The sequence below is a fragment of the Anoplopoma fimbria genome, chromosome 22 (assembly GCF_027596085.1).
Source record: "Anoplopoma fimbria isolate UVic2021 breed Golden Eagle Sablefish chromosome 22, Afim_UVic_2022, whole genome shotgun sequence".
NCBI classification, from domain to species: Eukaryota; Metazoa; Chordata; class Actinopteri; order Perciformes; family Anoplopomatidae; genus Anoplopoma; species Anoplopoma fimbria.
The window spans coordinates 6,713,437-6,774,384 of record NC_072470.1 but is presented as its reverse complement, the minus strand read 5'-3'; the positions used below and the strand labels follow the sequence as shown (position 1 = coordinate 6,774,384).

The 60,948-nt window shown below is 44.1% G+C and overlaps 2 protein-coding genes across 3 annotated transcripts; both read right to left on the bottom strand.

Annotated features, from left to right (window-relative positions):
* Positions 1 to 2,042: 2,042 nt before the first annotated feature.
* On the bottom strand, positions 2,043 to 15,980 carry LOC129111910 (A disintegrin and metalloproteinase with thrombospondin motifs 5). The gene is given in 10 exon segments (XM_054624067.1): positions 2,043 to 4,994; positions 5,230 to 5,405; positions 5,652 to 5,827; positions 5,912 to 6,095; positions 7,284 to 7,549; positions 7,552 to 7,566; positions 8,103 to 8,270; positions 8,505 to 8,637; positions 14,996 to 15,701; positions 15,703 to 15,980. Coding segments are annotated over 10 exon segments (2,805 nt in total). The 3' UTR covers positions 2,043 to 4,291.
* Positions 15,981 to 19,402: 3,422 nt separating this feature from the next.
* On the bottom strand, positions 19,403 to 32,942 carry LOC129111911 (sodium- and chloride-dependent GABA transporter 2-like). Of its 2 annotated transcripts, XM_054624068.1 has the most exons (15): positions 32,826 to 32,942; positions 29,238 to 29,486; positions 28,604 to 28,738; positions 26,716 to 26,856; positions 26,521 to 26,611; positions 26,302 to 26,434; positions 25,262 to 25,396; positions 24,915 to 25,018; positions 24,385 to 24,509; positions 23,684 to 23,796; positions 23,418 to 23,555; positions 23,195 to 23,297; positions 21,450 to 21,550; positions 21,188 to 21,358; positions 19,403 to 20,972 (listed from the first exon to the last, which is right to left on the bottom strand). In XM_054624068.1, the coding sequence occupies exons 1-15, from the start codon at positions 32,839 to 32,841 to the stop codon at positions 20,844 to 20,846; spliced, it is 1,884 nt and encodes a 627-aa protein (XP_054480043.1). In that variant the 5' UTR covers positions 32,842 to 32,942; the 3' UTR covers positions 19,403 to 20,843. The 2 variants fall into 2 exon arrangements, with proteins under 2 accessions (XP_054480043.1, XP_054480045.1); XM_054624070.1 differs by lacking the exon at positions 32,826 to 32,942 and having other exon boundaries at positions 28,604 to 29,067; positions 29,238 to 29,326.
* Between the last annotated feature and the right edge of the window lie 28,006 nt (positions 32,943 to 60,948).

Genomic DNA, 60,948 nt, shown 5'->3' with positions numbered 1-60,948 from the left:
TGAGGTCTTAAGGTGGAGCGGTTCTCTCTCTGTGCTCAAACCAAAGCAGACTCCTCCGGCTAACACCCCCACCCGTCCGGACTGCTCCTTCTCTCCAACACACAGGACGAGTTTACGCTGGAGTTTCATTAAAAGATAACTGGCAAAGCAGAAATACTATTATCTGGAGAAAAACCTCATTCAAGTGAAAGCAATCTACCCCAAGATCTTCCTTGTTGCCAGTGTTTTGGTACTTTTTGTAAAAAAGAAAAAAAAACACAAGTTTATTGAAGTCTTAAGTAAAGAGGTGAAAAAATGAAACACCAAAGTATGGTTTACATTTTGTACTACCTTGTCATTTGCAAGTGCCTTCATCATTTCAAGTGTTGATTGTAGGAAGAAATGTTATGTTATCTGATTCCAAATCAGAGTGTTAAGGAGCAACTATTAGGGAAAGAGAACGAAAATAATTATTCAGTCTTTTAATGTTGTGTTGATATGTTTAAATAATGAAAATATGATAATATCATAATATAACATGTTATTGCTGTGTTTTTTTTTATGATTACATAAACACATACACAACTACCACTGCAGTGTGTAACTTGTGACTCACTGGAGCAAACATCACTGATCAGTCTCTGAAGGGACAGAATCTTGTAGTCCACCTTAAAAAAAACAGGTCATAAAAAGTGAATTGTTGTAATTTTATGAATTCCCAGTAGATGGTAGGCACGAGTTATGGAATTTTCCCAGACTGGTGGAGGGATTTTCCATAACTAGATGGACCAATCACAAGTTTAGCCGACAGGTGGCGCCCTAGCATCACATTTGGGAGCTGGTAAAGGTGGAGGCCGTGAGCCACTGACCTGAGGGAGGCAGCACTGGTACACTGATGTTCTGTGAGAGGATTGATGCTCCTGCCTGCTGATCCTGAGTCAGAACTGCAAGTTTATGAGCTGATGAGTTTAGGAGACATTTGGATGAAGCAGAGTTGGAAACTATCTTATGATTTTCTATTTAATTAAATTTGTGAACTGTGAAGATTGACATTTGTCCACTGGGGTCAATAAAACACTAACTGGAATAATTTAATTTGCAGAGCTTACTGGAAAACCATAAAACTCCATTGCCTTGATTTACTTTTTAACTGGGGCTTCAGATTGGAATTTGATTAAGTGAAATCAGCTGTTTTCCAATCAAAACCTTAATTACATTAAGTTCCATCCTGACCCATGAGTTTTGTTTATAGTCGAACTGCCAGGAATACAAAACCACAGCGAAATTGCAATCCAACCATACTGTACCAGAATATTTGTCATAAATGATAAAGTACCAATGAGCGTGATGTCATTAAATGATGTTCAGTGTATTTTCTTCTGCTGCTGGTAATATATTTATATATACTTTGTCCAACGGTGGAGAGTAAACGAATACCTTTAGTCAAATGCTGTACTTTTTGTACAAGTCAAATTTTGACCGTTAATAAGTATTTCATTATTTATACTTCTTCTCATTTACTACATTTCAGAGGGACATATTGTACCTCTTACTCCACTGACAGCTATAGTTACTTTGCAAATTAGTATTTTACATGACTGTCTCAAAATGTAATGCTGCCGTTGCATATATTAATCTTCCCAACAACATTAAAATGATGCTTACATCAATAATATGAATCCAATATATATATATATAAGAGTATTAAAGGGGCAACTGCGGATGTTTACGTTTGATACTTTAATAAATATGTGTTTTGGTGTGTATATAACATCATTTGCTATTGTTATGGTCTGTACTTTACTTACATTTTTTTTATTACATGAAATGGAGCATAATGGCATGGCAATATTGTAATTTGAGTACTTCTTCCACCACTACTTCTGGTAAAAGGCCACATAGTGACAGTGGTCCTCCTGTCACAACTTGTGAGTGATTCCCAAACATTTCAAAAACATGTAAGATAAACAAAATGTATTGATGCCGTGGCAACATTAAAAACACAGACACAAAGGTATTTAAATATATAGATTTTATGTACATATATTCATGTGGATGCCTAGAAAAGAAACACTATATTCTTACAAAGGAATGATTCTGCACAGTCAAATTCCTAAGTTAAATAGTAATTTGATACAAAATTACTATAATAAATAAAACTCATCTCATTGTTTTTTTTATTCACACACATACCAGTTGTACAAACAATAAATTACAAGTTCAGTGCTGTGTTTCTGTCGTTCAGCGAGAGGGGTTTCCCCACCGGAGGAGTAGATTATGTGTGTGTGTGTGTGTGTGTGTGTGTTTCTGAAATACTTGAATGCTTTGTAACTGATGGGTTGTTTCTGTGTGTCTGTATGTGTGTGCAGTTCTGTGTAAATATGGTTGAATACTAACACGTATATGAAAGATCTACTCATTGTACAAAAATGTCTACATTGTGTAAATAAATCTGAATGTGTGAGGAAAGAAGAGCGAACGTTGTGTGAGTGGTATGTTGACCCGGGTCATGTACTGTCTGAAGACCTTTCTTATGGTTTTTGTTTTCTCCAGCACAGGAGCCAGATGGGTGAGGTCTGCCACACAGGGAAACAATTACAGGCAGGTATTTTAAAAAGTCCATTTGATATGTTATGTACATTGTCCCACCAGGAAGGGAATTCGATGCATTGACTGGGCTGGTTGCACCAGAAGGATACCTTAATTCTTTGTATTTTTGGCGAACTGACCCTTTGAAAATCATCTATTCTGTGGCACAATCTGATTTTTTTTTTTAATGTGACGAACATCACCCATCAGAGTTGGAAACAGATAAAACAATCATTCGCAAATACAGGATGTAAAGCAATAAAACAGAGAATGAGAGATTGAAAAGAAAAGAGGTGAATTGCAGAAGGACGTTAATGACTGCATTAGTATCTCCCTTGCTGTCGTTGCGAGTATCCAGGGCTCACATTGTCATACTATTGCTTCCTAAACAGGTAAACAGACTAACAAACAAACAGATATCGAGCGCCACAACAAAAAACATGAAGGTCGCAAACCTCCCAGAACCAGAATAATGATACAAACGGAACTGAGAGGGAAGAAGCTTCAAGACGCACATGTTCACGGGACATACTGTATGTGCTTCAAAGACAGGCCTGGATGAACACGCTAGCACCTAACTTGCACACACACACACACACACTATAAACACACACACACACACACACACACACGCACACACACATAATCAAGCATCGCCCCAAACCTGTGAGTCATTATTAACCTCCGTAAATGTTAAGGAGTGTCGTGGTTTCTTTGCCCCTTTGTCAATTTTTAACTGATATAGTTTGTCCCCTGAAGGCCACTGTACACTTCCATCCCATCGCACCATGCTGCTGTCTCAAAGCTTGTGTCTTCAGGTTAGACTTTTCTTCCCGAAACTTTTCAAGAACTTGAGCAGAGACGTATCTGAACAGTTTTTAGACTGACTGGATCTGGGATGCAACGCAGCGTCCGTTTTAGCCAAATGTCTGGTTTCACCCATTCATTCTTGGTCACCACTACGGGGAAAGGATGCACTCAAGTTGGGAAATTAAATAGACACCCTGAGCAATTGTTGATTTAACATGATTCGTTGCTAGAAAGACTGCTTAGAAGATTGTTCAGTCCGTTGAGTTTACAATTTTAAACATTCTGCCCAATTTAATGAGCTTGTCAGTGACTGAAATGTCCAAGTCAGGCTAGTTACAGGTGACACAGAATGACTGGGATACGATTCAGGCAGACATGACGAGGTGACAAGGTGAATAACGAGTGCTTACCATCACTGGGGGCTCTGTTATGAAGACAAAAGGAGTTTAGACTTCCAAATCCCCACAGTGATTAGAATAGCATAAAAAAAAAAAAAAAACACAACATGCATGCCATTACAGGGCAACACACACTGATCCTCCAGGGTTTGGAGACTGAATTAAAGACAATCAGTTTCTGTCCATGTGGAAATGACATGCAATTCAAGTCCTTAGCTACGCCGTCACTATCATAAGGACACTGTCCGCCGTTCTGCTTGTGCTCTGCATAGCTACTATGATTCCAGAACATTTCCTCTTGCATATAGTCGCGTACACCCGCGACAGTCTGTCTCTGGTTCTCTGCTTATCTGGTTCAGGCGCTTTCAGCCAACATTCACAGTCCTGCTTAAGGTTCTTAAATGTATTGGTCCATGGTCCTACATCCAGAACTTGAGACCTTTTATCAGATGTACAGATTAAACTTTCTCCTTTGCACTGTTTGTCTAACGTAGCGTTTTTCCTCTCTGTCCGCCTCAACATTTCTTCACCAGACAGTGTTTGAAGGCAGAGGGTCGGGCACTTAACGTGCAGCCCTTGGACAGTTTCCCATCCTGGTCCTTACACTGCACAGTCCGGCTCTGCCAGCCAGTGTCACAAGTCCTGGAGCAGGTCATCCAGGACCCCGTTACCCAACGGGGCCCGGGGGTTGGGGTCGAGGGAGCTGGAGCTGTCGGTGGCCCTGGGACCAGGACAGAGGGAGCGGAGGAAGATGTAGTGGTGGTGCTGGTGGTGGTGGTGCTGGTGGTGGTGGTGGTGGTGATGGTGGTGGTTGATCCTCTTGTAGTGCTCGGAATAGGGATCAACTTTGAGTTGGAGATGAGCGGCTGCTGTGGGGCTGTCCGTCGGGGCATGAAGAAACTATAACGAACATCCAGTAGCTTTTTAGCGTCCGTCGCTAGAATCTGGACCACCAAGGCTTCTTGGAGGGCCCCGGGGCCCATGCTGTGAAGCCACTCGTCCCTCTGGCTCCAGCCGCTGTAGTTGAGCACAGAACCGTTGAGCGGGATGATTGTCTCGGAGGTGGAGATCATGAACTTGCCGTTTAGGAGGTACTCGTTGCTGGGCCGTCGGAGGGCCAGGTAGGCGGTGTAGCGGGTCTGGTCCTTGGCCTTGTGCTGACGGACCTTGATGTGGGTGGAGCCTGCAGGGATCTTCACCACGTCAGTGTAGCCCTTACTGTTTGGCAGGAGAGAAAGTAGAAAAAAGGTCATAGCAGTGCTTAATACAGTGTGTTCTTTGCCATCGCTGGCTTTGCTACAAAATAGAAACCAATATTAACATTAATACGAATTTATCAGCATACCGTAAACAAAGAGATGTCTAAAAATTGTGCTTGTGCAAACTACCACTGAACTGAGACATGTGCCCGATTCCCGTGATAAGAAGAAGATTAACGCTCGGTTTTTCTTACCTCTTCTTGGTGAAGTTGCCAACGACGCGTATACATCCTGTGCTGTCGCCTCCACAAATACCACACTTGTCAAACTGGAGCTTGGAGCCGATGATGCCGTCGCAGCCTGTCCGTACACACTTCCCCTTCACGCACACCGAGCTGCTGTAAGGACGACACTCCGTCCCGTCTGTCACCTGACGATGAAACAGTCACAAAATCATTCCACACAGTCTCATTTTCCCTTTAAAAAAGCTCCAGCCTGTAGGATTTAAGGAGTCTATTAGCAGAAATGGAACATAGCAGCAGGCTTGGAAAGGGAGGAGTGAGTGGTGGGATAATCGGTCTGTTGCAGTCTCAAACCTCACCACTAGATGGCACTAAATCCCACACACTGCTCCTTTAAATACGATGCAATTATTCTTCTTTTTAAACTAACTCACCCTCTGAGAGAACACCACGTAGTATCCTGTTCCTTTTGCTCTGCAGGTCAACTTGCACACATCTTTGGGGAGGACTCCAGCGTACTTTGGCACCCACTCAACAAATGTCTTCACCCCCTTCGGGTCCGTCTGGGGACCGTTGCGCACCTCACATTGCTCCTGCCGGAAATTCTTATCTGGAGAGAAGAGTTTTTATTAAAAGAGGGTTGAAAATAAATGATAAATAAACAATACCTTGTGCTTTCTTGGGCTGTACTCACTTGACACTGGACATTGTGTGACGCTGCAGGACCGATAGATGGCTCTCTTCCCCGTGCAGTAGCGCCCGTTGTTCCGAGGCGGCGGGTTGTTGCACAGGCGTTGGGCGAACTGCACCCCGCCTCCGCAAGTTCTGGAGCAGGCACCCCAAGAACCCCAGGAACTCCAGCTGCCGTGGTTGGACGCCTGTGAGACGGGAGGAGAGGGGAAGATGAAAGAGGAAGAGAGCAGAGAGTAGAGAGGGATGAAGGGGAAAGAAAGACAAAAAAGATGAGAGAGGACAATTAATGCTTATCAGACATGTTGGAAGTGGTTTCTGACCAAGCCACGTGTCACAGGGAAAGGTCTTTGGAGAGAGATGTGTGATGAAGAAAAATGTGGTATGCATTGTGGTGTGGAAAAGAGACGGACAGAAAAAGGAACGAGGCTATCCCCATGTGATAAAGCCTCTCATTAACACAGCATGACTGGATCTGTGGTGCAGCTCACATGCTTCGCCCCGAGGAGCAGCCTGAATGAAATACTTTAGGTAATGTCCTTGTTTTTGTGATTTTCCAAGCAGTGCTACATGAGTCATCGGTGATAAAAGTGGCTGGACAAGTAGCATTTAACATTTTATGAGACAAAGTTGATTTTATAATCCTGCAAAGCTTTTCTATTCAGTCCCACTTGTGAGTGTTTATACTGTAGCACTTACCACAGTAAAAGCCACTTAATCTGCAATCATACTACAAGAAATACATTTAGAGGTTAAAAGATTCTTAGGGCTAAAATGGAGCGGCTTTAGGTTGCTTTGAGCAGTAAACCGGTCGTCATGCCAGGCAGTGAAAAGTCAGAACTTGGGCCGCATCCACACATCCAGTCGTCTGCCAAGGATCGAGTCAGACCCGACAAATGTCATGTGACAAATAAATACAAAGAAAATATTCTTTCCCACTTTTTTGACTTTCCTTCCCTGACACAAACATACACACACACACAGACACACACACACACACACACACACACAGACACACACACACATGCTGTGTCCACTGCCTGCCAAGAACAGATTCAGTCTCATTGAGGCCAAATTCAATTTAATTTCAGTTTAAGCAAAGCCAAGAAAACAAATAGCACAGATCAGCAGAGGCATAAATACCGCAGACCACACAATGAAAAACTCATGACACTCGTTCTCTTCCTTTTTACTTCTGCATCTTTTTCTTTCCCCCCCTTTTTTAGTCTCCCAAATATAAGTTCCTACAATGTAGAAATGAGTGCTTAAAATATCAGTTTTTGAACTATAAAAAGGAATCTATTTTAGTTTTTTTTGGTCCTTTTTTTAGTCACCTTCTATCTCCACGTCCTCCTCCACAACAAGACGCCACTTACCGAGTAGTGCCTCTTGCGGGTCTTGTCCACGCACTTCCCCTGCAGGCAGATGCGTCCCTTCCCGCAGGGCGTCCCCTCCACGGCCGGCAGCTTCTTGGTCAGACACACCATCTGTCCATGGCGGATCACGGCGCACCACAGGCGAGCGCATACGTCCATGCCCGGGCAGACTGTGTACTCGGGGCCGAAGGCCAGGCGGCACTGGCGGACGGCGTCGTAGCTCTGGCCCGGGAGCTCCTCGGGGCCCAACAGTGGCTGGCGGGGGAGTCCAGAAGGCACTCGGCTGTGGTAGGAAAGAGGGGGGGATTTTAACAAAAAAAAAAGAAGGCTCTGCAACCTGCATACTATGAGGGAAAAAAAAGAGGCCTGTATGACATATCACGCAATTAAAGTGCTGGAGCAGCAGCAGATACTGTCAAGTTTGAAATTATATGTTGCTACATGACTTATGTCGAAAACAATGGAGTTTATTTGCCAGAATGCCAACTGACAAAGCTTTATAATGAATTGCACCTTTTGATGAAGTATTACTCATCTATATTGCCTGCCAGTGAAGCAGCGCTCTCTCAGAAGTTAATAGGATTGTAAATAACCCTCTGTTGGAAGATTACAGCTTTGTTTGGTAGTAAACAGCAATAAACGATGGGCACTGTGGGAGAAAAGCTATCAAAAGTCAAATTCACATGGATGCAATTTGTAGTTGGAGAAAGTAGAACTTCTACAGGCTGGGAAAAATGCTCATGGTTCATGAACAACAGAACCACAAGCTCTTTATTTCCCCCGTGCTCTTAATCGTTCTGCATTTTCTCCCACACTCACCGTTGCCGTCGTCGAAGAAGTCCGTGATGGTGGCCGAGGTGCAGCGGCTCCAGGGTTTGGAGGCGTCGATGGAGGTGAGGATGGAGGACATGAGCCGCTTGTCGCTGTTCACTCCGAAGCGCTCCTCGCAGAACTTGGAGTCGTCGTGGGACAAACCGAGCAGGTGACCTGGGATGCACGGAGTTGATGGAAAAGGGAGAAAAAAAGAGAGATGAGGTTTGTTCGCACATGCAAGAAGGAATTAGAAACGAAAACATGCCCAGCGCTCGGGCATCAGGCCTACGACGTCAGCCGGTACTCTCTTGATATTAATCAACGAGAGAGATGTGCTGACAGATGTGCATGCTCTGGCGTGTTTATATCTTTGTTTGTGTGTGTGTGTGTGTGCGTATCCATGCCTACCTATCTCGTGCGCCACGGTAAACGCAGCGTGAAGCCCGTCGTCCTCGATGACGGCGCAGCTTCTCTCCGGGGTGCAGATGGTGCCGACGTCCGCCATTCCGAGGGTGTCGCAGGAGTGGTGGCCACAGAGGTCCTGGAGAAAGGAAGTACTGTGAGTTTACACAAATACCCCCCAAAAATTCAGTTTGATCTTATTTTTCTTTAATGTAGTGACTTAATCGTGATACCTGTCACCACAAAACATGTCTAAAAATAGTTAAAAATGCAACATGAACAACCAAAATGAATGTGAACCACATTTTACTGGATGCAACAGAAACTCAATGGATGGATATTTTTGCCAGCTGTTTCAATGACACCCTCAGGCATTGTATTATTTGACCTCCGTGCTCCCACGTTCTAAAAAAACTAGGTACTACACTTCCCATAATGCATGCTTCCGAGACTCAAATTTGAGTCATTTTCAACAGGCTGAGCAGAACTTCCTGTGTATTTTCATATGAAAGCCTGGTGGAGTGTAACCTTTCCTCCCCTTTGCTTTTTCACACCCGATACCTCCGTCTGCCTCCACCACCTCTCTGTCCGCCTCACGGGGTTTCCAATCACATAGCATTGATCTTTCTTTTTGATTCCCACACATGTCCATGCAGACGAGATGGAGATCAATCAGCTGATCGTACCCTCACATTACCCTCGCGTACACACTCGCACCACAGCGTAACAGGAACAGGGTACACACACACACACACACATAAACGTATGGACAAACATCCCCGCCAGTGTGTGTGTGCAGAACATCCCAACGCTCCCTCCCGTGGAGAGGATGAATCGTCATGTTAAGTGGTGCTGACAGGCCTGCTGGCTCGTGTGTGTGAGAGTCTCACTGGGGAGGGTGTTTACCCCCGTTCATGGTGGGTCGGGTTTGGAACAAACTGCCTTGTGTTCTACACTTACACACACACACACACACACACACACACACACACACACACACACACACACACACACACACACACACACACACACACACACACACACACACGTGACTGACTGGGTGGGACCAGCGCTCACACAGCCAAGTGCATAACTATAGGTGGTACATGTAAATAAATGGGTACATATAAATGCAAGCATGTACAGTAGACACAAATAGACACACATACAGAGAACAGAAAGAGAGTGGCTGCATTCGCCAACTAACTGCTGGATACACAAGTAGTCAACAAAGAGCAAGTCAAACACTCGCTGCATGCATGAGAGTTTGTTTTCATTGTGTGCATACATTGAAATGTATCTTCACATTTAGTTTATTTCTCTTTCATGCGGTTCCCACAGCCCAACTCCATTTCATTTATTTATTCTTTCACCCCCTCCCGGACTCTCGTACGAGAGCTGCTCTTGTTTTCGGAAACACTTGGGAGAAAAATAGAAAATGTGGAATATCCCCGTTAGAAATGAAATGGTGACGTGTGAAGACATACCCAGCATGACCCCCGACACTCACATCCCTCTCTACACATTGTTTACTTCTTCTACCCCCCCCCAGCTCTCTTACCCAACCTGGTTTCCAAAGCAAAGGCCTCTCACACAAGCATTCAAACGAGGGAGGGGGAGAAAGAAATAAGCAAAGGAATCAGATTCTTTGGGGAGGGAGGATGGAGGGGATGCCGGATATTAAAGAGAAGAACAAGGAGTTACAGAACTATTGGCAGAAATAACAGGAGAACAGGTGGCAAGCTGGTCGTGAAGGTCAGGAGACCGATCAGAGCAGCGTGTGTGTGTGTGTGTGTGTGTAACAAGACCACTTGCGATCTAAGGCAAGGCCTGTGTTAAACAAACAGCCAGCCAGACCCAGACGCACACTAAATCCCTCTTGTAGAGTGAGTTAAGCTCACTCTGTGTGATGAAAACGCCCTGCAGGCTGATCGCAACCAACCTGCTAATAAATAAAAAAAAAAAACAGCCCTCCAGCACTGACTGTACAGGTCACTAATGATTGGTCAGCAATGATTGACAGTTATATGCTATGTTCTACTTTTTTTTGACCACACCAGCCGCAGATCTCTTTCTGTTTTAGCGCCCACATAGTCACTGATGCATCTCGGTGTGAAGAGACCGAGGCCCCCACGTGTCTCTATGGCCCGACAGACCCTGGGCGTCGAGGGTTTTCGGGATCCGAGGGCTGTCTGCAGGTTGTCAACATGAACCAGACGAAGTGCAGCACGTGTGAAATATCAGGAACAGTTAAAACAAATAGAGGGGCTAGCTGTGACGGGGGCGAGGGCTGGGAAATGTACACTTTAATGCACAAAAACAGACGGAGGAGGAGGACGAGTGCACAGGAAAGGGAGGAGTCCAAACTAAACACATGGGAAGAATTCAGTGTAAGAGGGTAAAATGACATAACTGGGTGTTTAACACAGGTGTGGAGGAAATGGATTGCTTATGGGTGAACGCTGTGTCTACATCAGTGTGTATCTTACATCAATCATCATGACATAAGGAGCCTCGCAGTGTCTCTGCAAACTGTTATGGTTGAGCAACTTTCAATGGCATTATTATCCCTTTTGTGCACAAGGTGGCAGTAAAACAAGATCCTTATTATTATCATAATAATAATGATTTCAACCTTCCTAGCATTGATGTTACACTTTGACCTTGCGATCGTTGTCTGTATTTATAAGATTTTTTATTGTGGATTTTTTATTTTTCTTACTTACTTACTTATTTAAAATACATACTTATTTAAATACTAAAAGAGACCTGTTTTTTTTCTATTCTGTACCTTGTTTGCACTATATCTATGCTGCTGTAATCCTGTAAATGTCCCCGCTGTGGGACTAATAAAGGATTTTATCTTTTCTTAAGGGTGTATTTGCTGTTTTTCTTTCCGCTCTTTCAACCACATTTCACAGCATTTATCAGAAAATAGAGCCGGCCTGGGAATCTGAGTGGTGTGCGTCATTTCGGGTATTTGGTCTCCAAAAAATCTTCAACCATTCACTTTTTCTTCCCTCCATTTAAATAGTAATATGTCATGAACGTTGCAGTCAGCTAAATGTCTAAAAACCTCATGGCAGAATAATAAATCTATATTTGGCTTGTATTATTTGGCTTGTATTATCTGACCGCGGCCCGACCTCAGTGGCGGTTGAAAAGGTCAGCGCTGGCATCACAAGTACCTACAAGCCGTGTCTATCCAAACATGTCAGCTGTTGCTGCAGCATCAAATAAGCAGCATGAGCCCACAGGTGTGTCCATCTCTATCCCGGGCGCTCTGCAGCCCTCGCCGGCCAACTTACAGTGGGGGCTTTGTCCGCCGGGCCCCGGGTCTCACAACAAGCCAACACGGCCATGCGCAACACGGCCATGCGCAACATTAAACGTTTTCCCACATACGGGGACGCACAGTCGGAAAACAGTCCCCTCAGTGTGCCCCGTTGTTTTGTTCCGGTGCTGGTATGTGTGGAACAGGGTGACACCGCCGCACGGGTCAGCTCACCGCGGGTACGGGGTGTTGGGGTAATTGGACCCGACCACAAAAGACGACGAGTTCCCCTCCAAACCCTCTGCTCTCCTGCCGACCCCTCTCCCCCTCCCCTCTCATCTGGGAACAATGAACTGGCCTGACTTCACAGTCACAAAGTCTTCAATGAGCTTCGGTTTCTAGTTCAGCGGACTACGATAATGGGGGGTTCTACTTCACAGTCGCTCCAAATACGCAGACGACGAGGAAGGTTATTCATTTTCCCCGTCGACTACTATTTGACACCTCTGACAATGTCAATGGAGCATTAGGGCCTCATCTGTAACGCATCTGTAACGCATCTGAACTGAATCTTCAGCTCCACTGGAGTTACGACAACAGTTCCTGAGAAAACAGTTAACAGTTTACAATGCCTCACATATCAAATGTCTTTTTTCTTTCTTTCTTTTTCAATCGAAAAACGCAGCATGCAAAGTATGAGGAATCTGAGCCAAGTGAACTTTTTCCCCAACTGGCATTCTGTCAATGGAAACTCTAATGGCTTTATCCTGTTTGTGAAATGACAGACTTTACACGGCTCTTGACAATAAACGGGGAGTCAATGTTGCAAAATGAAAGGGGGGTTCTGGTAGAGAAGACTTAGGCCAGACGACCATGTCTGCCTCTTCACATACGTCCATCAGATGCTCGTCTGTCCGTCCTAACGATCGACAAGATAAAGTAACAGCAATTCAAGCACTCGGCCGAAAACTCAAAGACTTCTGAAAATGGCTTTTAATAGCCAGAGAGTTCAAAGGTCAAAGTGAAAATTGGCTGCTTTCTTTGGCTTATTAAGGTCGCGACCCACAAGTCAAGTCGTGCGCGTTAGCTATGTGCTTACTCTGCACACAGATAGGGATCAGGACCCCGCCTCGAGAAACCCTCTGAGGTCTGTTGGGGCGTCACCTTCCACTGGTGTCGACAGTTAACATCTACGGTATGACCACACCCCCCACCACACACACACACACGTTCAATTGTAAAGGTGAGATGTGTGTGTGTGACGGTCCGGAGACAGGTTTATGAATAATGCAAGCGCTGCAACAGGTAGACATTCTAACATGGATTGCTTGGAGATGAAACAGTATTTTAAATCAAGTGGATGTTTTGTTTTTTTTCCACGGTGGGCATTGGTATTTTAATTTTTTTATGGCTCAAAGACCAAGTAGAATAGAGAGAAATCCAAAAGTATGCCGCCTGTCATGTTTCATTAGCCTCATGTCCAGATTGACTCTCTGCTTCCTGTCCAGACGCTGCCGTAGAGGTCTCTGGACAGCTGTTTTCATGCCCTCTTGACCCTTGCCAAACCAATCTTCTTCTAGCACCATCTTCTGTTCGGGCTCTGTCAGGTGTAGTGGCAACAGGGTTAGTGAGGAGCCACGAGGTGGTTGGCACGGGGGTGAACTGTGCCACTCTGCCAGCTCGCTGACCTCAGGTATGCACTACCGGCCGCCTTGCCAACGCATGACGGCACCAACTCGCAGCAGGAGTGCCAGCAGATCTCGAGGTAATGCCCCTGCTGCCTCGCTTTCTCCGGGCCTCGTTGCCAAGGCAAGACCCTGCGTGAGCAAAACACACCGCAATCCAAGGACAGCGATCCGGCTCGCGGACTTGGGAGCTAACCGCGGTGAAGCCACACCCCGGAGAGGTGAAAAAATGCATGTCCTGCAGCTTTTTCTTGACTGGGCAAGGAGGGACGGAGGAGGAGAAAGAGAGAGAGAGAGAGAAAGAAAGGGACGGTGAAAGAAAGGATACACGAGTGTGGTCTGGGTAAACGTTAGGGCTTCTCACAGGGTGGATGTGTTTGTTTTTCTGACAGCTCCCAGCAGCTGACAGACGCTGGAAAAGTATCTGGGGGAAAATGTGCAGACTGGAGTGATGAGAGAGAGAGAGAGAGAGACGGAGAGGGAGGGAGGGAGGGAAGAATTGCAAGGCCGGGGTGACTACCTAATGAACTGCAGTTTCAAGGGAGTTTTAGTGATATTTCTGCAATGCATCCAGCAGCTGATTTCAAACCCCCTGCCCTGGGAAGAATGTGCGTGCACGGCTCACGGGCGCGCGCCTCAGATCACACAGACTTGGAGGCCTTTGGGCTGTCACAGGGGACTGGGAGGGGGGGGAAGGCTGGAGACAGAAGAAGCCTGCCTAGAAAAACACCAGGCGCAGGAAACAAGAGTTATGCTGCATTACGCACGAGAGATTCAGCAAAAAGAGGAGAGAAGGGGAAGCGGAAGGAGGAGGGGAGCATATAGGAAAAGGGGCCCGGATGTAAGCAGGGACATGTGGGGGAAGCGGCTCCTGCAGTCTAAACTCCTAATTGACGGTGATGCAAATGAGGAAATGGTTCACAGTTGGCCACTTTTAAATCGCTTCTTAAAACACATTATTACAGAATGGCTTTTATGCGACGTCGTCGTTTTAATGTTTCATTGGGTCTTAGTATTCTATCTTATATTCGTTCACTATATTTGACCTATTTCACTTGATTTGATTTATTTGGTTCGTTTATTTGATTGTCACGTGTTATTTCATTTAGTTGTTCTTAGTTTAGTTGTTCTTAATGTTTCTTCTATTGCACTGTTTTGCTGCCTTGCCACTTTGTAAAACCTTGTTTTTAAAAAAAGGTGCTATATAAATAAAGTTATTATTATCATAAAATAACCACTTTAAGTTTTGCTTTTTCATAATCACTGTTATGTAACAACGGTACTATGTGTGTCAGTTATTGTGGCTGTTTATAGTCTATTCAATAAGCCACCAGCAGAGCTCTCTGCCAAGTGCTTAGCTCCAGCTTTCACCGCGTGCACCATCAAAACAACAACAACAACAACAACAACAACAACAACAACGACCACCCCGTGGCGTCACTCTGCCGCCGCCGTCGTGCGTCACACCGGCGCGTAAAGCAGCCTCTCCTCCTCCTCCAGCCGGGTGAGGACGCAGGTGGGGTTTTGTTTTCCTTTACCTGCCTGGTGAAGAGGATGGCGGCGTCGTGGTGCTGCTGGTGGTCGTCGTCCAGCGGGTTCTGCTGGTTCTGCCACTTGCAGAAGCTCTTCAGCGTCGCCGCCGCGTTCTTGGTCACCTCGAGTCCCTTCTCCTGGTCGGTGACCACGGACACCTTCACCACCGACAGCCGCACCGGGTTCTCGATGCTGGCGTGTCCGTACAGCTTGGAGGCGATGGCGGCCAGAGTGAGCAGGTAGTGGGTCAGGTCCTTGCCGTATTTCTTGCTCATGGTCTCGTCGGCCACCAGGAGCAGCTCCACGTGCCTGGCGCGCGAGACGGACCTCTTGCGCCGCGCGCCGTGGTCACCTGCACCCTCCTCCTCCTCCTGCTGCTCCTCTTTGGCGTCCCCTCTCCTCCTCCCTCTCCTCCCTCTCCTCCTCCCCGCAGCATCCCTGCGTCCGTCTCGCGTCCCGCAGCTCTCGCGTCCCTCTCTCGTGGCCTCGAAGCTGAAGCTGTCTCGCTCAAACACGTGGAGCGCGCTCTCCGTGTCCTTGTCCTGCAGCACGCGCGCGTCGTGCTCGTGTCCCCTCGCCCTGACGATGGGCGTGATGGCGTAGCGCGCTCGGTCCACGGCGAAGAAGCCCTCCAGACCCCCGCCGCAGAGGTTGAAGACGGCCAGGGACTCCGGGTTGGAGTCCACGGTCCCCCGGTACGCGCACTCCCCCCGGGCTGGAGTGATGCGACAGCACCGACGCGTCCCGCTCCATGTCCAGCTGGAACCGGCTCCCATCCAGGTACAGCAGGTAGCCCACCTTCCCTCCTCCGTGGTAAATCCGGTCAATGGTCCGCACCACCCCGTCTGTCCTCCGGGCAGGTGTGAGGAGAGACCCGTTCGCAGGTGGGAGGTAGAAACCCTGGAAAGTAGAAAGCCCGGCTCCCAGCTCCAACTCCACGACGCACAGCAACAGTAGCCGAAACCAGAGCATGCCAAGGATCCGCACCATTGTTCATTCCAGCCCGAAGAACATCTATGTGTGTGTGTGTCCACTAGAACGACCCGGGACCGGCTGAAGAGACAACTTTGAGCTTGTGTTGCTCCAAAAAGCGCATCCTCCCGGTGTCCAACTCTCCCATGAAAAGAAAGCGCACAGTGGTGACCAACAGGCGAGCAGACAAAACCATTGAGGGAGAGAGAGAAGAAAGAAAGGAAGAAAAAAAAAAAAGAAAACTGGAAAGGGAAAAAAAGAGCAGCAAGGAGAGGAAGTGTGGTGCTTGCTGGAGAGCAGTGAGCTGAACTTGGAGAACAAAAACACAAAGTTTGCTCTTAATAGGACCCGGAGAGGAAAAAGTCCTGCCCCCTTTGCGCTCAATCACCACTCCTCCACCCCCCCCCCCTCTCTCTCTCTTTCTCTCCCTCACTCCCTCTCTTCCTCAAATCAGAGTGAAGTCAAGTGCTGGAGGAGAGAGGAGAGAAACCTGAACAATGCTGTCACTGGAGTGTTTCCCATTGCCTCAGCAAAGGAAAGAGGAGCCTTTTTACACTTTGCAAGTCCATCAAAAATCCTCATGAATCCTTTTTTGAGAGGCAGGGAAAAAGATGTAAGCAAGAAACGGAAACCTCCAAGCCATCACAATAAATCCTAAAATCTACCTCATCAGTGACAGTCACCTCTTGTGAGTAACTTGAGTATAGCAGCATCACCTGAAGCCAGTGTAAAAACAAGTTACCAAACAGCCACATGCTGCCACTCCCAGGACCAACAGCATTTAGCTCAACCATTAAACACCAGCTATGTTATTTTTACACTTTTACCACTTTGACTCCTTTAATAATTGAAGGCTGGAAGTCCAACATTGGACTTGACTGGAGAGTTACAGCAAACTGGAGGGGGACTAGATAATTCATGGCCGTTCCCCGAATAAGAGTTGTGGGAGTTCACCGTTCCCTGTGTGAGACGTTTAATGGCGTGTACTGAGATGGAGGAAATCTGTGATGCTGTAGATGCTGGGCTTGTGTATGACAGAAATAAGTGTGTGTGTGTGTGTGTGTGTGTGTGTGTGTTTGCAGGTGAGTGAGTGTGCCAGAAACTGCCCTGGGATCTGTCTTGATTATTTATTGTACCTTTAGGGATGTGTGTTTGGCGGTGCCACTGGGATGTCATACTTGTGTGTTTGAGAGAGATTTAGCCGTGCATACCTCACTGGAGCACACACACACACACACACACACACACACACACACACACACACACACACACAAACAAACACTGCAAAAGTTCCAAGACACTGCTCATTTGCTGAGTCACCTAACAGCTATTGCCTCTGCACACCACAGAGGGAGTTTGAGTTGTGTTGTGTCTGCGTTCCATGAGGGAGGCCTCCCGTGTGGATACACACACACACACACACACACACACACACACACACACACACACACACACACACACACACACACACACACACACACACACACACACACCGCCCCCAGAGCAGATATTACGTTTCGACTTTGCTTGCGACAAAAAAACCTGCCTGTGTCGTCCCCTCGCCTGCTAATCCAAAGCCCCTTAGGACTGAGCGGTGTGGGTAGCGTGGCCTGCCGTTTAAAGGGAGTGGGCACGAGAGAGCGCGTGGGCCAAAAAAAAAAAAAAAAAGAAAAGCGGAACACGGTGTGCTGCCACTGTAAGCCTCGCCCGCCCCCCTCCTGTCAAATCCCACCGTGGTACGGTCCACGCATGAAACATCCCATAAAGACGATGCACACTGCATTCAAATAAAGCCTCCGGAGGAAATGTTGACAGTATACCTCAACACGAGGGTTGCATCGGGGGGGGGGGGCATGGGCTCGTTTCAAATCTCTGCTACGGCCCTGCGACCTAATATTGAACATGCTCTCAGCCAGTATCGAGCTGAACCTCATGTCCAGATCGACTGTTATGCAACGCACCTCCCACCTCCCACCCCCACTACCCGTCTCCTTTTCTCTCTGTCCTCACGTCTCGTCTACCACCACCCCCCCGCCGCCTCACCCCCAGCTGCCGGCTGCATCTCCCTCACACCAAACTGTCAAGTGTATTACCTCCAGTAAAAAAAAAAGAGAAAAAGACGCCTCTAAAAACAGAGCAAACCCCGAGAGAGGATGTTTGATCAGGACAGAGTGATGTCAAGAGACACCTTCGACGCTTTAGTGCATTAGTGTATGTGTGTGTGTGTGTGTGTGTGTGTAGACAAGGCATATGCATGAGGGTATGTTGAGTTGATCCCCATGCGTGTACACAGAAAGGATTGTTAATGCATGTGGTGAAATGTATTGCAGCTGCAAACTAGTGGCGCTGAGCCTGAGCGAAAATTAGGCAACTTTCCACAGCATCTTTCAATGCTACACGCTGAAACGACACACACACACACACACACACACACACACACACACACACACACACTCTGGCTCATATCCCTACAATGTCCTCCTCTCCCTCCCTCTTCCTCTCTCCTCTTTGAATCTCACACACTCAGCCCCAGTGGATCGTTTTTAATCCCCCCATCATCTGAAAACAGAGATGTATGCCAAAGCAACCATATGGACATAAACCACCCCCGTTATCCACTCACACACACACACACACACAATTACACATTAACCCGGATCACACGTGTAATGCGGGGCTGCATACAGTATCGAGCGCCACCAAAACAACTTGTGTGTGTGAACTCCCGCGTGCCGAGCCACGTGTGTGCGGGACCGGCCCACTTCTCTACGGTGGCTGGGAGGGGAGGGGAATCCAATACGGTTAATTGACAGGCCGAGCCTTTTACATAACAGCCAGGCTCTATCTAAGTGGTGGTGTCAGGATCCCCCCCACCCGGCAGTGCAACTCCGCCTCCCTCTCCAGTCACCATGACTCCCTCTCCTCCTCTGCACACACACACATCACACTTGCTCCATCTCCCCCCGTCCTTCTCTTCTATCCCTTCATGGATGTTAAACCAGTAATTCCCATCAGGATGAAAATGCTTCAGATGAAGGGAACAGCAATCACAGCGCTTGTTCTTGTGATGGTTGAGCGGCTGATGGAGTGTGTGTGTGTGTGTGTGTGTGTGTGTGTGTGTGTGTGTGTGTGTGTGTGTGTGTGTGTGTATGCTCCCCTTTTCCCCCATCTCTCCTTCATTCCCTCTCTTAGTAGAAACCAGGTGTGTGCTTAGCATCCGTTACCACGGCGCCGAGGGAGAGAGCAACATCCCCTGGGCGACGACTAGCATCCACCAAGTTTACTCTGTTCTGGGGAACACACACACACACACGCACACACACACACACACACACACACACACACGCACACACGCACACACACACACACACACACGCAGCTTCCCACTTTTTTTCTTTTGCAAGACATGAACACAGTCAACACAAACTCTTTTATCCACAATATAAATATGTATTCATATATAAAAAGAAAAGAAAACAATGATACATAAGAAAAAGGTTCTGATTAATCTCAGAGGAGCATACAATCAAAAAACACTGATCCAGGTCCGAATGTTAGTTTATGGAAAAACAGCAGTTTCAAGTTTGTTAAAAGGAACTATTTATCTTCAAACATGTTAAACACCCACGCTCACCCACGAAACATTGCTCATACTTCTGGTTTTAAAGATTGAAACATGTTTTCCCAGTGACGAGTACATTGAGTCCGATACAGTAAGTAAATGGTGATTTCACATCCTGAAACCCCAGACATTTATTAAAAAGGCATGGGGTGATTATTGAACTATAAACAAAAATTTTGGGAAAAAAATATAAATGTCCACTTGTCCTTTAATTAAACTTAACACCTTATTTTCTTCACTTGCCACTTCAGATTTGCACTTCGACATTCTACTGCATGTTACAGTTAAATATACTCTATTTTCTCACTAAAATCCTACTTTAACATTATCGGTTAAACCTTTCCGGTCGAGAATAAAACATTTTTTTTCAGTTTTGTCAACACAGCAGCAGCAATATTTCAATATTATACTAACACATGCTGATTCAGACACTATGATTGCGTGTTTCCCACCTTGATAGATGATAGTAAGTTTTGGTATCGTGCAAAGAGGTTCTATTCTTTCATTTAGCAAGAACTGCACTTTTGAGACAGAGGCTTCCAACAACGACAATAAAAAGCACAAACAACACTCCTGCCTACTTTTTTAAAGATGGATGAGTATAATGGATGGAAATAGTCACTGCACATCTTAATCATTTTGTCAATGACGGAGTCTAACCATGACATCAAGTTAAGCACTTGATACATTGGCAGTAAAACGTGTTTTGCGAATGCAGATCCACTTGGTGTAGGGATAAGGCATGTTTTGAGCCATTCAAGCTCCATGATGTGGCGATCACAGATGGTGAAGCACATACACGTCCAGACAAATCACTGTATAAAACACGTCTGACTCACAGAGTCATAACAGGATAGCGGCACCCGAAACATAGTCAGTGGAGAGTCAAAGCAAAGCATGCAGTGAACTCTCATAGAGAGTAAAGATGAGGGCCAACTTATTAAGTAATGCTGGCCAAAAAAAAAAAAAAGGTTAGTTTTATTTAGCTGCGTCCTGAGCCATGGATGACTATCGGGACGGTGATAAAATGGTCCACGAGTACAGTGATTGAACTAGAATGTTAAATAAAAGAGGTTAAAAAGATCCAAGGAGTGTTTTAGAATAAGCCAACTCTGGTAGCTGGCAACGGGAGGTGGAGTACAGCAAGCTGTGTCCCCATCAAGGGCTGGACCCCCTGAAGGAGCCACCCTCACGGGCTATTGAGGCCGAAATGTGCACCTCCTCCCCGAGTGAGAGAGCCCTGACCTCACAGAGAGCAATCATCGGGTCATACGATCCTGGATGATGTCTGTGTTCGGCTCCTTCGGCTTCTCGGTGAGGGGCAGTGCGGGGCTGTAGGGGAGCGCCAGTGATGAGCTTTTGGCGGGGCGGCACAGACGTTGGAAGCGCTGGAGGGGGGGTGGAAAAAGTCAGTTGATCATTTTAACATCAAAACATATTTATAAGTCTGGATTATTTTATTCTATGGATTTCGTTTTACTGTAATTATCTGAGAAAAAAAAAAAATCGACATTTTATATGTGTCGATTTTTCAACATCTACGGGTTAATAATATATCAGCAGCACATGGTGGCGAATTAATTAAAGAGAGTGCTGGTGTAACCTGCGGCAGAGTTCCCGGGGTGGTGGCCAGGGCGTAGACGGCCCAGATGGGAAGCAGGGAGATGGAGGAGAAAGTGAGGAGCCAGCCCAGCGAGGTGGCCCAGACCGGAGCCACCAGGCCTTTACCCAGCCTCAACGGAGACCAGCTCACCAGGGAAAACACAAAAGTGGTCTGTGGGCATGAAATGAAATGTGTATACTATTTCAGAGCAAGCAACACGCTTAAGAGTGTGAAAGCGGGTCGGCAGGTAGGGGTCACTCACCATGCACACGGCTGGGGTCAGGTATTTCCAGCACAGCTTGAAGACGGGCAGCGGGCTGTAGCCGGTCATATCCCTGATGTTGGCGTTGAAGCGGTCGGCTCCTGTGGCCAAAACAAGAACAACTTCAACACCACTGGTTGTGGTCATGGTCTGGTTTAATACTGGTTTGAGTTGGAATAACTTATTTTTTTGCCAGTATCCACCGCTTAAAAGGAATGTACTTGAAAATGGTCTATAGAAAGACGAGAGTTCTTAACCTGATAGCAGTAACAATGGTAGTAATAGTACACCGATAGCTTTAGCAGTAACAGGAGATGTAAGCTTGGCAGTAGTAGCAGTACACAGTATCTATGTAGGTAAAAGTTGGAACGGGAAGTACCTCTAAAAAGATCTAATAGACATTAAATTGAGATAATCTTTGAGATAATTTCAAAGTTCATATTCGTGTTCAGTTAATAAAACAGCATTTAATTATAGCGTTGAAGTCTGACTGATTGCTCTACAGAAATCTACTCAAGTGATGACTTTTGCTTTATTGAATGTGATTTGGAAATGTCACAAGAAAGAAAAGGTAGGGTAAAGGTAGGTGTGCCTTTTCTAAAATAACCAAACCCGTGGAGCGAGCCGTAGCCAGCAGCAGAGGAGTGTTAGTGTAGGTTAGGGTGCTTCAAAAACTGTCAAATCCCCGAGTCATAACGTGGATGGGGAAAGGTGCACTGGATTCCTGACCGCTGTGTTACCCAGTCCCTTAAAATACCTCTCTGCTCCGCTCACCTCCTGCTGGGAGAGCCGTAAAAACAGGCTTCCTATTCATATTCATCCACACACACACACACACACACACACACTATCTGCTCATCTACATTTGTTATCGGCTTTTGATGGCACAACTTTGAAGTCTTTTTTTTCTTTAAGTACATTTTTTCGTTGTCCTGATGTATGTTCTTTGCCCATCTCACTCTTAAACACACAATGGTTTTGGAAGTGCTCCAGAGCCCCAGGTCTGGCTGGGATAGGGGCTCCCTAGGGCTGCCAGACTGAGACCGAGAGGCGACGGGGCCCAGGGGCTGATTTAGGGCCTGGAGGAGACAGACAGGGGCCTGGCCAGGAGCCAGTCTCCTTACAACAGTGGGTTGCTGCAGCCATGTTAATATACTGTCTACTGACTCTAACTGGAATGTAGAGGGAGGGGAGGAAGTGGACTGTGTGTGTGTTAATCAGATTAAAGGAACTACTTTCATTAGTAGAGTAATAAAAAAAAAAAGTTTAATTCTTGGCACTGTTCTGTCTTTATGCGTGTACTGACAGCCATCAAACTAAGATTTATTTACCCTACTGTCAGACTAATGAGCTCTGACAGAATTTAATTAAATTCAGGCATGGAATGGGATGGTAGGATATTTTATTCATGTGAAATAAGTATTTGGTTAAAGGAGGTAAGGCTTTAGGTGGGGGTGTAGAGGAGGAGAGGAAAGAGAAGTATAGACGATTAGAGAAGGAAAGGAAAACAGGAGAGAGGAAAAGGATAGAAGGAATGAAAAAGGTGGCAAGGAGACGAGGAAAGCAAAGCACATTAAAAGAAAGGAAATGAAAGGGGAGAAGAAAAGGAAGAGAAAAGAAAAGTGTGACAGGAGAAAGAAATAGAGGGGGAATGGAAGTCAAAGGGAAAGGGAAGAAGAGTAAAGGAAAGGTAAGGAGGAAAGGAAAGGAAGGGTGATGGAGAGGAGAGGAGTTGAGATTTGTACCGTAGACCCAGCCGATGGCCAGAGACTGGAAGATGGAGAGCAGCAGCAGGCTGGCTCCACTGCAGGAGAAATGGTCGTAGATCTGGAACACGTACAGACCACCCTGCGTTGTGGTGGACACACAAAAGAGAGAAAACTCCATGATTCCTCATCATTAGAAAAAAACAAATAAGATTGAGGATCATGTGCACCTCCCGTCCAATCCGCCATGAGCGTGACCTACCGGCGTGACCATGACCAGTCCCACCAGGAAGCAGACGACACAGACGAATAGCAGCAGCAGCTCCCTGCGGTGTCCTCGGCGGATCAGATGAGGGTACAGGTCAGTCACCGACGTCATCAGGGCCTCCAGACTCACAAACTGGGTGACGGAGGGGAGACAGGGTCAGTTTCACTCCTCGAGGCAATTCATCAATGCCTTCGCGAGGGATTCACCAAAGTCAGAGTGTGTGTGGTTGTGTGTGTGTGTGTGTGGGTGGGTGTCTCTACCTGTGTGTCCAGCCCCAGCATGATGATCATGAGGAAGAAGCAGACGGCCCACAGCTGGGGGACGGGCATCATGGCTACAGCTCTCGGGTAGGCAATGAAGGCAAGGCCGGGCCCTGAGAGGATGAACAAGAAATATGAAGTAAATACGTGTTATTCTAACATAAAATGTATGACATAAGAAAGATATAACCAAGTATAACCAAAATACGTATTAAGAAAACCCTTTATGTTCAGATAAATTAGGTGTTTTGTACTTTTTTTTGATACTAGAAATAATTATAGAATAAGGCTGGAGTTATTCTATATATTCATTCTATTTATCTCATACAATTTTCCAAACTTTCCTACCATGTCTGTGGCAAACCAAGCCCTTTCATTCCAACTGAAGGTGTAAATCTTTTGAAAACAGGTCACATGTATTGATTATAACTTAATTTAACTTAAAAATAATAATTTTCCTAAAGCAGCTGGGCAGTGTAGTTTTTAGCAAACTTTGGGTGTAGACATTTGTAAGGGACTATTTTCAGCGGCGGATTAAAAACAGATGATAGGTTTTGGACAACGATGGAGCTTTATGGTACAGAGGAATAGGGTATTTCGTGCTTTGGCTACGCAGACAATTTTAATGGGATTTGTTGACTCCAAAAAACAAAAGAACGAAACCTTAACAACTTCTGCCGTTATCCCGAACCCCGTTTCACCTGACTGCACCACCGTGGCGATATCCACGCCCTGCTCTTCAGCCATGAAGCCCAGCACCGAGAAGATGGCAAAACCAGCCAGGAAACTGGTGGCGCTGTTCAGGAGGCACAGAAGGAACGAGTCCCTGTAAGGGCAAAATGAAAAAAATAAAAAAACACAATTCATTAAGCATTTTAGGGAAACGCTACTTTCAAGAAAGACGTGTAGAAAAGTGCCCCGAACACAATCTACTGAGGTCTTGATCTTGGTCTTTGGCCTTGTATTGTGGAGCTCTGGCTTGTGAGTGTAAAATAAAAGTCAAGAGTTCTTTCTATGTGTGTGTGTGTGTGTGTGTGTGTGTGGGTGGGAGTCCTGGAGTGTGGGAAACATGGCAGTGAGGGCTTTTCTTTAAGGTGTGGCTCTATCAGTGTGTTTTCTCTGTCCATTCCAGCCATTCCTTCTGGAAGCCACCTGACCAGCAGGGGCTTATGTCTTACATTTCAGTGAATATGGTCTGTCTGGGAAGGAGACGTGTGACAAAGGCTCTCACTTATAGCAGTCGTTGTTGTATTTGTTGTAACTGCCGAGTGCTGTGAGACTTCCCAAACCGATTCCGTATGAGAAAAATATCTGGGTACCTGCATCCATCCATACCTGAAGAGAGAGAGAGAGAGAGAGAGAGAGAGAGCGTTTTATTGAAGCCAGAATAGGGACAGTGGTAGTTAGATCCTATTCATGCTCAGTATACGAGTGGAAATATATGCAATAAAGTTTATATTCATTCACATAAATGACAAAAAGTATACAAAAAAAATCTACTTGACTTGCCAAATTATCTAAAAAGGGGCATTAATGTGTCCCTCATGAACTCTCATTAAAGCGTGGGTGTTTTTGTACCTGCGGGTCTGCCAGGCGGGTGTGGTTGGGCTTGAGGTAGTAGATGATGCCCTGGGTCGCTCCGGGCAGGGTGGCACCGCGCACCAGCAGCACAAACAGCATGACATATGGGAAGGTGGCTGTCAGGTACACCACCTAGAATGTACACAGCGTGCAAGGGGATGTGGTCAGGAGGGCACAGGGACAGAGAAAACAGCAGGGACACACGGCTGCGATGTCCTCAGACAGAGCTGAAATTCCAAAAGAGGGAACCCTGGAAAATCTTAAAACCTGTTGACGGACGGTGGCAGCCGCACGACAAACAAATCCTACAAAATTGCTGCCATGGCCTGTCACTTACCTACCAAATGAAAAAAAGGGACAGAACAACATCTATGTTCAGGTTCTGACTTTGTCACGCAGCTCTGCTGAAAAGCCCTTGAGCAAGACTACTGAGACGCCACCAGCTTCATGGACATTGCTGTTTTTCTGACATTGTGCTCTCAGAAGAATGTAAGGCAAATAAAAACAATGATTAATCTAGAGCAAGGGTTTTAAAAGTCTGCCAATGAAGGGCATCCTCTCAGACAAAACTGAGAGAACTGCAGTCTTCACTGTCTATTATGGGGACAATCATGCTATAAGTTGATGCTTTGGGTGATGTTTCTATGCTACTAGACACAACATGAGACCCTTTTTTGTTTGTATTTTGGCAAAATAGCACCCTATGTTATACGCCGAACTAGCTATTAGCAGCTTCTGTAAGTCATTTATTCATGGAGGTACAGATAGCTAGAAAGAAAACTTAAAAACGTAATGTTTCTCAATCAAGTTCTGGAATACGAGAAGCGTCTTTCTCTATGATTTCAAAGTGTTTTTTTTTTTTACTTTTATACACCAGAGATAATAACATCTTCGGGAAGTGTAGGTCACCTGAATCTGCGAAGTATCACCATGGTGAGGTGCCTGCCAAAATACAGTAACTAACTTGGTTTTAGAATACCATGATGCACGTGCAGTCATCCCACATCATCGCTGATGTCGGTGCGCTTCCCGCTCACCTTTCCGGTGGACTTCACTCCCTTCCAGACGCAGAAGTAACACACGAGCCAGACGACGGCGAGGCACAGAGCCAGCTTCCAGCTGATTGGACCCAGCTCGTCTAAATTGCTGGAAAGACGGAGCACCTCACGCCTAACACACACACACACACACACTGTGCTGTTAATGCATAATCACTATCACAAAAAAAGGTGAGAAACAAAAGAAGCTACACTCACTCCCAAAACTCAATGACAGGAGAGGTGGCGTTCTCAGGCAGGCTGCTCCCATTGACTGTTTGGTTTTGGCGGTCGAACAGGAAACACGCCTCTGCAGGAGAACACACGCAAAATAGAGCTTAGTTAAAACTTAAAGTTTACATAGCGGCCTCAACATGCAAAGACATGCGCTTCCAACTTCCTGTCCCTACTGACCGGTGTTCCATGTGTTGTTACAGTGCGACCAGGGCAGCTCCGCCTGGAAGCTGTAGGACAGGTAGAAGAGAGCCCAGGCCAGGATGATGATGTAGTACACGCAGCCGTGCAGGATCATCACCTGGCTGGCATAGCCGAGACCTTCAGAGACAGGGAGGAAGATATGAAGATAGACGCTGTGTAACCGGTGCGACGAGTTACACAAGCAGGTCTCATCAGCAGATAAACGTGTTGTTAGACACAGTAACAGAAATAAACCAGCTTCAAAAGCATTCATGTGCATAAATTCTATTATCGGATCCAAGTCACTTAAGTTCCAGATGAGAGTGTCTATTTGTTCAGACACTCGTCTCGCAAGCCCACATCAGGCATATCTCCATTAAGAGTGAATGATGGTCTTGTGAGGCCTCGAGTGGGTTAGAAAGTGTGGGTTGTTTGCCTAAACAAATGGCTGTTTGTGGTATCCTCTAATGAAATTCAGGGCTCTATCTGATGATGCCATATTAAATGTGCAAACAAGTGAGGAATTCCAACAGAAGCGTTTCTTTGTTTATCGGTGTACAAACACATACAGCCGAGTCATTTCGTCATGGCGTCTCCCTGTGCCGAACACATGGTCTTCACACGGAGAGCTGTCAACAAAATACCGGCAACCCTGAGTGCATGTGCATCTGCAGGCCATATGGGCCGAGGGGCAGAGGAGGACAAATTTGTCACTGAACAGTGTGAAAAAAACAAACACACGCACACGTATACTGTATACAACTGGTTTCCCAGGAGGTCCAGCTGTCACGCTACTGTCCTCCGCTGCACCTGCACACCAAATGGACTTCGTGGTGTTTTCTGAACTTCTTACAGCATCGTATTATCTATTCTATTATCTATACTTAAGTACTATTTTGATGCTACTTTCTACTCCACTACATTTCAGAGGGAAATATTAGTATTTTTACCTTACTAGATTTATTCATAATGAGTAAATTGAATACAATGCAATGTGATACAGTAAATTAAACAACCCAACAGTATTACAATTAGCTCTATTGCAGTCAGATACAACATTGAAATGCATCTCACATGTTACTGCATCAAGAGTAATAATCGTATATTACAATATAAAATAACTTGGACCGCTAAGTGCATGCGTATCATGCACTGTGCACCGAAACGTGCGCTCTTATGGTGTTTAAGTAGTGACCCCTTGAGAGCAAAAAAAGAATGTACTTTTTAGAAAACAAAACAGTTCAGCATGGATGGCCGCTGCTGTTTGCACTCATGTCATTTACCCACCAATTGCACCTATAAATAAATACAGCCGGGGAGATTGACAGATCAAAGTCCCTCCTTGTGCCTTTACTGTATGGGCGGTCCAGCTTGATATCATGCGTCCAATTAAAGGAGCTTCACTCTGTGTTCTTTTTCTCTCTAAAAGCATCACATTGATCACAACAGGTTGTGACTGTGTGTCGAGTTAATGCCTAAGTGTGATCCACAGTTTGGATGACAGGATAATGTGAAAACAGCATTAAAACTCTACTGAGTGTTTTTATTGGCTGGCAGGGAACCCGTCGCCTTCTGAACTCTTGAATTGTTTTGATACACAAGCTGAGATTGGACTTCAGCTGCAAACGCACGCAGCAGGCAGAGCATGCCAAGTCTTCTGATTGTTAAATTGGGTTTTGTATTGATGTGGACATCGGAATGCTTCCACGAGCGCAGAGAAAGATTAAGTGTGTGTGTGTGGGGTGGGGTGGGGGGGACAAGGGAAAGTAACAGAGAGAGAAAGTGAAAAGACAGATGTTGGCGAGGTCCCATCTATCCAATCAGATTTGTATCGTATTTGCCATCAAGTAAAAAAACCGATGATGACGTGATTAGATGAGATTACCTCCAAATAATGGACAGATCATCCTCCAGGCGCTGACTCCTCCCAGGCTGGTGTACTGTCCCAGCGATGTCTCCATGAGGAACAGGGGGATGCCGCACAGCACCAGGAACAACAGGTAGGGTATAAAGAACACACCTGGCCACACAAACACACACACAAAAGGGTGCTATCCTTGTTAAGACCATCCCTTATTACATTCAACCCAAAATCTAAACTTTAAATAACTTTAACCCAAGTTTTAATTGAAATTTGAACCCCATGACCAAGTAATAACCACAGAATAAACCCTGTTATAAAACTTAAGTGATAGTATTATCCCTATATTACAATCCCAGTCAACATCTGACCAGACAAAAATAGTAAAAATCTGTATAATGGATGGATTTTGAAGAACTTTTGTCATATCAAAAGGTGTCAAAATACACATATCCTCCAATCTAACAAAACCCCTTGAAAATGTCTTCCTTTGTTTTAGAGGAAGAGAAAAAATATGGAGGAAAAAAAAAGAGGAAAAGATAACACACATCGAGCCAAGAGAGAGGGGGAAAAGAAAGAGACAGAATTTAAACAATGACAATTTCTCCCTCTTTTAAGTTGAAACTCCCTCTCTACTTTCTTATCCCACATGATTTACCTCCTCCGTTCTTGTAGCAGAGGTAGGGGAACCTCCAGACGTTGCCCAGGCCGATGATCTGGCCCGCCACGGCCAGGAGGAACTCAGCCTTGCTCGCCCATTTCCCCCTGGCGTGCAGGCCGTCCTTGGTGGCTAATTTCCCGTTGGGGAGGCTCCCTTGGTTGAGCTTATTCAGCAGCGGGTCTCCTTGCTGCGGAGGCAGCTGGTCGGCCATCACTGGTTCCAGTAGAGACACACACACACACACCCCTGAAGAGATGAAAACACAAGCAATTAGAAGAAAAGAATGTCACTACAGTATGTAAACAAATACAATCCCTAGAGCAAAGGTTATTCAATTCATTCACCCACATCCAGCTGGGAAAGTGAAGAAGAGCTTTGGTGTCTTTTCTGACAGTTGGTTTGGCTGCCTCACTTATCTGTGATGCGTGTCTCAAGGACGGATCTACATGGGTGTGTGTCCTTTATCTGTACTCTGCAGCACACTCAAGGACCACATCTGACGATTTTCTGCTGGTGCATCTGGCTGGAGGCTATTTACATAACACTTTATTTTGCGAACCTTTTTTTCTCGGAATGTCATGGTAGTAACAGCACAGATACTTTTACGGATCCGTCGTTTATGTTACCAATTTCACCTGTGCTTTCCCCTACTGTGAGCAGTCAAAAAGTCTGCAGTGAAAAGGTTCATTGTGCATCTATTGTTATGAAAGTTAAGAAAGCATGTATTGTATAGTTGTATAGTCTGACTTCCAGCCAAATCTTATATTTGCAACATCCAATTGAAGTTATTTGTTGTATATTTGTGTATATATTACACAAATGTTTTTATAGGGACCTTTGTGTGTTGTAGTCCAATTCAGTCAGTTCATAGTTGGGTCATTCCTAGTATTCGGTGCCATTTGAGTCCCCATAGCCTAATATGGTATATATTTTTGTAAAAATTGGCCAATACTTATTTTTAAAAGCTCATCTTATATAGTTAACCCCCCTCTACCGTAGAACACAACAGTATGTCCCCAGGATTAATTGCATTTAAAATAATTCCTCCAACTTTAGCACAAACAACTAAACTGCCATGTCCCCAATCGTGTTTGCTCAACTTCAGTTACAAATATAAGTAATAAAAATCAAAGAAATTCTACATTTGTCATTATTGTTGTATAGCTTTGTTTATAATATTCCTTACCAAATGTTATTTTTTGTGATTAAAACATTTTTGATCAAAAATAATTTATAAAAATAAATTGAAATAATTGATAAAAATAATTGATAAATAATTGAAAAAATAAAATAAAAAATAAAAAAATTGATAAATAATTGATAAAAATAATTTGAAAAATGTGGTAAATGGCAAGCCATTTAGCACATTTTTATTTCCATTATTGATACAAGTGTTGCTGCACCTGCTACAGAGAGAGGAGCAATGGATGGGGATGCATTTCCGTTTTTTATTATTATGTGAGCGTCTCATGACCTCAGCCACGCATTTCCTCCACACTGCATCCCGCTGTGTCCATAATGCTGAATACAACGACCACGAGACGCCTTCTTGTCTGCACACTTTCACTTCACACCTTGAATAACCCGAGGCAAAAATCATAATTATGAAATGATAGCAACACTTGGGCGTCCTCACTGTTTCCGTTGTTCCTTGCTTTGTGGGAACACACACAAGTAACAGTTCCAGTGAACCGGTTACATTATCGGTGCGGATCTGAACAGCAGAGGCGTGGTGGAGTCTAACAGTGGTTTACAATAACGGCCTGAAATAAAACCAGTCAAACTGCACATCCGTCCTCACTTAACATGCCGAATGAAAGAATATATTGCAGATAATTTGACATTACCTTTCCTACCTCCGCGTTTCCCGTAGTTCTCTACAACGCGCACACCCCCGTGCTCGGGTGGTCAAATGGTTTGTTCCGGACAAGGGAGCTCTGTGAGAGGCTGCTGGGCCAATATCCTAATTTATAGAGGGAATATGATTGGGTGCATGCTTACCGGTGTAAGTTACTCTATGATGGGTTATGAGAGGACTTATTTTTATATATGAGCTCTGATATGATGTTATATGAGCTATTAATATATCACAGATGGACTTGATGGATATTCTAAATAACATCTTGTAGATTATGATTTTTAGACATTTGCATGGCTACTGAAGATGTTAAAATGAAATATAATATAATGAGCAGTACATTTCAGGAAATAAGTAGCAGATTGATTGTACTTTCTTCATTTGAATCTCTCATCCTGCTGCCACTTTGGGCTCCAAAATATGTGCAGACTACTTTGCACTTGCAACGCATAGTAATAATCAATCATCGTCATCACTTCAAAGTCAAAATCAGCAGACATTAACCATATGTAATCCGTTATCAGAAAAAGCTGAGTTGCACGCTTCTATTTTTGTTAGAGAACTGTATTTTTGTTGTTGTTTTATATTTACTGCATTTATATATATACTTAAACTACAGAAAAACAACAGGCTCCGGCTCCCTATTGTGGACTCTGTCCTGTAAATGGTCTCGGTGACTTAACAATTTAGGCCACCTAACATAGCTCTTCGCACATTTAATGGGCTGCGTCATTGCCTGTGCTCATTCAGCTGAGCATTTATAGCCATAGTAAAATAAAGTCCAGACTCCAGCTAGCACTCTGCTCCAAGGACTTTGTTCAGAAAATTACATTCCACTGCATAGACATATTAGGTTATATTAGTGGGTGTACAAATCACATGCAAAGGTGTACATTGTACTCTGACTTGGGGGTCAGTGGTTCGATACCCGGCTTCGGCAGTCGATGTGTCCTTGGCCAAGTTGCTCCCGAAGGCTTGCCATCGGTGTGGACTGGATGTTGCATGAATGTTAGTTAGAGTCTGATGGTGGCACCTTGCATGGTAGCCCAGTCATCAGTGTGTGAATGGGTGAATGATATGTAATATACTACTGATTGTAAGTCGCTTTGGATAAAAGCGTCTGCTAAATGACTGTAATGTAATGTAATGTAATGGGTATATACACACATGTATACCTCTGTTTCAGTGAGTAGGAACACAAGTTGTATAATGCTACTTCTTTTTTACCAGTCATAATAATCTAAAGATAATTAATCTGATTTCAGGGAGTCATTTATACATTTTAATCTACACTGCATGTGTGCCTTCTGTCTCTACATCTTAAAGTTTCACATAACACCAGGAGGACAAATGTCCACTAATATCATCCGTATTTGCTGCATCAATTCATCCGGAATAAAAACGCAACCATTGGAACTGCAATTCAAGATCCGCCTTTATGTAGATGACATATTCCTTACCTCGTTTTATGTAGATGGCATATTACTTTACCCCGTCTGCCTCCAAGGAAAAGCAATTACACTATTTCTATGTAGCCTAAGTCTGCAATTAACTCCTTTTATGAATTTATGTCACAATTGACTTTTGTCTCCCTCATTAGAAGAGAAAACTTCCCCCAAAAGTCTAAAAGTTAAGGGTCAAGAGTCAGGAAGTGGTAAAAAAGTCATGCAATCATATACAATGCGCAAATTCTTCAACTACACATGTGCACTCCATCACATACTCACACAGCTTGCATGTCATCTCTCAAAATGCAGACTCCGCTTTGCCTCCCAGGGGCCAAATAAAAATCCCTGCGTTAAGGGCCCTTCAATACAGTCGTCATTGTTCTGTCCTGACAAACCTGTAGCCCCTGTAAATGTGGTGCCATGGAGTGTAACTCAGACCAGGCATAGCCATACACAATTACTGCGTGCTTTATGGACACTTTTATTGGTGTCTGGCATCCAGGGCAAGGGCAGTGGGTCGCTGATATACAGTGGCATGCATTGTGGAACTCTTAAAGCCTGCTTTATCCTGTGGCATAACGGTAAGGTTGTGAAATATTTCAGTAGAAAGCAACATTGCTGCATACAGAATGTCGCAAACATTCAGCTTTGATTATGACATCTGCTCTCAGTTCATCCAAGGGACACTGTACATAATATACCCAGCTACTGTGCAAAACACCATAGGCTGGTATGCAAGCATGTTAAAGGAGTTGTGGGTATTAATGTCCTTAAATTACAGTCACTGCCTTTCACCCAATGTGTGCACATGTAACACCCGTCCCATGTTGCTATGTAGTATTATGTGAATCTGCTACGTGTAGTAGTACTGTGAGCGGGGCAGGTACAGTGGGTACAGTTTTAATTGAAATGGCGCTATTAGCTGTTAATAAATATAATGATTCTTACCACTGTCGTTTCCATATTTTGAAAACTAAAATAGTGGCGGTGCCTCCAATAGGTTCAAGGATGTAAAATAAAAGGTCTATGCCTACTCTTAAGTCTTTTTAAACACTTAAACTAAATGTATATAAGATGAACTTTTGACACACCAAAACACACTTTAAATGCTGTAGAAACCAAGTATGGGATTTATAAAAACAGGTTCAACAAACATACGAAGAAATGCTACCCAATATTAATAAAAACAAAATAATAATGAGTTCCTCTCAGTAACTTCAAGTCTCTTGTTTATGCTAATTTGCATGAACTCCAACCTTTGACCTGTAAAGATTATGACTTATATTTAGAAACATTTTATCCATCCATATCTATTGTTACCTATACTTATAAACGTTTAACTTGTTTTTAGAAAACTATTTACATCTTGATTTCTAAATGAATTTTTAGGCAGGGCTACACATGTTTTGATGTTTTCCCAAAACCTAACTTAGTGACATGACAAGGTAAAGAGCTATACAGACACACCTCTAATCGAGGATCACTGTGGGCTTAGAGAAATATGTATTGGCTACAAAGCTACCTCTCAAGTGCTAAAAACGCTTCTTTCTTTGAATAGAAAGCCTAATAAAAAGCTGATGATAAATATGATGTTAAGATAACAACACGTAATTAATGAAATTACGATGCAGATGAAGTTTGACAGCTTAACAAAGGGTTCAACGACTTCAATTGAGTAAAATAATTATCATGTGATACTGAACAGATTTTCTTTTTCACCCCCTTGAGGCAGGTCAGAGGTCATGGTCGATAAAGTACAGCTACCCTGCAGCTGACTTGCTCAAAAAGCACCTCAACACTGCAAATGTTTGACAACATAAGATCATCTATTTGATTACAGTCTGCTAACTTTCAGACTAGAAAGGTGAGTGTAATTAAATATTTGGAGGATAATTCAATCTTTTTTTATGCACTCAGACCTGACACATTAATCTGCTGCCTCAAATCAGGTCAAAGACACTGTAAGACATTTAAGTGGTCTTCTTGCCTTGTATGAACCTTTTGAAAGAGTATTCCTGATGTGGTCAACATCAGACCTCTAACTCCTTACCTCCTTCCCATACTCTACTTCCCATGTCCTAAATAGGTAAACATTCCTGCGGTTTAACCCTCTTCCTCTTCAACCTATGTGAAAAACATACCTTGTAAAAGAGGAGTCTCTTAAATGTAACCTCTGGCCTTGTGTCCACACTGTACAGGGCTCCCTTGAGGCTTGTGGTAGGCCAGATATTTGGTGCTGATAATCTTTCCTGGAGATTTTATGGGAATGTTTTGAGGGGCAATTCCCTACATGAGTCTTTTAACCACAGTGGGCAGTCCCGTGATGTGTTAGTGCTGCTTTCAGAGATTTGTGGGGCTTCACTGGACATTTAAGGTAATTTATCCAAATCTCAGTATTTTTTCCCCCTCAAATCCCTACTATCACATTATCAAACACTACACTTAACACGTGAGTTTTATTCCACAGGCAAAATATTTGCTCAGCGAGGCTGGGCAGATTGCACCAGTGTTTAATTACTTTGACAAATAGAGAACAGTGTTTCTATGAACATCTATGTATCTGGAGTTTTTGAAGTGTAACCTAATCTCTAAACTTTACGCCAGTCAACAATCAGAGCTGTGATGAATGGAAACTTTCCATTCTCTTACGTCTTTTCAGAGGCATTTGATTCCTCTGCTGTTGTGGTGGACCAATAAGTGGTTTCAGCCCTACAGTCAATAAGCCATTGGACAGTTTTATTCAATGTGTACAATTATCGTGTTTGTGGAAACACACGCTATCAACTATAAGGAAAATTGTGCAGATTAGATAAATCCTTTTTCACCTAATGTTAGATCAATGATTGCAGAGTTTTTCGTCTTTAGCTTAGCTTTGCATAAAGACTGGAACCAGTAGTTTACAAAAGTTACATTGCATTTTTTTTTGCTGTGCAAAAACTGAAATGTAACGTTTCTTTCCCCCTTTGGACTGCTCGCAGTTCCAGTCTTTATGAAAAAGCTAGCAGGATCTAGCTGCATAGTTAGTGTTCACACACAAGATTGGTTTCATCTTACTCACAGCAGGAAAGCGAATAAGCATATTTCCCAAATGCCCAGCTATTCCTATATGTTTGACCTACTACATTCTCCAATCATTCATGCAATGGAGGGGAAACCTACAGGACAGAGAATCATATCATGCTTGAAACAACATTCCGAACTAAGAAACAAAATACACTGAAATGTGATTTAGAAAAACTGTCTGACAATCCGTCTCTTGTCTGCACTTTAAATCCCCTTCGTGGGTCTATATTTTGGGAATTTCATTAGTATCATAATCAAGAAGCCAACTGCCTGTAAGCACAGTATATAGAGCCCCCACTTGTTTCTAGGCAACAATGCACAAAGTTTGCATGATCACACCTCTATTTGGTTAAGTAGTAGATCAAATCCTTCAAGACACACCATTGAGAATCTGTGACTCACTACTAGGACTGTCCTTATGCTGAACTTACCTCTGTTCACGTGGATTCTCACTGGAGTGCCTTAATGAGATGGATTCATTAAGACCCTGTTCGTCTGGATCTTTTTACAGAATAGTGAGTACACCCTGCCTCTCCCTCGCCCATTTAGCCTTTGCCTGTGATAAAAACAGGCTGTCAGTGAAATCTAGGCAAGCCAAACAAACCCCGGATTCCCGCTGCTCGCTGAGCCTGAAGCTGGGGGCTAAAGGATCATGGGAGTCTTAGTCTCATTTCACTTTACATGTAGCCTCAACCCTTCAGCAACATGAACAGTGGTCACTTTGTGTAAAACCGGACAATGTTAACAATGTTTGCCAGTGTGACAGCTAAATTTAACACTGCCGAAACAACGATTCTACTTCAGAACATATTGTACATGATACCGGAATAACATTTGATTCACTGAACTTGTACTAAGCGATGCAAGTATGATTTTATAATAAGTAGGTGTGGAAGTCAAGCCTCCAGGCCGCAAGTCAACTATACAGTGACTCAAACCATGTAATATGTTTGTGGCTCCCAGAACCTTCACACTGTGGGATGAAGTTGCCACCAGGGAGGAATGCAGCGCTGGATTATCGAACAAAGCTCTGCGGGAATCTAATTCTGAAGGCGAGCTGATGAATTAACTGGATGGTAGCTGCTATATTAAACCAACAAAAGTAATAGTTTGATTAATTTTCACTGACTAGTACCCCACTTGTCTCCATTGTCGCGCACATGGCAACATTGTGGGATACCTGCAATGTAATTATATCATTACAGGCCATTGCATCCATTTATAACCTGAGCTGATTATTTCATTACTCTGTTCTTTGCTGACTTGGCAGCTCTCTACGGTGAGATTTTGCATTCCACTGCCAGCCGTTTCATACGCTTGGATGCCTGGAGATTTAATTGAGGTTAAGCACCTCGGTCAAGGGGCTCTGAGGGCCACACTGCTCCGCTGGGGATTTGTTCGGGGGGCCCCCTTGATTCTCTGACAGGAAAACATGGAAGCGTGTTGCGTGAAAAGTGGTCAAGTGTGGAACATTTGGAAACAACCGCCATGTTGTGCTGGTGTAATAAAACTACATTTTGATGAGAGAAGCTGAGCAACAAGGGATGATAAAAATCACCAAGGTCACGTCCTTTCTACTGTATGAGGGTATGTGAGGGTTTTTAACGACCCAAGGAGGAGTTCACGTTCTACGGTTACATACGAGTTACACATGGTGGAGTTTTTTGAAGCCTGATACTGACATTTATAAGCGTCAAAATTCTTAAATCGGACTGTTTAAGGTCAAAAACAGAAATTTAAATAAAGGATTTTTTACATTTATCCTCCAGGATTACATTCCACAACTTTTAGGGATACAATTTGCAGAAAATATAATGGTTAAATGAAATACAGAAAACGTGTCATGAGAACATTTGGTGGCACTGCGTATTACAAAGTCATTTTGCTGCATGAATCCGGTACCAGTGGAATACTTACCAGTTCATACTGGTACTTAAATGAAGATACAGTGGAGGAAAATAAAGACTCGGAAACAAGGCAGTAACAATTGGGCATTATATTGTTGTTTTCTTCCACTGTATCTACATATAAGTATAAGTAAGAACGATTAACGGTTTTATTGGTATTTTATTGCTTTATTGTTTTATTGTTTCCATAATGGGAGAATGACACAGATACACAACTCTACAACCAGCCTCCTGCAGCTGTATTAGCTCATTTGTACACAGCTATGGTTCCTACTTGATGTACTCTGGAATTACGAGGAACTTAGTGACTGTTCAGTACTGTTAGGGGGGGAAACTGGGCCCATAACACTGGTTCCAGTTTTTCAGTTAAAGCCTCCTGCCAACATCCCATCAAAGGGCCAGATTGCTCAACGCCGCCAAAATCCCGCCACACGGTGATGACAGAAAAGTGCATTTTGCCAAATCCGAGTAGCTGCCTCAGCACTGTGGTCGGATCACACGAAAGAGGTTGGAAAACATCTGCGGTCCAATTTGGCAGGCGGTACAAAGTCCATGCAGCTAAATAGGGATCACGAATTAAACACTAGAGCTGCAACACAGGTGACATCACGCTGTAGTAGCACAGGGAGGTGAAGTAGGTGAATAAAGGAGGTACTGTAGAAACCAAAAGTGTACAACAACAAGGGTTCATAGCGTCTGATTAGCTGACTGGTGAATAGGAAGAAAAAATAAAAGGGAAATATACAATGTCTTATCTTATCTATATCTTTTTACAATTTTTGGAAACTGGCTGATTGTATTTACTGGCTTTTATAACAGTAAAATAAACTGTATGAAATGAATTGACAGGTCCCATAAGCATTTATGAAGTGAATTGTGAATATGAATGAATATTAATTGTGTAGCCTAAAAGTTCTATTCTGTGACCTGTTTTGACCCCCTCAAAGATCATAATTGTTAAAATTCTATTTAATTGTCATTACTGTTGATGATGGTCTGACTCTGTGTTAACATTTTGCTGTGTCATGCTGATGTAGGCTTAAAATGAAAGCACAAGGAAGTCATGCAGCCATGACAACAGCAGACAGCATGGACACGGCATGGACACAGATAAGCCAAATGTGAACCAGCTAGACATGTATAATATTAATCAATATATGAAATACTTTTTTAGGAGCGTTGTTTTATAACTTATGGGTATTGGAGATTTATCCAATGCCAAATTAGCCTAAATGATAGAGTAGAGGAAATGAAACAAATCCAAATCTCAAGGCAAAGTTAAGATAACATCTCAAGACCCAAGATCATTCCTTTAAAGTGGTTGGCAAAAGAAATATACAAAGTAGCTGATATTAGCTCTGCCACAAACTACAACATACATTTCAAGCTTGCATATTAAGCATATCGCAAATATTATATTGTGAAATTATCTTACATCATATTATTTAACATGAAAAGCAGAGGTTCGAAAAGTTCAAAACAGGTTGACTTGTTTTGCAAGTCATTATATTTCAGTCATATCATAAAAGTTTGAACTTTAATCCTGACTTACTCTCTCTCTCACACACACACACACACACACACACACACACACACACACACACACACACACACACACACACACACACACACACACACACACACACACACACACACCTGCATATACACAAAAATAAATATTCCCTACCAGTGGAAAGGTGACACTGCTCTCTCTGGATTCTTCTCAAGTGTTGGATAATAATCTGTTCAGGAACAAAAAAAAGAAGAAGAATTCAGGTGGGAGGAGCAAATAAGCTGAGGGTATGGAGGATATAACAGGTGTGTTGGATGAAGGAGGAGGAGCTGTTTGTGCAAATTCCCAGATCCCCAAACTTGGTACTCACATTTCTCAACTCTTACTCACATTGTTATACACTTTTACCAAGTTTTTGAAGGTGTGGCTACAGCAATAACGCAGGAATAGTGTGATGGAGGGTTGACTTCATTTAGCATCACCATTGATGATGCCGTGGTGACGCCAACTCGGACTGTGAGGAATCTGGGTGTGACCCTGGACGACCAACTGTCGTTCTCAGCAAACATTGCATCTGTCACACGCTCCTGCAGATTCCTCCTCTACAACATCAGGAGGATTCGCCCCTTCCTCACTGAGGAGACGGCGCAGGTGCTCATCCAGGCTCTGGTCATCTCCCGCCTGGACTACTGCAACTCACTACTTGCTGGAGCCCCGGCGTCGGCCATCAGACCTCTGGAGCTTGTCCAGAAAGCTGCAGCACGTCTGGTGTTCAATCGCCCCAAGTTCTCTCACACAACTTCCCTTCTCCGTTCCCTACACTGGCTCCCTGTAAGAGCTCGCATCCAGTTTAAGACTCTGGTGCTAGCCTACAGGGCAGTGAAAGGAACAGCTCCTTCCTATCTCCAGGCCTTGGTCAAGCCCTACACCCCTGCCCGACCACTTCGCTCTGCCGCCTCGGGGCGACTGGTTGCCCCGTCGCTCAGAGGTCCCTGCGGCCGATCCACCCGGTCACAGCTTTTTTCTGTCCTGGCCCCTCAATGGTGGAATGAACTCCCCACTGACGTCAGGACAGCAGAGTCGCTGCCCATCTTCAGGCGCAGGCTGAAAACTCACCTCTTCAGGAAGTACTACCCGGAGCCTTCCTCGTAGCACTTATGGCACTCGTATTAGTTGCTGCACTTACTGTATTCGTATCAGTTCGCTGCACTTATTGAATTTGTATTTGTTTACTGCACTTATCCTATTCGTAGTAGTTTGTAGCACTTACTATATTCGGATTAGTCTGTTGCAATTATTGTTTTCGTAGTAATCTGCCTCTGCACTATACTTTTGCTCTGGCTTATACTTTGAGATGCTTGTTTAAGAAAGGAGATGCACTTATGACTTCTGGTGACTAGTAGTTCTCTTGAATACCTATGTTGAATACACTTCCTGTAAGTCGCTTTGGATAAAAGCGTCTGCTAAATGACTGTAATGTAATGTAATGTAATGTAGCATCAATGCTGATTGGACATCCACATTAAGGTGGAAAGTTTTCCCTTTAGGGTTAGGTTGGAAATAGTGTCCCCGATAAATGTTGATTATTTATTTAATTGGAGCTTGTGGATATATGTTAAGTTTTCTTAATTTTCTCTTTCACGCATTGTTAATTTGTGTGCCTGTGAAAAGGATAGAACTAAAGGGAAAGTGGAGCTAACCATAACTGCACGCAGCGTTCACACAATGTAACAAGAAACACCAATTTCCACCTGTTGACTATTACCATTTTTATTGTTTTCCTTCAAATACAACAAAACAATACTGAGAGTCCATGCTAGCTGCTCTGTGATGCTGTACACATGCTGTAGGTTATGTTCAGCATGTTTCCCATCTTAATTTAGCATGTTAGCATTACAACATTGGATATTTAAATGACCCAATGGATATGGCTCAGTCTGTCTTTTGCCTAGTTAGCAAAATTCCGATGCTATTGTGCAAAAGAGTCTGTAAATGCAATCTTCTCTAATGCCGTGAGGGGGTCCAACAACAATTCAGGAAATAAGAGTGCATGATACGGTCTCAGAGGGGTGGACAGACAGGTTTAAAAGAGTGAAAAGAAGAGCAAACACAACGTGATCGCTCGTGGGAACTACACAAAACATTCCATTGTCTCTCTTTATTAAGACGTCCACATTATCCTGTGTGGCTGGTGTAAACACAGGTTTGCGACATTTCTGTGTGTTTAGAGCTCGAAGTGAAACAACAAAAAGGCACATAAATATTGGGATCTGGGAGAAACACTGCGGTATACTTCAACTGTTTCCTGTAATGTAACTTCCCACTCAAGTGTGGGAAAAGGTCCCCTGGTCCTGGATTAGTTTGGTTATTGGCAGGAAAGAAAGTCCTCAAACGTTTGAAGTTATCATGATTGATGAAGCAAGTGCTGGAGATCTACCTGTCTGTCAGCTAATGCTGCCAAAAACCTTTTGGCTTGTTGAGCTAGAGAGCGTTGTGGAGCTCCATGTGTGGGTGTGTGCATGCATACTCCCGAGTTGTGCAGACAATTTCCCACTATCTTGATTCTTCTGTAGCTCTATTTTGAATTCTATTTTGAAGATATCTTCCACAGGTGCTGTTAAAGTTTAAAATCTCACCCCCACACCAAACCTCTTTAAATTTGTCTGTATTTCGGCATGATAAGAGTATTTTTCAGATTCTATCGCCAAGCATGAGGACATAACCAACACATTAGTAGAGTAAAATATAAATTATTTCAATAACACAATGTCAGAACTTAGACATTCCAAAAGAAAAGCGCAATACATTACATTACATTACATTACAGTCATTTAGCAGACGCTAAGCAGTAGAGGTTATCTAGTACAGTACACAAAAGATACTGTAAAAAGAACAATTGTAAGAATCTACAGTCACGCTTGCCACTTATTTGCAGTTGTACTGAGACACAGTGATGCTTGGAACTCAAAGCTAACATCAAAATGCTAACATGCTCACAGTGACAATGCCTCTAATTTTGTAAGTGTGGCTGCTGAAGGACAGATAGCTTGAAGATGCGTCTTAAAAACTTTAGGAATCGCCTCGGCGTGACCAACTATGGAAGCTCCAATGACACCACGTCTGTCACTGACAGACAGGTCGAACTGTGCTGGGGCCCCGCCCCCTCATATTTCCACAGTTGACCGTCCCATCCCAAATCATTCTAGACCGATTTCTTTCTGTGTCAATGCAAGGAGGGATGTGATGGTGAAACACCTCACTCTGTTATCAAAGAACCGGGGTTACGTTAAGTAACCTAAAGTTCTTTTTCTAACGTCGTTCGGTGTTTCACTATGGGAGATATAGACCACTCCCGGATTGCATGAAATCTCCCGAAGCTGAATATTGTTTCGCCCGGCAGAGATCATCACAGGGACTCTGGCACGTTTGCCTCTAGCACAGCATGTGCCAAGGATGGCCCAGAGACATCGAGCCTGTAAAACCTTACAAAAGTGTGAGGCGTAGCCCAGCTCGCTGCAGCACAAATATCCTGCACTGAAACACCCTTGAAAAGGGCCCAGGAAGTGGCCATACTCTTTGTGGAATGAGCCTTTATACCCTGGGGGGCTGCAAACCCCTACAGCTATAGGCCAGAGATATGGCCTCCACAATCCAGTGGGACATCCTCTGGCGGGACACTGGTTTGCCTTTGTGGGGAGTAGCCCAGGACACAAACAGCTGATCCCCTTTCCTGAAACCTGCTGATCTACTCACATACACATGTAGCGCCCACACCGGGCATAATGTGTTAAGCACCTGTTCCTCTGAGGAGGAAAATGGAGGTGGGTGGAAAGCTGAAAGCTCCACTGTGGGACATCTGTAGGCTGACTCCACTACCTTAGGCACAAAGGCCGGGTTGGGCCGCAAACAGACCTTGGCGTGCCCTGGAGCAAACTGCAAGCAAGTAAACAAATACAGGTCGGTCGGGGGAACAGTTCGCCTTGACGCGGACACCGCTCGAATATCCTGTGTAACTTCTAAAGTATACTTCTATCGAAGTACTTACTCAGCAAATCCAGACTAAAGCCAGGAACTGCGTTCGGCGACATTTCCTTTCACGGGAAGAAAGCGAGAATGATTTGGGATGGGACGGTCGACTGTGGAAATATGAGGGGGCGGGGCCCCAACACAGTTCGACCTGTCTGTCAGTGACAGACGTGGTGTCATTGGAGCTTCCATAGTTGGTCACGCCGAGGCGATTCCCATAGTGAAACACCGAACGAAGTTAGAAAAAGAACTGCATATTTCTCCTTCTGTCTGCTCCTCGTCCCTCTGTCACATCCCTGTAGGACACCATCATGTAAAATCTGCTCAGACTTGGTATCTTGTGTTGTCTGGCTATGTTGTCTCAACATTAAAATTATTTGGGATTTTCCCAGTCACCGAACCAGAGGTTAGACTTTTGTGCAACGCAGACACATGTCCTTGAGGAAGGTATTTCTTAAACTTGCCCACAAGCTAAAAATTTTTCACATGACGACAGTTTCTTGCAAAATAGCTGCCGCTGGAAAAACTTGCAACAGAAAATTGCTCTAATTTGTCTATGCTGTGATATTTGAGGCTGTAATTTGTGATTGTGTTGGACAGTGTTGTTTAACAGCTGTTGAATTTGTTATTTTGCAGACTCATTATTGCTAGGAGTACCGTGGATTTTTCATTTATTTACACCAAGGGTGATGCGTATTTGAGTGCCGTACATTCAACCCTTATTGAAAGGTGCCTGATTCCAAATTCAATAAACTAACAACCCCTTTTTTGCAAGGCCCCTTGGAGTAAAAAGCATAATGTTTGGGCTTTTTGGTTCCTCTGTAGCCGCCAAAAAATAGAAGAACCAATATTCTACTGCATCGGCCTCCTGTTCCATTCTGTCTGGTCTTTTTGGGTCACAGAGTTGGAATAAGGATGGACAGACAGTGATGTAGAAACCTATTTGGCAAAGTGCTGTGGTCACAGAGGCAGAGGGAAGGGAAAATATGCAGAGAAAACTGTTATGAAAACGAGTTGAACCCAAGGGAAGATAAAGCTGGCAGGGGCAGATAATGATGGGAAGCGACAAAAAAACGCTCAGCTGGCAGGCAGACAATGGTGATCATAATGCACAAGAAAAAACAGGTTAGGACATGAGGAAGACAACGCTATAATTACCGATACTGAGTTCGGTCTTAACATGCGTAACCCACTGAGCTAGAGTGAGGTAGTCCTAATAAATAATAAATAACTTCCATCTCCGATAACCCCATTTGACACTTTGAACATATGGTACACATTATCAGCAAGGTCCTCCTTTGAACCAGAGCGTATAGTTTTTGAAAGCACGATCAGGGATGAGATGCATCATTCCTCTAAGTGTCGATGATGTCATGCACGATGGACAGAATTAACACGACAGCGATCCTGCAATTTTACTGGTGCCAAGTTTTATTTTCCATTTCCGTGAATGGGTCAAATTGAGATTTCTAAAGAAGAGAGGGATAAAAAAAGACGGGAGGATAAAAGACAGAGACATTATTGTATAATTAAAGCCACACCCTTTCTCAACTCTGATCAGGGGGAGATGCATTCCAGGTGTGTTCGCTCTGAGCAATCACTCTAGTCTGACTTGCTGTCACATTTCTACTTCTCTGATGTCTTAGTCTGACAAGGAAATAAATGACAGAGGACCAGCCACACAGGATAATGTGGACGTCTTAATAAAGAGAGACAATGGAATGTTTTGTGTAGTTCCCACGAGCGATCACGTTGTGTTTGCTCTGGACTTCTTTTCACTCTTTTAAACCTGTCCTCCCCTCTGAGACCGTATCATGCACTCTTATTTCCTGAATTGTTGTTGGACCCCCTCAGGATCCTGAGGGCGAACAAGGTGCTTTCTTAGAGTTAGTCCAACAATACACACACATACGTCTTTCAGCATGCAAACACATGTAATGACAGAATGCACCCTATAGACAGATCTTATGTGTCCATGTCCATGTCCATGTCCAAACACCTTTTTGCACTTTCCGATCCCTCACAGACCTCAGTGACGATGCTGGCAGATGTACCACTTGACATTCATAGTAGTTTTTTGGGCGAAAATCTCGAGCCATCATTTTTGCCAGCTAATTTTTGGCTCCAACTTGCCCGTTTTCAAACAAGATCATTTTAAAAGGGTCTCGAACTTGTACTTGATGGCTACTAGCAGGAAATCAAGCTAAAAGATGCAGGTTAATGTTGCATGTTCCAGGCAAAAAGTCCTCACTTCACCCTCCCAGTTGGTGATCCACAACATGGAAGTTATGAAACAGTCAGTGAGCCCTGGTTTTATAAGGGCTCGCGGACTGTTTCATAGCATGCATTTTGTTCATGACGAAATATTTACAAGCGCTCATCCGAGGGAAGACGAGCCGAGATTCCTTCATTACACCCGTCACCTCTCAACAACCACTTACTTATGGGAGTAAATGCGGGAGAGGGATCTGACAGGGTTCCCAGTGTCCCATTGACACATTTAGATTCCTGAGCGGTACACAAAAGGGCCGTGATCAACAACTGCGGTCCTCCAGTCTGTTCAACTTCTTTTGGGAAGACTCTGAGGATTGTAAGGCGAGCTGAGGAGACGGGCGGGCAGTGGTGTAATGGAATGAGGCATGTGTTTATGTTCCTTTGGCAAGGGCAAAGCTGGCTTTTTACACCGAATGTCGGACATTTTTAATCCCTTGCATATTTTATGGACTCTGTAGCGCAAAAGTCCTGTCAAGGCGTAGCTGAACAGAAGAAGAAAAATAGGACTTGTGACCTACAATGTGTTCATGTATCAGAGCAGCAAAGCGGTCAGAGGAAACATTTCTTAAGACTGGAGGGAGGGTCCACTTCTCTGGTCCAAATCTAGGCTTATAACCTCCCTATGCTCTGCTGGGACCTCATTTATAAAAGCCTATGTGCCGTTTCTGTCCTTTTGCTCTAATCCAAGCCACAGTAGTGAGATGAGTGTTTCATTTAAAAGGAGCTAGCTAATAAAACAGCAAACTCCTACACGCTATCTGCGTTAGAAAACTCTTTGTTGCCGGAGCAACTTCTCACTGCATAAATTCTCATCAGACATCAAAGAAGCAATATAGGAAAACGTCAAACTCTCTGTAGTCTGACACTTCATCAACATCATCATTATTGTACAACGGAAACCTCAAACCCATAAGGTGATCATTCAATGTCCATGAGCAGATTGATTAAGAGGAAAAAAATGAAGGGAAAGGAAAAGAGGAAGCATGGAAAATGTTGAAAATATGACAGTCAAAATAACATCTTATTATAGCAGTGAAAAGGACCTTGCACATGCATGAAGACACACTTCATAACACGACATAAGAGTAGAAGTGACTCATTTAGGCTCTTTCAGGGAAGAGGTAAATCCTTGCACTGGCCTAAAGAGCCGAACGCACTGCAATTTAAAGGCACACTGTGGACCTTTTTACCACTAGTAGCGCTATTGAGCCAAAAAAATTAAACTGTGTCTCCATTTGGTTTGTATCATGCAGGCGACACGATAAACCTTCCTGCTGCCTTTTTACAATATTTCCATGACATTCAGTTGGTGGCGTTCATGTGCAATTCAATGTAGCAATGCGACAAAAAGGCAGGGAAGAAGACGACGACCCCAAGCTAAGATTTTAAACTTTAAAAAAACGAATATCCATCCATTTTCCGTAACCTGCTTATCCAGTTAAGGGTCGCAAGGGTGCTGGAGCCGATCTCAGCTGTCAATGGGCGAAGGCAGGGTACACCCTGGACAGGTCGCCAGTCTGTCACAGGGCTGACATATAGAGACAAACAACCACTCACCCTCACATCCACACCTACGGGCAATTTAGAGTCTTCAGTGCACCTAAGCTGCATGTCTTTGGACTGTGGGAGGAAGCCGGAGAACCCGGAGAGAACCCATGCTGACACAGGGAGAACATGCAAACTCCACACAGAAGGTTGTCCAGCCCGGGAATTGAACCCAGGCCCCTCTTGCTGTGAGGCGACAGTGCTAACCACTACACCACCGTGCAGCCCAAAAACAAATATTTTATGAGAAATAAAAAGCATTCAGCCTGCATGTCAGGCTTTGTTTGTTATGTTGTAAAATCGGAATTACCAGTAAAAACAGAAAGAATAAGGCTGTAGAAGTGAGGACACACACACACTGTTTTACACACTTTGACAGACCGGCAAATCGGCGCTGACTTAGAGCTCTGGCCTGCATCTCGTTGCGGTTTAGCTAGATTTACAGTCGCCCCTCTTGTCCCCTCCAGGCTTTTCATTACCCTTCCCCTTGTGATAAATTGCCCCCAGACACAATAGGCACACGCTGCCCTCTCACGCATCTCTTCCATCAAAGTGATGGCACTCTTCAAGGCCAGGAAAAACGAAAAACTTTTGGGAAGTTCAAGTCTATAGTTGGCAGACTCTTGAACGGAGATATGTGCACAGATTATTCTTTTTGATTCCGTGAATCATGCTGTGACCATGAATCTATCAAACAACAGCGAGAAGAGTCCCCGTACGGAGGCTTTGTCTCGTTTCACTTGATAAAAACCAGTGCTGATTGCCTTTGCCGAAAGGAATGCCCTTTAAAATAAAGCAATACATCAAGAGAATGAACTTGACCCCTAAAGAGGTCAGATGAATGTAGCTTTAAATCCTTCAACTAGTAATCTGCCGATATTCTATCTCATAGCTTAAACTTGACCTTGCACGACATCCTGCTGCTCACGTTTTCTACAAGATCATTTTTTCTTTTCCTGAACTTAAGGGCCTCTTTCCTATCTAAGCTCTTAATAGCCAGCCGGATAGCATTCCTCAACATTAGCACATCATAAAAGCCTTGTGAATCTGAAGCTCCCTTGTGCTCGGTGGTGTTAGCGCCACAGAGTAAATAAGAAGAAGTTTTACTCCAAAATGAAGCCTCTAATTACAGCCATAATGCTGTGATTGGAGGTTTGAAATGGTGGATGTAGTATTCTCTCCCGTGTCATCCCATAAGCATGAAAAGTCAAGTAGATAGCCACTTTGAACATGTTCAGTTTAAACATAAAGCAGCTCAAACAAGTTATTTGATCTATTTGTGGCAACCAGTGATTTTGTGGTATGCTGGAGGTGAAAAGAAAGGAAAGAGGGATGGAGAGAGGGGAAAAAAGAAACCGTCAAAATGCGTAGATGTAAGGAGATCTGTCTGGAATGCCGTGTGAGAGAATGCATGACCGAAAACCACGGAGGCAAACTTTGCCTGCCGTCTCGCCTGGCCCGCACCCAAAACACAGGAGTTTAGGAGACAGAGACCCAGACAGTGGTAGGAGATAGTGCAGCGTGCCCCACAAAAATGCTGCTTAACCCTGCTAAAAACAAAGGCAGACCCCCACCCTTTACCAAGAAAACACCCACAGACGCCTCGGGTTATCAGTAATGAGAATATGTGGTGTAACGTTATCTGATAGAGAAGAATTTAGCCCGATTGAATATGAGCCCCTTGAAAAATAGGATCTACCCGTGGGCAGAATACCAACATACTGCTTTAGAAAACAACAACAGTAACATAAAAACAATATCCAAACTAAAGGGGTATTTAACCCAAATTACCTCTAGTCATGAATATCATTTTGGTTAAATTCTCCTGGTCTTCAAACATCCGCTATGAGATGACAGCCTCCAGCCCAATACAAAGGAGGTGGATGGAATTTTGTTGTTGTTGCTCGCTGCTTTGAAAAATGACATTTAAAACATCAGTGAACTATCTGCATGAACATTGACTGTTTTTGATGACATCAAAGCTCAGATGGTTGGGTGTTGCATTAAATACAATTTCAAATTACTACATTCGTGCTTTCTGTTTCCCCACTGCGGGTTTTGTCTCGAACGACGCCTCGGCTCCTTTCCTCTGGGAGGATGTTTGACAGGAAATGGAACTAGCCGGGCATCCCTCGTGGGGTTCAGGCAGCCATTTCCTGCGCCAACCTATACCAAGCCATGCCAGCTAACGGCTCTGCCCAGACCACCGTGAGAAAAAAACAGTCTTCAACATCCTATGGGAAATGAGGACTGGGCCTGCCCTTCCCCTTGGCGTGGTCTCAGATAAAAAATGACCGCCGCTGCACCTCCCAGATCCCGGCGTTACAGGGTGGATACATCAAAAAAAGCCGGATCAGATGTGGGTTGGAGTATCTGGCAAAAGTTGATAGGGATACCAGCGGTGAATTGAGGTGAGAAAGTGCAGTGAGTTGGAGAAAGAAGTAGGATAAAGAGACAGAAGAAGATTCTTGAGAACTGATTAAAAAAAAGGGGGTAGAAGCAGAGAGGTGATAGAGTGGAGGCGAGGGGGGGGGGAGAAACAGATGGAGGATCACAGCGGGGAAAAAAGCCAGTTGGAAAACAGAAAGGGGGAGGGGGAGAGCAGGAGGAAGAAGGGAGGTTTGGCGGTGAGGGTTTCCCTGATGAAGCACAGCTGACGGTGCGAACCTACAGCGCTCTCATGACAGGCCTCACCACATCAACCCGTTGACATTATTATTCAGCCGTCCGGGGCCCACACACACACTCCTGACCTGCTGCACTGCGCTGCACCGCCAAGCGTGCACATATGCGTGTGTGTGTGTGTGATCTCTGATTCGCTGGCACACACATGATGGAGCGATGCTTATTCATGCTCTTGCAATCAGGACTACAGACCAAAGCCATCGCACACTCTCTCCACACAGTCTATGTTCTTTGGCTGTTTGCTCGGCTTCTTTTGGACTGAACTGCAACAAATCAGGTGAAAATTCTTGCACGTGTGTGTGTGTGGAGGCGTGTGCGTACATCCTTGCAGGCACGCTTGTCCCACCTTAAGCTTGGCATCAGGCTGCAAAAGGAAACCTGTTGTTATTGCCGTGGTTGGGAACGATCCCATCTTTTCCCAAATTGCCGACCAGAGTCTTTTAAATATGGTCACATTGAGAAAAATTGAGATTCCTACAGCAGCATGGATATTCACGAGAGAACCACACAGCAGCAGCCTATCAACCAGCTTCTCCAATTTCATCAGCAGTGGGGGTCAAAGAGCAGCCCTTCTGTCAGTCAAAAGAACCTTTTCTACCCTCGACACACTCACAAAAATCATCACAGAAATATTGCAATCTCTTTACACTGTCTTGGCGTATTGACAGTGAAGTTGAAACAAAACAACCACGACATGTCTTTCATCACTTGCAGACAAGCAGAAACTCCAAAATGTTTCTGTTTATCTTCAAAAAAGACTCTGCGTCATAAAATGACAAAAAATTAAAAAAGCCCAAATGGCAGATGTTGGGAATATGACTGCCTGCCTGACTGTCAAATTCCATGTTTATCTACTGTATCATTTTCTAAATGAAAGCGTTTCCATATATGATTTAGATGTGTGTGTGTGTGTGTGTGTGTGTGTGTATTTTAGTTTCATGAAATGTGTCTGTTTTGTTTTTTCAATCCCCAATATGAGTGCATGCTTTTACCTTCGATCATGAGACCAGACCTGCACTCAGTCTGTAGCTCCACCGCAGGTAGCCGTCAACATACATCAACTGCCGAGCCATGTGACCAGTAAGCCCCCATGGTAAACACTGCGGAGACACACACACACACACACACACACACACACACACACACACACACACACACACACACACACACACACAGATCACTCATCAGTCCTGTTATCAAAAACAAGATGGTCACTAGGTTTTCAGGTTTTCTTTAAAGTCTGCGGGGGATTTATCCTGTTTTTCCGCTCGGTGCGGTTATGGATGAAGAGTGCACGCATGCGATGATGTGTGTGTGCTTGACCCTTGACCCCTGCCTGTCTTTGTGGATAGAACTCAGTAGACTGTTTAGCTGGAGGGCTTATAGAAAGATGGATAGAGGGAGGGAGGCTGTTTTCCTGTTTTGCTAGTTTAATGAAGCACAGATGCACTTACACATTAAAAATAATTGATCAAATATACTGTTCCTTGTTAAAGAATGGGGGAAAAAGCCTCTGGATATGACAGTGAATCACTTTTTTCCGGACTCTTCCCTGTAATCGCATACTCCACCAAAAACGTACAGTAATTAATACGTTTAACAAGCTTTTTAAAATTCTAAATTTTGACTTCACATGACTTTACATAAGAGGCCAATGTGTGTGGATTATGTAAAGCAGAGAGAAAATAAAGTTTGTCCTTGGTTTTCCATGGGAGTGAGAAGTGGAATGTTAAGCTGGTGCTTTTCCCACAGTCTGGAACACACATGCAAGCTGAAACAAACACACACACGCACACACAAACTCATACACACACGACCCCTTAAAAGGTGGCACTTGTGGTGTGAGGGAGCAGAGGTGAAGGTAAACGTCCTACTCTTTTATCTTTTACTCTTTTACTACATCACTGCTCCAACCATCTTTAAAGCATGCATCAGTCAATGGGGAAGCAAAGAGGCATGCATGCTGCTAAATCTTGTTTTATTTTATATTTTTAAGGTGACATTATGTAGGTGCAAAGTGCAAATCTATAGCTCTTGTTTTTAAAATAAAAAACTGGAAAAAAAAGCGAAGACAAACAAGATTTTACTCAAGACAGGAGGATTCTAAATGTTGAAATTGTACTGAATGAGTCAGCAATCATGCGCGCACACACAAACACACACACAATGAGGTCATACCCACATCCAATTTCTGTAAAGTAAACACATCTCTGTAGACGGGCCAAGGGTGAATAAATGTGCACACTTTGTGACGTTCGCATCCTTGTCCTCTTCCTCTTCCAGTGGGAGTCAACACACCCTCACGAGCATGCACATGCAAGCTCACATCATCGATACGTCCGATGCACAATGTTTGCTTTGGCCAGTCTCTTTTCGGAGGAAGTACCGTGACGGAATAACACAGGGGAACAATCAGAGAGCTCCCTCCCGCGGAACAGCTGCCCATCCTTGGGCGACAGTGGCAGTGAGGCCTGGGCTGAGGTCTGGATGGGTGTGGAGCGAGGAAGCGGAAAGCTTGGAAGGGAGGGTCCCCCCCCCCTGCTGAAGGATCCTTTAAGCTGCAGCCAGGGAGATCCTTGTGCGGTCACACACACACACACACGGAAATATACTGTTGTACGTTGGTTCTCTCCCAGGTGACAGGAGCCGCTTCCTCTTTCACACACACACCGGGCCAATATCAATACGCCCACATTGTGTTTGATCTCATTGTGTTTGATCTTCCTTGGGGCCATAAGTGCAGCCATGGAAGCTCGGAATCCTCCAATTTGTTAGCAGAAACACTGCTGAATGTCAAGACTCATGAATAACAACTCCCTTAGCTACAGAAATCAAAAAGCTTATTTTCTTATGTTTCACTTTTGAATTCAAAGAAAAGCATAGCCTTGAATAAATCTGGTCAATGGAGACCACTTGAGGAAGTCGACCTTTAAGTCACAGCATTCACATGCCATCCAACATTAGTATTTTTGAATGAATTAGCAGGGCTCATGCATGAGACATGAGGACATTGCAGCATTTAAAATTACCCTTCATCTGTTCAAACCACCCAGAATCACTCTCACCTAATTACATGCTATGTGAATACATTTTACGCCTATGCGTATGCTACATTACGTCTATATAACACTTGCAGGCATGTTTGAGCTCCACTGACTGCGCAGATGAAGGTGATTTTGTCGGTGTTTTTTAGGAATATCATTCCAAACCTTCCACTGGGGTAGTTTCTTAGAAAAATCTCGCCATATGGTTTTGGTTTTGTCTTCTGGGAAGTCGCTGAAAAATATGCCGTGCAGGCTGTCCACTGGTCCGGACCGGTGGACTTCCCCGAACGCTAAAAGAATGCATCTCTGCCTACAGATAGATGCCAGTGATGATGATGATTGCCATGGAGATGTCACATGTTTCATGGATAATGATTGGCCACGGAGTTTGGTCATCAGAGTAGAGATGTAAGATGTGATTAGGAACCATGTTTTCAATAATGTTTTTTTTTATCCGTCCAAAAACGGATTGCTAAACTAAATTAAGCTAAGTTAACAAATGCACTGACATATCCGTGAGTGGTATCAATCTTCTAAACCAACTGGAACAAAACAAAAGTGAATGAGCATCTATCAACTTCCCCTTTAAGACTGTATCTGTTGCTGTCACTTAAAGCCACTTAAAATAACTCTGTCCAATTAAAAAAAAAAAACTCTTCAAGGTCAGGGGCCATGCTTGAAATGGAATATCTTTGAAACAATCAGCTATTCCTTACTCTCAGGCAACAGAAAGAATGCCAACATATTTGAAGTACATTTCATGTCCTGAGCTAGTGTGCCTCTCCCACGATAGCACCTGCTGTCAATAAACGGAGGATTAACAGGGGGTCCCTGCTTTGGAACGCCACTCAAGCTACTCTCACTTAGGAGGCCATGCTGGTCACAGGAATGTTTTTCATTCCCATCCGACGAGGATAATGGTGAGGCATACAGAGATATTTGATAGCTGCCTTTTCTCTTCTTTTTTTTAAAATCTCATCTCTCTTTTTTCCAGATCCTGTCCTATCTATCTCCTCCTCTCCTCTTCCCAAAGCAGACACCACATCTGTCAAGGAGGGACAAAACGTTTTCCAGATGACACTTTCTTTTCTATTTGTTTCGACAAGTAAGAGACAAAAGAACTTGGCTATCTTCATCCTCAACTTATGTCTTTTCATTTCTCTCTCTCTCTCTCTCTCTCACCCTGCACTTATTATTCACGTGCCTCTTCTTTATTTCTTCCATCCATCATTTCTCTTCACTGCCTGTGAAGTTACAATGTTACAATGTTCATGTTACGACAGTTGACCCGATATTCAAAATATGGAGTGATCCAACTCCGTATGAGGAAGTAACACTGAGATCTGGCATTAGATACCCAACAACAACGACATACAAATAACTGCATGGTGTCAAATAGAACTGTTCACCTGGACATGACACCACTGCTATTGTTTCCCACATTGCCATTTAACATTACCTGTTGTAAAGAGGAAGTGAGGTACGTCCCCTTCTCTCTTTTTTATGATGTTACTTTTTGTCTGCTGAAGGCAGGGCCCCTAAGCAGACCTTTATGCTTAGAGGCCCCTCTTTTCTTTCTGCAGCTATCAACCTACCCAAATTAACACCACGTCCCCTGGAAAAGTTCTGAAATACACTCTGAAATAACCTTTTATTGCATCTTGTAACGTAAGAAATTGCCCACACTGGTAAAAGTCTCTATTAAGACCAGTTTAAAGCACGCAAAAAATATTATTTTAATCATTAAGACAATGTGTTAAATTATTTGTTTGAAACAAAAAGTACAGCTGTGCATTGGTAGACCCACAGCTCAGTCCTGCATACACGGTGGTTTTGTCTGGCAGATTGTTTTCATAGAAATTTGAATGGGGTGATGAGGTCGCTGGGAGGAGGCCTTTAAAAGCAGCAACCATCCGCAATCACATTTAATAGGAGGGAGGCTGACATGGGCAGAGAAAGTCCAGCCATGTTGGTCTTTAATGGGGAGCTCTGGGAGAGTTCATTGTCTCCCATCCAGATAGGATCTGTGAGAACCTCCCTGCGACGTTAGCCGGCTGGTTGCAGAGATAACCCTTCACGCTGACCCCTGCACGGTCTTCAACATCACCTACGGGCCGTGTTCAGTTTTAAAAGCCCTAAAAGCTCAATTCAATTCTCAAAGCACTGTCTTTGTAAATGCTCCAAAAGTTAGAAAATTCTTAGTTATCTTTCCTGGGAGATTTTTGTTTGGGCACTTTTTTGTCTCACTGGGACTCATTTGGGAAAACGTGACATCCTAAATTGGTTCGAGCACCAATCAGGATTTAGCAACTGTTGGATCAGAATCTGATGGCAGTTGGTGTGGTGCGGATGTCACTGTCAATCATATCTGCTTCAACAACACCCACACACGCTTGATGAAGCGGATAAGCTGAGTTTCGGGCCTTAAAACCTTTAACGTATCACAAACAATTCATGTTTTTACCCCAAACTTTGACTTTGATTGTTGCATATTTACTCAAGAAAATTTAAGCAGATAGAGAAATACAGTTTTCAGGGACTTTACTGTGCAGTGCATTGACTTTTAATCTTTCTTTACACCGTATATTAGAAACCATTATTCATTTTGCATCTAAAGGACAGGATGCATTAGTGATATAATATATATATTCATATTTGGCATTGAATTGTAATGCAGAAAGAAGTACTTCTACCGGAATATTTCCCGGATTAAATCACCTCTTACACCACCGATTGTATATAAATTGCTGAAGCAAATCAAACAGCACAGTGTGAGAGTGTGTGTGCACATTAGTTTGAACGCGCGTGTGAGTAATATTTAATCCATGCAGACAGACAGCCACGAGCCTTTCATCTGATTCAGCTTGACTCCGTGACTCTTCCCTTCGCCATTGTTACCCTATTTATGTCTCCCTCCCAATTAGACATCTGGAGACGATCTGTGTGTGTGTGTGTGTCTTTGTGCTGACACTGGAGTTTTTAGGGGGGTGGCAAACAGAGTTGAAAAGCGGGTAACGCCAGTAAGAGAACGGCGGAGCTCTTCATCTGAAGCGGTCGTACAATGAGTCAGGTTGGTTGCTTTGGTTGTGTTTGAAGAGAGCGATGAAAGACGGTCAAATGACTTTGCTACTTAGTGGTCGACTGGGGCGTTTTCCCATCAAAACCTCCTCTTTTTGAGGCGTGTGTGTGTGATTTCCAGTTGACGGTACACTTGCTTAATCACACACATGTGAATTTTCTTTTTCATAGCATTAGCGTGTGGCAATGTCAGTTGCGGCTGCCAAACCGTCGCTCTCATCGTTGGGATTGTGTAAGCACCGCTGCGGCAGCGAGGGCCAGAAGACGAGGGCCAGAGGACGAGGTCAGCGGCCGCAGCTGTTCGCATGTCCTCATCCTGGAAGCAACCATGACTTCACCGCGGGCGCCGGTTCCGCCTCTCTTCCGAGTGTGAACTTTGCATTTCGCAGTTTAACACTCGGCAGACCCCAGAGATCTGCAGGAAATGTTGTCCCGTGTTATATTTTCTTTTTCTCCTATCGGGTGCCTTTTGAACGCTTCTCTCTGACATGTCATGGCTTGGACACACTCTTCATAGCGTGTTGAATCATTTAAATCGTATCAATGACTTGGAGCACTTGTTCTAGCCTTGTTCAGCCAGATGGGTGGTTCCATTCCTCCATGCATGTCAAACTGATTTCAAAATATTGTTGAATTCCTTCCCCAGCAGTAGCAGAACCACACTCTTCAATCTGTCAATAATCCATTTTAACTGCCAATGCATCTCTTAAATGACAGATATGTCCTCTCTTGTGCAGCATATCATGGAGGTAACATTCGTTTTTTAACCCCCCCATCATTACCTCTCATTCCTCTCCACCCTGGACTCACTCTGATACAGTCCAGAGGCTGCACTCTGTTTTTCCACACCTCCCTTTAATGGCTTCTGATGCTCCCCAGCTTCCAGGATCCCCACCCGCTAATACCCTGGACGAATGGCAGAATTAGCTAAACACACCCGTTTGGATATCTTCTTGGCCAGTTGCACCAATCTGTAATGCTCTCAACTATGTACAGCGGACTTTCCCCTTGTTTCCTCCGTCTATGCCTTAGCATTTTTTATACATTTTGGAGGAAAACAAACAAACACACACACACACACATTGTATCTTTGGAAATAGGGATGTTTAGGTGCTTTCACTTGCTATCTGCACACTCGGCCGCCTGTCTATCAGCGTGTTTACCCTTGACTTTGGCTGTTTATTTTGCGTGAAGTGGGAATTCCTCTGATGGCCTTGGTCCCTCCACATGAAAGACTGTGATTTGAAATGCGGGTCAAAAGTCGATTCGGCTCCGGACGCTTGTCACATGTGGCAGCGCTGTGTGTGCGGCTATTATTTACTCAAGCATTCTTTGCATTTTCAAAGGGCTAAAACATGATAGGGACAAAAACATGTGGGCGCGGTTGAAGTTGATAATACGATACCTACATTGTCTGGCTCTCTGGCTTTGTGTTTTGCTGTGGCCAGCTCGCGGTGAGGCTCCGTGGCTCTGCACTGATGTCTTGCCGTGGTCACTTGCAGGCTCTGCTGCATGTGCAGGAGGGCGTGCGCGGTCAGCGTCTACCGGCCTGATTTAGCCGAGAGAGAAAAAAAAGAGCACTTCCTGTTGTTGTGTGTCTGGGTCTCACGGTCAATGACCTCGGGGTCAAAGGTCGAGTCCCGTCCGGGCAAATGACAGTACAGTAGACCGCGGACACTTGTGACAAGTGCTTGACTGGAGGAGCCCTCTTTGTTGTGTCTATCAACGCGCTCTTATATGTGAGTGCGTGCGTGTCTGACAAATATTGATGACAGGAAGTTGTGAGCAACATTGGCAAACTGTGTGTCGTCGTCCCCCCTGTGTAAGGGCCCCGGCTCCGACACACTGACACACTGACAGACTGACACACTCATCCAGCCCGCACACACACAGAGGCTGGTCACAGATAAGTCATTGTGAGCGGCCTAAAAGGGCAGCAGGCTTTTGGAGAAGTAGGTCAGTGCTCCGGGGGCCAGCGGACAGCCTCGCCAAATACAGCACAGCAATCAACGGAGCAGCCAAAACATCCAATTTGATAAATCTGGACACATCGCTGTCATTTAAACCCGAGAATCCAGTGAAAACAGTCTCTAAATCAACGGCAAGTGAGCTAATCAGTAACGTAAATGCAATAAATAACTTAAATAAGGGTTTCTCTTCTGGTTATTCCAAATCTAGGACTGCAGCAGCCTCTCAATTTGAACTGAAATGGCATGAGGCAAAAAACACAGCAGCATTCTGTCTCCTATTGAATATCTGGTGTCAGCTGTTATGACATTCAGCCTCACTCAGTGTCATCCTTTGACCTTGTTGCGCTGAGTAACGGATCTCTGAGTGAGAGCACGGCACCGCTTTGTGTCAAAGAGCACGAGCCGTACGTCACACGCAGCGTCTGTGTGTCAGGAGGTGCCGATATGCGGGGCACCTCCTGACACAAAGCGAACCCAGACATGTAATCACTACCTCATTACATTTAGCCCAAGAACAAAACATCAGAGCGGCAGCGTGGTTCGTGTCAGCAAGACGTTTAACATCAACAGTGCCGTCGGCTGTGTCTTTATCTGCTCTCTGACATGCATCAGCTGAGTCTCGTACACCCCTAGACATGTCTGAATGAGTTTGTTGATATAGCGGAGACAGAGTCCTGTCTCCGCTATATAGTTTGATGCACAACAGCAGCATTTTACTTCTACGATCGAGAGGAACTTGATGTTACTTACTATTAATGAATCTTAAAATAATTTGGCCGGTTTTATTAATGAGTAAAATGAATAAAAAGCTTGCCAAGTACAACTTTTAGCCTTTGACTAAATGAAAGTATAGAATTTCGGAAAATATTATTTAAAATGAAAATGGACAATAATGATGAAACAAGATTCCCACATTTTTTTCATTTAGGATGCTAAACTTGAATAGAAGTGAATGTGAGGACACAGACATTTTCACCTGAAGGAGCTCAAAACAAAAACACCACCGGTTTGTGAATGAAGTCACGTGTAAACATGTCAATAAGTTATACAGACTTTATATGAACGGATGTTTTTCCAGGAAGGTTGCGAAAACATCACGTGTTTGGAGCGTCTGGTGTACGGATCAACAACACAAGCTTAGTCAGAGAGGTTAAAATCACACACACACACACACACACACACACTGCAGGTGGAAAAACTGAGAATTCCCCACATGCTGTTGAATCCTAACTATTTAAATGCCAGGGGATGAAAAAGAAAAAGAGATGTTATGGAATCGGTCATCCATCACGGAGTCAAATCCCGATGCTCTGATGTGATACACTGTGAACCAGAGTGAGCTGCTTGGAAAACAGCAGGAGTCCACATCTCCATCTCCATGGGAGTCAGGTGTAATTTATCTAAGGATTACAGTATCTGCTAGAGTGTAAACTATTAATGATTTACTTGTCTCACTCCTTTTTCTGCCATCATTTTTGTCTGTCTGCCCGTCTCTCCCTCCTCTTCTTCTCCAACTTTTTTTTTTCAGTAAAGCATCCTAACTTTCCTCTCCTCTGCTTTCACAAAGATCGCAAATGTTGGAATGTGTTTTTATGGCCCATATTCTTGGAGTATAAGATGAGCAAAGAGGGCAAAGCTGCTGACTTGCCCACACCCTGAGTCAAATACGCTCGCACTCTTTTCCAAAACTCTCCTCCGCCCTCCTTCACCTTACTTTCCCTTCCCTCTCCCTCTCTCTCCCCCTCTAAAACTTTTACCTTCATCCTCTTGACCTGCACTTCTCCACTGCCATAATTCTCTACATTTTTTTCCTGGGCAGCAGGAAATCTAATCAAGCAGGGAGTGTCCGAACAGACTGTTCAGGGTGTAGAGGTTAGTTGTGGCTGGCACTGGTAAAAAAAAAACTGGAAGAGGTGTGGATGTGTGTACTCTGGACACTGTTTCATTTATCTAAGGAAAGACGCACAAAGACCATAATTTATATTTCCATCAACGTCTCATGCAGTTGGGTTCTATGGCATATCAGTGTTAGGGAGTATTCTGTTGTTTGGGTCAAACTTTTGTTATTTTGGTCATACATATCTTCATTGCTGAGGTTTGGGAAAAAGCGAGTCAACATGTTTAAAAAAACAATTTCATCCTACTTATTTTTAAGTGGAAAGAAAAGTCCAGTGGTAAAATTGTTAGCTAGTTTGTTTGCTAAAAACATCCATTATGAAACCCCTATTTCCTGGTTTGAATTTCAAATGTCCACATTTTTTCCATCTAATGACCCATGATAGCCAACATTTAGAGTTTCTGGTGTCACGCTAAATAAGTGGTTTGGATTTGGTGATCCTAACTTGAGGGTCAGGAGCCTGCCACAATTTTGTGGGGTAAACAAAAAAACATGTTTATCTTATACCAAGCTTCTCCTAATATTTTTCTTGGCCTGCAATAATCAGTGTGCTTATCACTGTAAGAACCACAGTTGGATATCTTGAATTCTTGAACATAACTTTGTTTTTCTCACGTCTCCATAAAAAAATAATAATAATAATTCATGATGAAGTAAGGTAAATGGGTTTCGAGGTTTAACAACAGCAGAGCCATATATAAAATGTGCAGTACTATCCAAGTCTAGTTTATTTCTTCTGGAATCGCAGTGCGCCTGCTCAAGCATGAGACAGTAGTGGCTGAAATGTTTTAAATAAAAGTATTTTGGTTGGGAAGTACTGAGCATATGATTGGTAAAATTATATTATATTAATATTATTATTAATATTTCTGGATTTTAAACTTATTTGCAACTTTCAATTTCCCTTAGGATGAATACAGTTTTATCCCATATTATCATAAATGTCAGGGTATCTCGGCCTCTGCTGTGTTGATTATGACTTTTATAATAGGCCTCTCTCTGTGTCCATCGTGTATGTTATTTTAATGTATGTGTGGGTGTTCTTAAGTCTCTATCCTCCTCCTTCCCATTAGGGCCCTGACAGAGATTCCTCCTCGTCCGTCAGCAAAGCCCCATTGATTGTTACGACTTATGACTCCTACACACACACACACACACACACACACACACACACACACACACACACACACACACACACACACACACACACACGCATAGAAACTCCTCTGTCAGCACCTGTGATTAAGCCTGACATGTTTGGGGGCGGACATAGATTTTTTAATTCCTAAAAGCACATCCAACACAAACATGAACTTCAATAGATCTTTCCTCACAAACAAGCCGCACAGTGAACAGGAAACATTGTTAAATCCTGGTTAATGATGTCGCTTTTAATATTG

Coding starts and splice junctions, on each gene's coding strand:
- LOC129111911 (XM_054624068.1), bottom strand. Junction 25,019..25,261: donor CCCGCCTGGCAGACCCGCAG/GTACAAAAACAC, acceptor CTCTCTCTTCAG/GTATGGATGGATGCAGGTAC. Junction 23,556..23,683: donor TGCTGGGGCTGGACACACAG/GTAGAGACACCC, acceptor TCCGTCACCCAG/TTTGTGAGTCTGGAGGCCCT.